Source organism: Gigantopelta aegis, chromosome 7 (assembly GCF_016097555.1).
Source record: "Gigantopelta aegis isolate Gae_Host chromosome 7, Gae_host_genome, whole genome shotgun sequence".
Lineage (NCBI taxonomy): Eukaryota > Metazoa > Mollusca > Gastropoda > Neomphalida > Peltospiridae > Gigantopelta > Gigantopelta aegis.
Genome location: NC_054705.1, coordinates 28,707,822 through 28,774,875, shown reverse-complemented (window position 1 = coordinate 28,774,875; position 67,054 = coordinate 28,707,822). Strand labels below are relative to the sequence as shown.

The window sequence follows — 67,054 nt, the reverse complement described above, 5'->3', positions numbered from 1 at the left end:
CAATCATTTTCATTCTGTTGATCATACAGTTGTTATTGTTTTGTTTTTAGTCCTTTTTATTGTTTGAATTTGTGGTTTACTGATAAAAAAAACGTCAACTTTCAAATTTCACTTCTGATGCCAATCGTCCTTCAAGATCTTTGGTGGTCATAAAACCTACTATAATACTTAACTACCGGTTGTAATGTTTGCCCAATTAATTCATTATTATCATATAACCATTCCCCACAGCTAATTTACCGTTCAATTTTGGCAATTGTAAATTCTTATTAGAGTTCCCCTACTTTTTTTGTAGAGTATATATATTTTTTTTTTTTTTTTTTTTATTGAGTATTATCCAAAATATACATATATTTTCTTTATTATTACTGACTTCCCCATCATATCTCAATACAGTTGTAGACAAATGTCGGTAACTGTTCACTATACAGCGCCCTGTGTAGGAACGTCCTAATTATTTATTTTTCATAATTTACATGATTTAAAGGAGGGTAATAAATAAAATACCACACTCGTTTTTGCTAGATATAATTTTTACAAAACTCGTATCTAACTATAGGCACTTGATGACAGAATAATTTAATTATTCTCAATATACCACAATATGCCCCCAAAAGAACCCTCTACGGCACGCACTAGCCTACATATAAACCCCTAAAAGTATTGCTATGATCAAAGAGAAAGAAGAAAGATAATAATAATAATACAAGTAGTATAATTGTATCATGAAATTTAAAATATGAATATTTACAATAATTATGTAGCCTATATTGTTACAAGCATTTTTGCAACACTGAACACAAAAATATAAATTTGAAAACAGACTTGAAATAATTGAAAAATAATTAATTAAACTTTTAAAAATTCTAAACTCGTTTATAAAGATGCAATAAAATGTCAAATGTCATAAGGTATTTTTCAACTAGGTTGCAACAGACTTTCGATCACAGTGGCTAACTCAATGCAGTAACCACCATATCATGTACTAGTGTCATTGGGAAATGGTTTATTATCCTGCCATCAAGTACCTATGTATCTGACCTCACTTTCGTTCAGTCTAGTCAAAATATGTTTGGGAAGTTCACTCATTTCGTAAAAATAATATCTAGCGAAAACTTGTATAGTATTTTATATATATGGGGGGGGGGGGGGGGGGGGGGGGGGGGGGGGGGGGAATTGAAGTTCTTGTGTAGTTTATATTTTGTCTATGAATACCTTGTGGTGTTTGTGTAAACTTCTTTTACCAGTGACTTGTGTGTTTTCAGAGTAACCGAATTCATCACGGTAAGAGATCTGGTATTGTTGTCCTGGGAAGTGGCCGTGGTCAGATAAAAAAGAATGACATTTTTCAAAACCGAGAAGCTGGAGTCTATGTTTTGTATGGAGGCAATCCCACCATCAGGTAGAGTGGTTGTACTGTTTTTATTATTACTCTTATGCTAAATATACCTGGTGTAATTATTCACCCGTTGACAGATTTATATTTTGTTCTAGGGTACATTGTATCATTATGTTCGTTTATTTATTATTCACCTTATGCCCCTTTGTAAATGTTCTGTAAAGTCACAATTTGACGTGACATGTATTTAATCTTTTAATATATGTATGGATTCAAATTACACACATTAAAGAAAGAAAGGTTTTATTTAACGACGCACTCGACACATTTTATTTACGGTTATATGGCGTTTGACATGTGGTTAAGGACCACACAGATCTTGAGAGGAAACCCGCTGTCGCCACTACATGGGCTACTCTTTCCGATTAGCAGCAAGGGATCTTTTATTTGCGCTTCCCACAGGCAGGATAGCACAAACCATGGCCTTTGTTGAACCAGTTATGGAACACTGGTCGGTGCAAGTGGTTTACATTTACCCATTGAGCCTTGCGGAGCACTCACTGAGAGTTTGGAGTCGGTATCTGGATTAAAAATCCCATGCCTCGACTGGGATCCAAACCCAGTACGTACCAGCCTGTAGACCGATGGCCTAACCACGACGCCACCGAGGCTAATTATGTTGCCATTTAATTTTTACAATAATGTTTGGTTAGTTTCTGTAATTTCCATTAACCTTTGAATCTTTTTATGGATGACTATGTATAGTGCACATCCTCAGCCCGATGAATGACACCAGGGTACGGTCAAGGTCCTTAATGACTTGAATATGGTTTCATTAATTACTTTTAACACAGGTCTGGCTAAGTATTCATAAAAGAGAAAACGATACAAGTTTTCTCCTTTTTTTTTCTTCTTTTTCTGTTACATAATCATCTGATTTATTTTTTAAGTGTTGTCCTTTGTGTTTGCAGTGATAATCACATCTATGATGGAAGAGCGGCTGGGCTTGCTATCAACGAGGGTGGCCGGGGATCGGTCTTCGGTTAGTGGATCCGTAAAACAATATTATTCATCACATAACTAAAATTAAATGTTAATTTTCATTCCTGTCTTATTGTTCAACACATTCAGTTTGTGTCATAGGACCTTCTTACATTGATATGGTTGTATTTTACTTGTTAGTGGGTAATAGTCAAGATTCTAATGACATTAAACTTTATTTCTTTAAAATCCACACCACGCTTTAGCGTAAAACTCCAGTGCCTACCAGAGAAGTCTTAAATTCAGTAATAAACAAGCATTATGAGAGTATAGCTAAAGCAGTACTTGTTCTTACGGGCTCAATAAATATATATTTTAAGTTCAAGAGCCATAACTGTCAGAAATGGGAAAATCTACATGAAAGTCAAACTTGATCTGTAATTCTATAGTGATTTCCCTAGAAATTTGGCAAGGCATGGTAGACCAAACACTTTTGGGGCATTTTCACCATTTTCGAGGCACTTGTTTTTCATTAAAAATACACAAAAATTAATTGAAATAAACATTAATGTAATTTATGTGCTTGCTTTGATAAATGAATGGCAAAAGATATAAAAGACATATTTTATTAATTAATAATACCTCTTTGGGTGTTTTATAAAGGCAATTTTAGAATTAATTAGTGAAAAAGGCTTGTTTAATCTCAGGGCAGCATGGTGCTGATTAAGGCAAGATGGTGCTAAACTATTGAGGCATGGTGCTCAAGTTAGGGAAAACACTCTTATATATGATAAAGATATACACAACATTTCAACTCAGTATCTTGAGGCATTGAAGTTCTAAAAACTATATGTCAGAGATGGACGGATGGATAGACAAAAGGATGAACAGAAAAACCTCACAAATTCTGGATTTAACTCTTACTGTCTGTGTTCTTTGATTCAAAGCTTTCAGTAAATCTTTACCTATCAACAATCCTGAAGTTTTTCTGGGTTTTTTTTTTATAGTGTGTGTTTTTCATCCCTAGATATTTATTAATATAATGTGGAAATAATTAGTATTCAATTTTATACCTAATAGTATACAGTTGCATCCTGTTGGTTTGAACCCCATCTGTACTCGAAAAAGTGTTTGACCTATCAGGTAGTTCGACCTAACCATTCGGTCAACATCAGATATTTCCGTAACATCAAAAACTTCAATTAGATACTGGATATGTATTACATTTAAGTGCAATAAAATAAAATAAATAAATAACAAATTTTTAATAGTTCCTAGAATGATTAGTTGCCATTGGTTTAATAAAAACTGATATTGAAGATGTGTTCAAAGTAAAGCTTTATGCCACGACCTTTGCTGTACTTGAATGATCATTAACCATAGCCATTTAACAAACAACATGACAAGTGTGGTAAAGAAAGAATTGCATGGCTATTGTTCAGTGATGTCATTAAAAATAAAAATAGTAGGTGAAAATCAAATTATAGGTGGCCATTAATCAACAAAAAGTCGACAAGCATTGTTTATTGGAAGTTCGATGCCCAGCGACAATTGATTCGATGGCCGGCGAAAAATCGTCGGCTGCTGGCTATTAATGACATCCCTGTTGTTGCAATTCCCTGATTCATCTATAGTTCGTTCCACCTAAATTATTAATCCTAAGGTTATAATAACCAACGTTAGTCCTGTTTGGTGGTTTCCCCATATGATATTTCATAGATTACCAGTTGGAGGGAAATATACGGTAGCTAATAACACAGACGGGACCGATAATTTAGTTCATGCGAAGGCTTATAGTTGACCCAGGACATGTTCAACATATCGGCACTTAATGTAAAGGTTTACCAAACAAAACAATTTGGACTTCGTTTTTGGTTCGAGCGTTGCATTATATTCAACCCTTCTGAGGTCGACCCAACAAGATTCTACTGTATTTGTTTTATTATACCGACTTTCTTTGTTGTATTGCCTTTGAATTCCATCTCAATCTTTCCTGGTTAGCAGTATGCCTTATATTTTAACTTGTGTTGCTGTCCATGTGCACATCCCTGTCCTTGTCTCTCCAGCTGGGGTTACAATACAGTATTTGATTTCTGTTTCAGGTAATGTTATTGAAGGCAATCAATGGGGTGGTATTGACATTCGCCATGGAGGCAACCCACTTGTTTGTGGTAATTCTGTCTGTGATGGCGGCGGTGATGGCATTGTGATAGGGGAACACGGACAGGGCTCTGTAGAAAACAACATCATATCTGGTGAGTTTAGTTTATTGTGACAGAACATGGACAGGGCTCTATAGAAAACAACGTCATATCTGGTGAGTTTAGTTTATTGTGATAGGGAACACGGACAGGGCTCTATAGAAAACAACATCATATCTGGTGAGTTTAGAGCTCCATCCAAGAGTAATGTTATAGGACTTTGATTGAAAAACATTTTCAGTGTTACATCAGGTGAGTGGACCATTCAGCTATAAACATTATCAGTGTTACATCAGGTGAGTGGACCATTCACAGCTATAAACATTATCAGTGTTACATCAGGTGAGTGGACCATTCAGCTATAAACATTATCAGTGTTACATCAGGTGAGTGGACCATTCACAGCTATAAACATTATCAGTGTTACATCAGGTGAGTGGACCATTCACAGTTATAAACATTATCAGTGTTACATCAGGTGAGTGGACCATTCACAGTTATAAACATTATCAGTGTTACATCAGGTGAGTGGACTATTCACAGTTATAAACATTATCAGTGTTACATCAGGTGAGTGGACCATTCACAGTTATAAACATTATCAGTGTTACATCAGGTGAGTGGACCATTCACAGTTATAAACATTATCAGTGTTACATCAGGTGAGTGGACCATTCACAGTTATAAACATTATCAGGTGAGTGGACCGTTCACAGCTATAAACATTATCAGTGTTACATCAGGTGAGTGGACCATTCACAGTTATAAACATTATCAGTGTTACATCAGGTGAGTGGACCATTCACAGTTATAAACATTATCAGTGTTACATCAGGTGAGTGGACCATTCACAGTTATAAACATTATCAGTGTTACATCAGGTGAGTGGACCATTCACAGTTATAAACATTATCAGTGTTACATCAGGTGAGTGGACCATTCACAGCTATAAACATTATCAGTGTTACATCAGGTGAGTGGACCATTCACAGTTATAAACATTATCAGTGTTAAGCAGGTGAGTGGACCATTCACAGCTATAAACATTATCAGTGTTACATCAGGTGAGTGGACTATTCACAGTTATAAACATTATCAGTGTTACATCAGGTGAGTGGACCATTCACAGCTATAAACATTATCAGTGTTACATCAGGTGAGTGGACCATTCACAGCTATAAACATTATCAGTGTTACATCAGGTGAGTGGACCATTCACAGTTATAAACATTATCAGTGTTACATCAGGTGAGTGGACCATTCACAGTTATAAACATTATCAGTGTTACATCAGGTGAGTGGACCATTCACAGTTATAAACATTATCAGTGTTACATCAGGTGAGTGGACCATTCACAGTTATAAACATTATCAGTGTTACATCAGGTGAGTGGACCATTCACAGCTATAAACATTATCAGTGTTACATCAGGTGAGTGGACCATTCACAGTTATAAACATTATCAGTGTTACATCAGGTGAGTGGACCATTCACAGTTATAAACATTATCAGTGTTACATCAGGTGAGTGGACCATTCACAGTTATAAACATTATCAGTGTTACATCAGGTGAGTGGACCATTCACAGTTATAAACATTATCAGTGTTACATCAGGTGAGTGGACCGTTCACAGCTATAAACATTATCAGTGTTACATCAGGTGAGTGGACCGTTCACAGTTATAAACATTATCAGTGTTACATCAGGTGAGTGGACCATTCAGTTATAAACATTATCAGTGTTACATCAGGTGAGTGGACCATTCAGTTATAAACATTATCAGTGTTACATCAGGTGAGTGGACCATTCAGTTATAAACATTATCAGTGTTACATCAGGTGAGTGGACCGTTCACAGCTATAAACATTATCAGTGTTACATCAGGTGAGTGGACCGTTCACAGCTATAAACATTATCAGTGTTACATCAGGTGAGTGGACCGTTCACAGCTATAAACATTATCAGTGTTACATCAGGTGAGTGGACCGTTCACAGTTATAAATATTATCAGTGTTACATCAGGTGAGTGGACCGTTCACAGTTATAAACATTATCAGTGTTACATCAGGTGAGTGGACCATTCACAGTTATAAACATTATCAGTGTTACATCAGGTGAGTGGACCATTCACAGTTATAAACATTATCAGTGTTACATCAGGTGAGTGGACCATTCACAGTTATAAACATTATCAGTGTTACATCAGGTGAGTGGACCATTCACAGTTATAAACATTATCAGTGTTACATCAGGTGAGTGGACCATTCACAGTTATAAACATTATCAGTGTTACATCAGGTGAGTGGACTATTCACAGTTATAAACATTATCAGTGTTACATCAGGTGAGTGGACCATTCACAGTTATAAACATTATCAGTGTTACATCAGGTGAGTGGACTATTCACAGTTATAAACATTATCAGTGTTACATCAGGTGAGTGGACCATTCACAGCTATAAACATTATCAGTGTTACATCAGGTGAGTGGACCATTCACAGTTATAAACATTATCAGGTGAGTGGACCATTCACAGCTATAAACATTATCAGTGTTACATCAGGTGAGTGGACCATTCACAGTTATAAACATTATCAGTGTTACATCAGGTGAGTGGACCATTCACAGTTATAAACATTATCAGTGTTACATCAGGTGAGTGGACCATTCACAGTTATAAACATTATCAGTGTTACATCAGGTGAGTGGACCATTCACAGTTATAAACATTATCAGTGTTACATCAGGTGAGTGGACCATTCACAGTTATAAACATTATCAGTGTTACATCAGGTGAGTGGACCATTCACAGCTATAAACATTATCAGTGTTACATCAGGTGAGTGGACCATTCACAGTTATAAACATTATCAGTGTTACATCAGGTGAGTGGACCATTCACAGTTATAAACATTATCAGTGTTACATCAGGTGAGTGGACCATTCACAGTTATAAACATTATCAGTGTTACATCAGGTGAGTGGACCATTCACAGTTATAAACATTTTAACAATCACACCAACTGTATGTTTGGGAGGTAGGGGTAACTATTAATGCAGGCTGTGAATTTAGTATGATTTCATGCTTATGCAAATCCCAAATTTTGGGTAGAAAGTGTAGGACGGTATCCCAAAATATCTACCATTATACGCAAATATTTTCGCAGCTAAAATAATTCGCGTTCAGGCTTTCATTTTACATTTTCGCGAGGAATTATTTTCACAACTGTGTCCCCCAATAATAAAATAAAAATTGCCCTTATTTCATTTGCCAAACTGTTTTCAATGACGATTTCACACACATACTTGGACATGTTCACTATGCTGTCAGCGAGACCATTACCATTACCATTACCAATATTTATTTACATGCTCATATACCACTAGAGTTTCGAGCATGTCTGTCCCGGGCTCGATCTCTGGATAGCCATTGAGACGTCAATGTTGTATGTATGTCTGATAAGACTATTGTCATGTTATCGATGGAACACGCACATGTGATACAGAACATTGAAAAACGCAAATATCATAAGAAATAACTTTTCATTATTGGTGATACTCACAAACTTCCATTTAAGGTTACAAAGAAAACAAACAAAACTGAGATTACGTAACAACAGACTTGCACCCAAATGTGTGTCATTTGGATCAAATCTATGTGGTTTACAGAATCACGTGACCTTGCGGACCACTGACTGCTTGATTCTGATATGGGTTGGGCGTGTAGAGATAAGACTATATATTATAAGGTAAATAATAATATACCAAATCGGAAATAAGTTCGCGCGTTATTAAATTCGTGGTGCTAACAACATGTTCGCGATTTTCGCGGTATATTTTATTCGCGAACATATTTGCGTATACGGTATATGAAATCATATTTATATTAACATTTTTGGTGTATGTGTTTGTGAGAGAAGGTAACAATAAAGAGTGTGATTTATACATTTGTGAAAATGTTAATAATTAAAGAATGTTTTTTTAAAATTTGTAAAGTTCAAATTGGGGCAAAACTAAATGCATTAAATCTCCTGACTTACGTGGTTGATATAAACCATATAAACCAGTGGTATATGCCAGAAGTTAAAATTGTTTTAAATATTAAACATTGTGTTTTGTTTTAAAGTCTCATTTCGTAGACTTAACAAGTTGTGTAAAAAGACTCTTCAATAAGTTGATATCATGTTAAATGTATATTGTGCTACACAAGTCTCAGAGAACTGAACATTTGTGTAACTTATTTACAGGTTACGCAGAAATATTTCAGGTAACCCAGTTCATTGTGCCTAACTCACAATCTAATTCAAAATTAGCTCCACTATTACATGTGGATCTAACAGCAGCCTGTTGGAGCTCATGTCCAGTTGACCTTTCATTCAACCAATCAAAACCTTACTTGCAAAATCATGCCAGTGATTTGAAAAGAATTTGAAAACATTCGGGTTCAAGCCGAGGGTATATGAAATGATTCAGGTGAATTACGAAGTATGCCGGAAACTAATTTCAATATAAAATTTTATATAAAATTTGTTTCAAGACAAAAAAAACGTGATGGTATAGCCATAAAATCTGTTTATACTAGTATACAATACAGAGTTTAGTACTGCACTTCCCCCCAACCCCCACCCCCCATCCCCCCACCCCCTGTTTTTTCAATGTTGAAATAGACCAACAAGTTGGCCTATTGCATAAATAGTCTCAACTGATATTTTTCAAATTTGTATGCTCCCGAATAACGTTATAAAAGGCTAAGTGTAATTGGTCGATATTTAAATTGTTATTTATAGATGAAATGTCACCTGGACATGGGAGTCCATGCAATGCTGTTAGATCTACTGGCGAGACCAGTAGAGCTAATTTTAATCAGATTGCCTAACCCATTATGACCAGGTAGATTATGTTATAAATTTAATTGTTTATGCAAAACGAAATTGTGTCTTTTTGATTTTGGTCAGCAGTGATATATTTTTGTGATTGTTTTTCAGGAAATGCTGGATGTGGTGTTTGGATTATGAGTGCTAGTCAGCCATATTTACAAGGAAATCAGATCAGTGGCAATCGAGACTCTGGTATTTTGTTTGTCAACAAAATGGTAAGATAGGCTACCATACTGACAGATGTTTAACTTTAAAATTGCTTTGTTTTTGTGTGTGTGTATATACATACTTGTATTTGCATGTGTTTATGATGATAAGAGTATTTTCAACACTGAAGTATTGAGTGTAAATATTTGGAATACAAAGCTCTATGGGTTGTGGTGGGAGGTGTAGGTCCAAACATAACATTACAAGAGGTAGGTAGGTATATTGGATAGTGTTTGATAATGTAAACTGTTTTCTTTTTCTTTTTATTAAAATGGGTTTATTTTTATAAACATTCTATGCCACAGTAACATTCATTGGCTTGCTTATGGTGGGGAAGGAGATGTACTAAATGTTAATAATTAAGTACAGTTTCAATACTGAAGTACCCAAAATCACTCAGCATATTATTTTTAATACTAAATGCGTAAACTGCTGTCATGGACATACAAATGATGTCCTAAATTTAATGTGCAAATGAAAAATAGGTTATGCAAAACAAGATTTTACAGTTTGAGATGCATCATGTGTAGGATAATTAATCTCTTTATGGTTTGTACTAATCACTGTGATTGGTGTTAACAGGATGTACAGCATGTTCCCAACATTTCCGACAACAGCATCATGACGACATCGCGCAGTCTCCTGTCCGATGCTGATGCCGTCCACCACCACAAGTGTCGGTGTGCCACCGTGCAGTATAACAACATCTACCACAATGCAGGTAATTACACTCCGTGTTCACAGAGATATCTCCCTGTCACTATGATTTTATTTTTGATTTTATATTATACTAGGAAAAGGGATGGTTATCCAGTTGGGAGACAAAGTTTACATGTGTCAGCACCAATCGAGGCTGGTTAATACATTTATATTGACCTTTATGTACCTGGAAAAGGGGTGGTTACTAAAATACATTGATCTCAGACTAGTTATGCTCCAGGAAAAGGGGTGGTTACTAAAATACATTGACCTCAGGGTTGGTTATTAAAATTGTATTTACTTTGAATTATTTGTTAAAGAAAAAGGGGTGGTTAATGTATTTGAATGATATGTGTTACAGGTAAAGGGGTGGTTATTGTATTTGAATGTTGTGTGTTGCAGGTAAAGGGGTGGTTATTGTATTTGAATGTTGTGTGTTGCAGGTAAAGGGGTGGTGGTTGTATTTGAATGCTGTGTTACACGCAAAGGGGTGGTTGTTGTATTTGAATGCTGTATGTTGCAGGTAAAGGGTAGTTATTATATTTGAATGTTGTGTTACAGGCAAAGGGGTGGTTGTTGTATTTGAATGCTGTGTGTTGCAGGTAAAGGGGTGGTTGTTGTATTTGAATGTTGTGTTACAGGCAAAGGGGTGGTTATTGTATTTGAATGCTGTGTGTTACAGGTAAAGGGGTGGTTGTTGTATTTGAATGTTGTGTTACAGGTAAAGGGGTGGTTTTTGTATTTGAATGTTGTGTTACAGGTAAAGGGGTTGTTGTTGTATTTGAATGATGTGTTACAGGTAAAGGGGGTGGTTGTTGTATTTGAATGCTGTGTGTTACAGGTAAAGGGGTGGTTGTTGTATTTGAATGCTGTGTGTTACAGGTAAAGGGGTGGTTGTTGTATTTGAATGCTGTGTGTTACAGGTAAAGGGGTGGTTGTTGTATTTGAATGCTGTGTGTTACAGGTAAAGGGGTGGTTGTTGTATTTGAATGCTGTGTGTTACAGGTAAAGGGGTGGTTGTTGTATTTGAATGATGTGTGTTACAGGTAAAGGGGTGGTTGTTGTATTTGAATGTTGTGTGTTACAGGTAAAGGGTGGTTGTTGTATTTGAATGCTGTGTGTTACAGGTAAAGGGGTGGTTGTTGTATTTGAATGCTGTGTGTTATAGGTAAAGGGGTGGTTGTTGTATTTAAATGATCTGTGTGTTGCAGGTAAAGGGTGGTTGTTGTATTTGAATGTTGTGTTACAGGTAAAGGGGTGGTTGTTGTATTTGAATGCTGTGTGTTGCAGGTAAAGGGGTGGTTATTGTATTTGAATGTTGTGTGTTGCAGGTAAAGGGGTGGTGGTTGTATTTGAATGATGTATGTTGCAGGTAAAGGGTAGTTATTATATTTGAATGTTGTGTTACAGGCAAAGGGGTGGTTGTTGTATTTGAATGCTGTGTGTTGCAGGTAAAGGGGTGGTTATTGTATTTGAATGTTGTGTTACAGGCAAAGGGGTGGTTATTGTATTTGAATGCTGTGTGTTACAGGTAAAGGGGTGGTTGTTGTATTTGAATGTTGTGTTACAGGTAAAGGGGTGGTTTTTGTATTTGAATGTTGTGTTACAGGTAAAGGGGTTGTTGTTGTATTTGAATGATGTGTTACAGGTAAAGGGGTGGTTGTTGTATTTGAATGCTGTGTGTTACAGGTAAAGGGGTGGTTGTTGTATTTGAATGCTGTGTGTTACAGGTAAAGGGGTGGTTGTTGTATTTGAATGCTGTGTGTTACAGGTAAAGGGGTGGTTGTTGTATTTGAATGCTGTGTGTTACAGGTAAAGGGGTGGTTGTTGTATTTGAATGATGTGTGTTACAGGTAAAGGGGTGGTTGTTGTATTTGAATGTTGTGTGTTACAGGTAAAGGGGTGGTTGTTGTATTTGAATGCTGTGTGTTACAGGTAAAGGGGTGGTTGTTGTATTTGAATGCTGTGTGTTATAGGTAAAGGGGTGGTTGTTGTATTTAAATGATCTGTGTGTTGCAGGTAAAGGGGTGGTTGTTGTATTTGAATGTTGTGTTACAGGTAAAGGGGTGGTTGTTGTATTTGAATGCTGTGTGTTGCAGGTAAAGGGGTGGTTATTGTATTTGAATGTTGTGTGTTGCAGGTAAAGGGGTGGTGGTTGTATTTGAATGATGTATGTTGCAGGTAAAGGGTAGTTATTATATTTGAATGTTGTGTTACAGGCAAAGGGGTGGTTGTTGTATTTGAATGCTGTGTGTTGCAGGTAAAGGGGTGGTTGTTGTATTTGAATGTTGTGTTACAGGCAAAGGTGTGGTTATTGTATTTGAATGCTGTGTGTTACAGGTAAAGGGGTGGTTGTTGTATTTGAATGATGTGTTACAGGTAAAGGGGTGGTTGTTGTATTTGAATGCTGTGTGTTACAGGTAAAGGGGTGGTTGTTGTATTTGAATGCTGTGTGTTACAGGTAAAGGGGTGGTTGTTGTATTTGAATGCTGTGTGTTACAGGTAAAGGGGTGGTTGTTGTATTTGAATGCTGTGTGTTACAGGTAAAGGGGTGGTTGTTGTATTTGAATGCTGTGTGTTACAGGTAAAGGGGTGGTTGTTGTATTTGAATGATGTGTGTTACAGGTAAAGGGGTGGTTGTTGTATTTGAATGTTGTGTGTTACAGGTAAAAGGGTGGTTGTTGTATTTGAATGCTGTGTGTTACAGGTAAAGGGGTGGTTGTTGTATTTGAATGCTGTGTGTTATAGGTAAAGGGGTGGTTGTTGTATTTAAATGATCTGTGTGTTGCAGGTAAAGGGGTGGTTGTTGTATTTGAATGTTGTGTTACAGGTAAAGGGGTGGTTGTTGTATTTGAATGCTGTGTGTTGCAGGTAAAGGGGTGGTTATTGTATTTGAATGTTGTGTGTTGCAGGTAAAGGGGTGGTGGTTGTATTTGAATGATGTATGTTGCAGGTAAAGGGTAGTTATTATATTTGAATGTTGTGTTACAGGCAAAGGGGTGGTTGTTGTATTTGAATGCTGTGTGTTGCAGGTAAAGGGGTGGTTATTGTATTTGAATGTTGTGTTACAGGCAAAGGGGTGGTTATTGTATTTGAATGCTGTGTGTTACAGGTAAAGGGGTGGTTGTTGTATTTGAATGTTGTGTTACAGGTAAAGGGGTGGTTTTTGTATTTGAATGTTGTGTTACAGGTAAAGGGGTTGTTGTTGTATTTGAATGTGTGTTACAGGTAAAGGGGTGGTTGTTGTATTTGAATGCTGTGTGTTACAGGTAAAGGGGTGGTTGTTGTATTTGAATGCTGTGTGTTACAGGTAAAGGGGTGGTTGTTGTATTTGAATGCTGTGTGTTACAGGTAAAGGGGTGGTTGTTGTATTTGAATGCTGTGTGTTACAGGTAAAGGGGTGGTTGTTGTATTTGAATGCTGTGTGTTACAGGTAAAGGGGTGGTTGTTGTATTTGAATGTTGTGTGTTACAGGTAAAGGGGTGGTTGTTGTATTTGAATGCTGTGTGTTACAGGTAAAGGGGTGGTTGTTGTATTTGAATGCTGTGTGTTATAGGTAAAGGGGTGGTTGTTGTATTTAAATGATCTGTGTGTTGCAGGTAAAGGGGTGGTTGTTGTATTTGAATGTTGTGTTACAGGTAAAGGGGTGGTTGTTGTATTTGAATGCTGTGTGTTGCAGGTAAAGGGGTGGTTATTGTATTTGAATGTTGTGTGTTGCAGGTAAAGGGGTGGTGGTTGTATTTGAATGATGTATGTTGCAGGTAAAGGGTAGTTATTATATTTGAATGTTGTGTTACAGGCAAAGGGGTGGTTGTTGTATTTGAATGCTGTGTGTTGCAGGTAAAGGGGTGGTTGTTGTATTTGAATGTTGTGTTACAGGCAAAGGTGTGGTTATTGTATTTGAATGCTGTGTGTTACAGGTAAAGGGGTGGTTGTTGTATTTGAATGTTGTGTTACAGGTAAAGGGGTGGTTGTTGTATTACAGGTAAAGGGGTGGTTGTTGTATTTGAATGCTGTGTGTTACAGGTAAAGGGGTGGTTGTTGTATTTGAATGCTGTGTGTTACAGGTAAAGGGGTGGTTGTTGTATTTAAATGATCTGTGTGTTGCAGGTAAAGGGGTGGTTGTTGTATTTGAATGTTGTGTTACAGGTAAAGGGGTGGTTGTTGTATTTGAATGTTGTGTGTTACAGGTAAAGGGGTGGTTGTTGTATTTGAATGCTGTGTGTTACAGGTAAAGGGGTGGTTGTTGTATTTGAATGCTGTGTGTTATAGGTAAAGGGATGGTTGTTGTATTTAAATGATCTGTGTGTTGCAGGTAAAGGGGTGGTTGTTGTATTTGAATGTTGTGTTACAGGTAAAGGGGTGGTTGTTGTATTTGAATGCTGTGTGTTACAGGTAAAGGGGTGGTTGTTGTATTTGAATGCTGTGTGTTACAGGTAAAGGGGTGGTTGTTGTATTTGAATGCTGTGTGTTATAGGTAAAGGGGTGGTTGTTGTATTTAAATGATCTGTGTGTTGCAGGTAAAGGGGTGGTTATTGTATTTGAATGCTGTGTGTTACAGGTAAAGGGGTGGTTATTGTATTTGAATGATGTGTGTTATAGGTAAAGGGGTGGTTGTTGTATTTAAATGATCTGTGTGTTGCAGGTAAAGGGGTGGTTGTTGTATTTAAATGATCTGTGTGTTGCAGGTAAAGGGGTGGTTGTTGTATTTAAATGATCTGTGTGTTGCAGGTAAAGGGGTGGTTGTTGTATTTAAATGATCTGTGTGTTGCAGGTAAAGGGGTGGTTGTTGTACTTGAATGTTGTGTGTTGCAGGTAAAGGGGGGTTATTGTATTTGAATGTTGTGTGTTGCAGGTAAAGGGGTGGTTGTTGTATTTAAATGATCTGTGTGTTGCAGGTAAAGGGGTGGTTATTGTACTTGAATGTTGTGTGTTATAGGTAAAGGGGTGGTTATTGTACTTGAATGTTGTGTGTTGCAGGTAATGGGGTGGTCATCCAGCTTGGAGATGAGGTTCACGTGTCTTACAATGCGATCCATGCTAACCACTGCGATGGAGTCTCGGTTGACCAGGTGGCCGAGGTAGTGCTGCAGGGGAACAGCATCACCAACAACCGGGGGTCAGGGGTCGTCACGTCACCCACTGGAAAGGTCAGTGCATGCTAGGGACATACAGCAATATTAGGAGCAGGCCTAGTGCTAGTAAACCTTGTAGAGTCCAGTCTCAAGACTCTAATAGAGTCTGAGACAGTAATGTCATGACGATGCCATACAAATTGTATGTGTGTGACATCATTAAAAATTGAGTCTGGACTCTAAAAGTTTTATAAATGTAGAATTTTTCTATGGAAATGGTGCAACATTTAAAAAGAGTATCTACAATATTCAGGGAAGGGTGTAATATTTCCAATGAGCTCCTACATTGTTCAGGGAAAAGGTGGCGGTATCTGCTAAACATACCAAGCCAACCTAGATATTATATATCTCCCCCACTAAAAATAAATTAATTGAATTTGTGATTCAGCTGTTAAACACTGGATGTTACAGGGCAGTTTGAAGCTAGTGTTATTTTGTTGGTTTAAAAAATATTTATTGCCATTTAAAGACAGTAGCAGTCTGGGTTTTGGCCAACAGACGTTGGCCTCTATTAAGGCCTCTCTCAACATTTTACAATATGAATATTTTACAAGCAACAAAAATAAACAATGATTATGATTTTTTTTTTAATTATAACTATTTAGAAATTTACAACAACAAAAAAAAAGGTGAAATAATAGAAGAAAAGGTAAAGAGAATGAACAGGTTATTATTGAAACCGTTATACATTATTTAGAATTAGATGTCCAAAGAGAAAAACAATGTGAATGGTCTATTAATCTCAAAATGTTTGCTATTTATAATAAAATTTTGGACACATTTCAATATAGCATTATTTTGTAGGAGACAAAGATTTGGGTCACTAAATAGTAAAATATTACAATTAAGATTATGGTAATCTGACAAATTGGTATTTCGAACTACATTATATGATACACAAAAGCATAAGAAGTGTTCAGAGTCTTCAGTTAGGTGCCCGCAAGCACAAGATGGATTGTCACTTATGTATCGTGAGAATTTATGACCAAGTCACTATTACCTAAACGTGTATTTTGTTAATCTGAAAGCAGTGACATGGCGATGCAGACCGGTCTCAGTGTCCCTATGTCCATATTATATGTGGTAGCTCTGAAACACAATTTTAGCAAATTGTATGGAAGAGTGTGATGTCTTTCAGAGTTATCTGATGCATTTATTATCAAACCATTTGAAACTCTTGTTGTTGATCAGTAATATACAATAATTATTATACTAATAACACAGCAGTTAGATATTTATTAAGCTGTCTTGTCGTATGTTTGATTGCTAAGTTATTCCCATGTTTTAAGCAGATTTGCTCAGATACAAAAGCGAACATTTACAAAAAGCAAGTCTATGCATTTCTTAAAACAGTGGCTAAATGTTTTTGTTTGCAATTTACACAACGACAACAGAGAATACAATAATGATGAAGAGATTGACAAACAGATCATAAAACATAAATATCTCAACCTATGTTTCTCAGAGGAGGGAAGACCATGAAAGGATGATAAAATTGACTAACTTTATACTTTATAGCTGACAGATTGAGAGAAGGATGTCAACTTTATACTTAATACCTGGCAGATTGAGAGAAGGATGTTAACTTTATACTTGACAGATTAAGAGAAGGATGTTAACTTTATACTTGACAGATTGAGAGAAGGATGTTAACTTTATACTTTATAGCTGACAGATTGAGAGAAGGGTGTTAACTTTATACTTTATAGCTGACAGATTGAGAGAAGGAAATTAACTTTATACTTTATAGCTGACAGATTGAGAGAAGGATGTTAACTTTATACTTAATACCTGTCAGATTGAGAGAAGGATGTTAACTTTATACTTAATACCTGACAGATTAAGAGAAGTATTTAAACTTTATACTTGACAGATTGAGAGAAGGATGTTAACTTTATACTTGACAGATTGAGAGAAGGATGTTAACTTTATACTTTATACCTGACAGATTGAGAGAAGGATGTTAACTTTATACTTTATACCTGACAGATTGAGAGAAGGATGTGAACTTTATACCTTATACCTGACAGATTGAGAGAAGGATGTTAACATTATACTTTATACCTGACAGATTGAAAGAAGGATGTTAACATACTTTATACCTGACAGATTGAGAGAAGGATGTTAACATACTTTATACCCGACAGATTGAGAGAAGGATGTTAACATACTTTATACCCGGCAAATTGAGAGAAGGATGTTAACATTATCTTTATACCTGACAAATTGAGAGAAAGATGTTAACTTTATACTTTATACCTGACAGATTGAGAGAAGGATGTTAACTTTATACTTTTTACCCAACAGATTGAGAGAAGGATGTTAATGTGATAACTGACATATTGAGAGAAGGATGTTAACCTAAGCAGTGTTGGTGTTAATTGTTTGGTCATCTTATTTCAGGTGACACTTAAAGGCAATGGAATTTATCACAATGAGAAGCTTGGCATTGTGGGTAGATGTGACGTGACTATTTGTGGAAATGATGTGATCAGTAACCATGAGGGTGGTATTTCTCTTGAAGGATGTGTCAATGCTGAGGTATTTATTAACCCTTTCAACACTGAGGACCAGTCAGTGTTAGTAGAATAAGCAGAACGCTAAAGAAACCTGGTGGTGTTAGTTTAACCAATTTTAACAAGATTTTTATTCACAAATTTGCATACATTTTGCCTTTTTCAATGTAAGATATTTTTGCTTTTGAATTTTTGGAACGTAACCAATTGTACACTTCTGGTTACTTAGAATGTTAATTTCTGCACATCTAATATTTTATCCTTTTTCAGAGGGTGGATGTAGCTTAGATATGTAGACATAATAAATAAATAAACAAATAAATAGCCAGTAAAAATGACCCTAGATTAGCAAACAGTATGGGGTTTTAAGTTAGCTTTTTTATTAATAATAAAATAAATCACAGAACGATATCTGGATTGTGGCCGGCACAATCACTAGTGGGGGGGGGGGGGGGCACAAACTACATCTTAATTTTTATTTATGTAAAATAGAACAATAAAATGTACATTTTCATCCTCAGATATGGGGTGAGGAACAGATCCCCCATCTTCGTACAGGCCTGAATTTTCTAAATTCAACTGTAATTCACATTTTGTGTTTTGGCACATCTTTTGCTTCACTTACAACTGGTTGTGTTTGCAGGTGAGTGACAACAGGATTCAGTGTGGAAACAAGTCGGCAGTCATCGCGGTGGACGTCAGAGAGGGCAGTGTGCAGAATAACAAGCTGTTCCTTGAAGGCAGGCTGGACTGTATGCAGTACGACCACCTCAGCAAGGCTATCTTTAAACACAACCACATCGTGCAGCCTAAACACAGGTAACGTAGTTCGGCTTTACCATCTTTAAACACAACCACATCGTGCAGCCTAAACACAGGTAACGTAGTTCGGCTTTACCATCTTTAAACACAACCACATCGTGCAGCCTAAACACAGGTAACGTAGTTCGGCTTTACGATCTTTAAACACAACCACATCGTGCAGCCTAAACACAGGTAACGTAGTTCGGCTTTACGATCTTTAAACAACCACATCGTGCAGCCTAAACACAGGTAACGTAGTTCGGCTTTACGATCTTTAAACAACCACATCGTGCAGCCTAAACACAGGTAACGTAGTTCGGCTTTACCATCTTTAAACACAACCACATCGTGCAGCCTAAACACAGGTAACGTAGTTCGGCTTTACCATCTTTAAACACAACCACATCGTGCAGCCTAAACACAGGTAACGTAGTTCGGCTTTACCATCTTTAAACAACCACATCGTGCAGCCTAAACACAGGTAACGTAGTTCGGCTTTACCATCTTTAAACACAACCACATCGTGCAGCCTAAACACAGGTAACGTAGTTCGGCTTTACCATCTTTAAACACAACCACATCGTGCAGCCTAAACACAGGTAACGTAGTTCGGCTTTACCATCTTTAAACACAACCACATCGTGCAGCCTAAACACAGGTAACGTAGTTCGGCTTTACCATCTTTAAACACAACCACATCGTGCAGCCTAAACACAGGTAACGTAGTTCGGCTTTACCATCTTTAAACACAACCACATCGTGCAGCCTAAACACAGGTAACGTAGTTCGGCTTTACCATCTTTAAACACAACCACATCGTGCAGCCTAAACACAGGTAACGTAGTTCGGCTTTACCATCTTTAAACACAACCACATCGTGCAGCCTAAACACAGGTAACGTAGTTCGGCTTTACGATCTTTAAACAACCACATCGTGCAGCCTAAACACAGGTAACGTAGTTCGGCTTTACGATCTTTAAACAACCACATCGTGCAGCCTAAACACAGGTAATGTAGTTCGGCTTTACCATCTTTAAACACAACCACATCGTGCAGCCTAAACACAGGTAACGTAGTTCGGCTTTACCATCTTTAAACACAACCACATCGTGCAGCCTAAACACAGGTAACGTAGTTCGGCTTTACGATCTTTAAACAACCACATCGTGCAGCCTAAACACAGGTAACGTAGTTCGGCTTTACCATCTTTAAACACAACCACATCGTGCAGCCTAAACACAGGTAACGTAGTTCAGCCTTTTAACTCTATCCATCCAGCTTTACAACCAGAAAACGTCATCACTGACCCAAGTTTCCAACTTGAAATATGTCATTTTGAACCTACATTTCTGAACCTCAAATTGTAAAAAAACAACTAATGTAACACACTTGATGTTTTTAATATTTTAGGGGACACATTAGTGAATCTAATGACCAAAATAAAATTTACACAAGAACTTAATTAATATTTTAAAAATATTTTTTAAAACCCTTCGATCACAATCCTTAATGTCATTGTTTAGAATGTTTTCACAAAGTTTATTTTCACTTTCAATCGACGACAAGTAATACCATCCATCTTCTAATTCAAAGATTGTATTATCAGGTATTTTTGGCAAAAATATCCTTTACAAATCTTCAACTTTTATTAAATAATAATGTCCAACATGTTTTAAAAGAAATAATTATACAAATAGCAAGAAATCAAACACGTGCAAGCTATGTCATCAATAATGTTTACACAAATTTAGACCTTTTTTGTTTTCTTTGCGATATTGTGATAACAACTTAAATATGAATACCAGTCAACAAAATACACTGGACGTGTTCAATTGTCATTCTACTATGTTCTAGCATTCACAGAATCAAGATAGATAACTCCTGTGAATGTTGACAGCTGTATTTACAAAAAAACCGATTGTGTCGAGAATGGGTTTTTACGTTATTTTGTACGTCTTGACTACATTCGAGATTGGGAAGGAAAGAGTTAAACATCCAGTAGTGAAACACTGTCCGAATCATTTTCTATTTGTGAAATATAGGCCTGCATTTTCTTTCCCTCACTAAATCATGGTAAATGGGAGACAAGATGTAACTCGGTGGTTGAGCCTGGCCTGTGACGAGTCATAGGGAAGGGGGAGGAGTCGAGGACAACTAGTGCTGAAGAAAATCCTCGCATTCAGGCAAAATTGATGGAGATGTTCGGGCAAAATGAGCTGGCCTGAAATACTAAGTTGAACTAAAAATTACTCTTGTTGAACTAAATATTACTCTTGTTGAACTAAATATTACTCTTGTTAACTAAAAAATCAATTTCGCCAAATTATTTCAAATAAGCAAAACCTAAAGCTATTTCCCAACAAAATATCAATTATCACGCAATGTTTTTTTCACCAAATTAAAATAAAATTCGCCGATTGTTGTTAAAATTGACAGTTGGCGAGTGGCAGAACTAGCCCTGGCTTGTGTGTGAACTGTTCTGTTATGGGAAGTGCTAGCCCTGGCTTGTGTGTGAACTGTTCTGTTATGGGAAGTGCTAGCCCTGGCTTGTGTGTGAACTGTTCTGTTATGGGAAGTGCTAGCCCTGGCTTGTGTGTGAACTGTTCTGTTATGGGAAGTGCTAGCCCTGGCTTGTGTGTGAACTGTTCTGTTATGGGAAGTGCTAGCCCAGGCTTGTGTGTGAACTGTTCTGTTATGGGAAGTGCTAGCCCTGGCTTGTGAGTGAACTGTTCTGTTATGGGAAGTGCTAGCCCTGGCTTGTGTGTGAACTGTTCTGTTATGGGAAGTGTTAGCCCAGGCTTGTGTGTGAACTGTTCTGTTATGGGAAGTGCTAGCCCTGGCTTGTGTGTGAACTGTTCTGTTATGGGAAGTGCTAGCCCTGGCTTGTGTGTGAACTGTTCTGTTATGGGAAGTGCTAGCCCTGGCTTGTGTGTGAACTGTTCTGTTATGGGAAGTGCTAGCCCTGGCTTGTGTGTGAACTGTTCTGTTATTTTCCATTATTAACTTGGGCAGAACGTAGCCCAGTGGTAAAGCGCCCGCTCGATGCACGGTCGGTCTGGGATCGATCCGTCGGTGGACCCATTGGGCTATTTCCCGTTCCAGCCAGTGCACCACGACTGGTATATCAAAGACTGTGGTATGTACTACCCTGTCTATGGGATGGTGTATATAAAAGATCCCTTGCTGCTAATCAGAAAGAGTAGCCCATGAAGTGGCGACAGCGGGTTTCCTCTCTCTATATCTGTGTGGTCCGTAACCATATGTCTGACGCCATATAACCGTAAATGAAATGTGTTGAGTGTGTCGATAAATAAAGCATTTCCTTCCTTCCTTCGATTATTAACTTGATTAATAATCTTTTGTTGTCAATGGGTCATTTGTTTACAGCCAAAAAGACTTGTATATCTGAGCACAATGTTTTGATGAGATTTAGTTAAAGTGTGTGATGTCAAACTACATAATATGTGCTAATCACGGCAATGTCATATTACCGATGAGGCTACTTCAGAACTTTGATTTACTAAACCGGCCTCGGTGGCGTCGTGGCAGGCCATCGGTCTACAGGCTGGTAGGTACTGGGTTCGGATCCCAGTCGAGGCATGGGATTTTTAATCCAGATACCAACTCCAAACCCAAGTGAGTGCTCCGCAAGGCTCAGTGGGTAGGTGTAAACCACTTGCACCGACCAGTGATTCATAACTGGTTCAACAAAGGCCATGGTTTGTGCTATCCTGCCTGTGGGAAGCGCAAATAAAAGATCCCTTGCTGCTAATCGGAAGAGTAGCCCATGTAGTGGCGACAGCGGGTTTCCTCTCAAAATCTGTGTGGTCCTTAACCATATGTCTGACGCCATATAACCGTAAATAAAATGTGTTGAGTGCGTCGTTAAATAAAACATTTCTTTCTTTGATTTACTAAATATCAAATTAAACTGTAATTATAGAATAAATAGAATTCACTATTCATGTTTTTTAAAATATCAACCTGATCTCGTTAATCGGTATTTGTCTTAGCAGAGCCTCGACAGATACCAATTAACATAGACTCGGTAAATATTTTCCATATTAAAAAACACTCCTGACGAATCCTCTAAATATGTCTCTTGTCCAACTATTAAAATAACTATATGTTAAATACCTCATAGTCTTAGGACGCGTTAAATAAATATTGCGTTCTTTTCTTTCAGTGAGAATGAGACGGGACACGAGGACAAGGTTACGTTTTGTAAGACTAAGTTTCTAGATTCTCCAGCACCACGCCCAGTGATAGAACCACCTCCAGCACCTTCGGAAATACAACTACACAACACGAGCACCGTCAAACGGGTGATGGCGCCATCTAGGCAGATGTGTGAACAAGGGAGCAAATTCTGTGTTATTTTATAGTTTTCTTTATGTAAATCCAACTTACTGATGCACTGAGGTTGTAGGTTATTTCATTTGCACACTGATACTGCAAGCCGATGACTAATAAAATACAATGTGCTCTAGTGGTGTTGTTAAACAAAACAAATTTTAATTTTTTATACTGCAGTGCTTGACTTCTCCTGTTTCATTTTAAAATACTTCACTCTCTCTCAATACGTTGTACTATATCTCTGTCTGTCAAATATTTACAAATCCTCACTTGAATATTTTATGTATATTCATGTGCACATTAAAAAATGCCACTGTTTACAGAACCTACAAAAAAAAATTGAGCTTGTGGTGCATGCTACAAAACTATTTGTCTTATTACAAACAGAGTGAAAACTGTATATCATGGTCAAGGCAAGCTCTCGTTCACCTGACAGTGGTTCTAGACCGTCATAATATCTTTTGAATTCTATCTTGTACCGAGATACAATATTGAATATGCTAATGGCAGCTTCATAATTGTCATGAATGTTGTGGCTTCTGTTACACTTTTTATTTTATATTGTTTACTAGTGAGTGGATCAACACACATACTGAGATACGGAAATACTTGATATTGTAGACCACATTCCAGTCACTGTTAGCATTGTAATGCCTGTATACAGTTCAAAGATGTAATTTGGGATTGAGTATCAGTAATTTGGGATTGAATATCAGTAATTTGGGATTGATTGTCAGCAGGCCCTAATCTAGAATTGAAAAAGTAGAAGTGACTTCTCCCTTCCTAGAAAAAACCCTGTGATATTATTAAGTAGTTGATAATGTGTTTTATGTTATAATGAAAGTAATAATTAGTATTTTCTGGCTTTACTGAAATGAATGTGGCCGGGGATTAACAACGCTTGACTAGTCACATATGTGTTGCCATATGTGTCGGATGTATAGTCTTGAGCCAAAGTAAAAACACAGACCGACATACAGTGACAAGGTACAAGTGAGCACCTGCAACTGAGCTATGACACTAAACAAGTCTGTGTCTTGACAACTGTTGTGTGATTTTGTTTTTAAAATCGGATTAGGTCCAAAATATCACAGCAACTTCGACTTCTCGCTACTGTTAATAACTCTGTTACTCGAGCTGACTTGGCAAATAATACGTTCATTCCACCGACAACATTCTGGCCTGATGTGGGTAACACTGTTAAATACCTGGCACTAAGGATAACAGTTTCGGTTGCTGTTCTCTGTTCTGTCCCCTTATTTCTTTTCATCTGTGTATTATCATAGTCTTCTAGAGGGGAAAAAAACATTTTGAGAGCAAAGTCTCTTAACTGACATTCCAGGAAAAAGAAGACATTCAGATTAAGTTTTGGGATGGATGGTACAGGGTTTGATATTTCAAAATCTTAGGTAACCAGAGTTCACTTCACATAATTAATTTTTGCCTATGTAATCATTTGTTCAGTACATAACCAGTACCCAGTGAGTTACCTAATCTTAAAACACTTGGTCTTGTTCTATAGTGACATTCTAGATGTGGGTTTTTTAAAACTAATTTGTGCTCACACCCCTCTCCTTAACGTTTTGGTGAGAGTATTTTATGAGTATTACTGCTCTATAAAGTTAATAAAATATGCATAACAGGTGAGTATAATGTCACGCATGATGTATCTAAAACATCATGATTGAAATAATGAAGCGGCATATTACACAACAAACATTTCGATACCATGGTTGTTGAAACAGAAATTATTATTTTCTGAAAGCAGGGCAAGCTCTGGATGAGCACACAAAAATTCGCCAAATCTATTTAAACTTATAAAATTGCAAAACCCCAGTTATTTTCTAATAAAATAACAATTATTACATAAAATTTATTCGCCAAATTAAAATAAAATTTGCCAATTGTTTTTAAAAATACACACTTGGCGAATTTGGCAAGTGCCAGAGATAGCTTTGAAAAGGTAAATCAGACGTGATTGTTCCGCTAATTGGTGGAACTCCGCTTTTAAATTTGTTTTCATTTCATTCATTTTCCTTGCATTCTGCATTCGATTACATGCCTTCAGCACACATGTATCATTTTCAGCTTTTTTAGAAATGTTTCAATCACATGCCTGGTAAATGTACTTCTAAGATTTATATTCATGGCTGATCTTCTTTATTGTATCGACATCTCCACATATGTTCAGCTAAGTTCTGTCTAGTAGAATATGACATTGTGTACTAGCAACTGTCGCTTAATACTCCACCGTAGATTTGTGTTTATCACATTGGTGCATGCATTTGTTGTTTGTTCTAGAAAATGTTCAGAATGATTACCGTAACTCTTTCATAAATGATATATTGCGCTCTTTTATCTGTGATGATCCTTGTCTGTGGTTTAATGTGTTTTACAATCAATGGTAAGAGGATATCTGTGTTTGGTTTATATACCGCATACAGGAACAATAAAAACGTTTCTCGTCTCACCTCAGATGCCACACTGCTCATCTATTACACGTTCAGAAAGGGAAGTAACTCATTAAACCTCGGTATACTGGTAACACTACATATATAATGTCCATTTCTAGATGTAGGACTCGACTGTTTTTACATCACAATTATGGAAGTTGGCCCCCATTAAATATTACATAAAATCTATCAGTTATATCAGTTCCAATTCCAACCAAATCAATTTTTAAAATAGACATGGTTTTCAGTGGAACTAAATTTATCACCTTCATGTCACTTATTGTCGTAAAAGCAATTAATTGCTCCTCTAGCTTAGATCATGGGGATATTACTATACTGATACCATATAAATTCACATGATTAACAACCGCTGCAATTGCCTTCAGCAATCAGCAATGCCGTGGAGTTTCTCATTCTCTACAGCACTTTTTTGCTGTGGACTATATTCAGGTGTGTTTTTTTTATGGAAAGTTTTTTTTGCCGTGGACATTTTCTAAATTGCAGGGGTTACTTACGGCCTTACTCTTCTTGAACTAGTCTGAGGGGAGAATGGGGAGCAGGAGTGACAGCTCCCCATTAACTGTGAAGTCTGATAGTGGTGTGATCTCTTAAGTGCATAACATGTATTTATTAACAAAAACCTAATTGGTTCAATATACAGTGAAACTTCTCTAAACTGGACACCCTCAGGACCAAGTAAAAAGTTGGGTTATAGGAGGTATTCACTTTAGAGAGGTTCTTTTCTGTACAGATATTTAAAAGGGGGGCACAAAAAAAGTCGGGTTTTGAGAGGTATTCGGTTTAGAGAGGTTCTTTTCTGTACATATATTTAAAAAGGGGGCGCAAAAAAAGTCGGGTTTTGAGAGGTATTTGGTTTAGAGAGGTTCTTTTCTGTACATATATTTAAAAAGGGGGTGCAAAAAAAAGTCTTGTTTTGAGGGAATTCCAGTTTATAGAGGGTCCGGTTTTGAGGGGTTTCACTGTATTTACGTATTGTATACAGTGAAATATTATAATTTGAAATATTATTTAAAAAATATTGTTCAAATAAGTAACAAAAGAGGATTATATCTGGGTTATAATTTCTGTTGCTTGTAAAAAAAATTGCTTATATATAAAACCTGCTACATTCCTTTTTCTCAATGCAACATGTTTTGCATATTTATTACATTTCCAATCTCACATCTATAGTCCGTCCCACAGGGAACTCCTGTTTTTTCATACTATGAAATTTACTACAAGTTATTTATTTTTGAGCCGATTGATTTGTAAATTGTACACAAAAATAGTATTTTTGTGTTATTTCCAAAACACTTTTACTTTTCTTCTTAACGTCAAACCAAACAACTTATTTACAAAAAACATTTTTATGAAATGATGGAACGGACTAGATCATCATGGCACAAATACTGTGAACACTTGCGGTAGTTACGATCCATTTGTTGTGATAATTCTACATATATGCCACTTAAATCGCACCAGACCACTAGTTTATGATCTAAGACTGACGGACTTACTTACTTTTCTTCGAACCCACTGGCACATAGGGCCCAAGATGTATTTGGCAAATATTGAAGAAAAATTAGCTTGTTTTGACACAAAAACAAAAATTCTTTTCATCTTTGTTTTGTTTTTTTATTATTATTATTGAATACTTAAGATAAATATATTTTATATGCATTGTTATTTCATGTTATTTATAGATTTTTATAGTTTTTTTCTGAATTTATATACTGTAAATTTTTCCCAGTGTTTAGTCTGTTGTTATATAATACACACTTGTGATAAAAATCTACATAATGTAACAATCTACATTGTCTAATTTATGTATGTTTATTATCTATTTATTTTATTATTTTGATCAGTATTGATCATTAGATGTTTATTGTTATATGCACTTTGCTTTAATTATTTAAGAAATGAAGCTTATTTTTATATAAGATTCAGTGAAATATGTAAAAATATATCGGTGAAATATTAGAAAATATCAGTGAAATATGAGAAAATATCAGTGAAATATGTAAAAATATCAGTGAAATATGTAAAAAATATCAGTGAAATGTGAGAAAATATCTGAAATATGAGAAAATATCAGTGAAGTATGTAAAAAAAATATCAGTGAAATATGAGAAAATATCACTGAAATATGTGAAAATATCACTGAAATGTGTGAAAATATCACTGAAATGTGTGAAAATATCAGTGAAATGTGTGAAAACATCACTGAAATATGAGAAAATATTGGTGAAATGTGTGAAAATATCACTGAAATATGTGAAAATATCACTGAAATGTGTGAAAATATCAGTAAAATATGTACAAATATCAGTGAAATGTCTGAAAATATTAGTGAAATATGTAAAAACATCGGTGAAATATGTGAAAATATCTGTGAAATCTAATCACAAGTGAAAATAGCAGCCACTGCAAGTGATGACACTGATGATGCTGATGATGCTCTTGGTTGGTTACACAGTTGACACTAATTGTTCACTGGACGTGTAATTTCACTATCATAATGTTATCACAATGTCATCATTGGTTGGCTACCCAAATTATAATGGATTTGTGACATGTATTTTTGTTAATGTTGTGGGGTTTTTTTTTATCAATATAATTTATATTTTGTTTCATGAAGAATGCAATTTTATGTCATTCTTCCTGCGCAAAAGTAACCATACTTCATACAATGATATATAAATCATATTTATTATAAACAAAATTTATTTTAAAAACCTTGTTGAATGTCTGTATTGTTTTATCTTAAAGCCAAGTGCTTTGGTAATAATGTTAATCACGGACACTTGTAAATCTCCACTGGTTGTGTGTCTAGTTATTGTTTGCTACCATTTTATGTCTATTTATTACAGATATTTTCAAAATGACCAGATTTGTTGTGTTATTGATTTTTCACTTGCTTACACGTCAGTAAATTGATTTTTTGTTTTCCAGGTGTCTAGCCATTGGACCAGGACTCAACATTTAAAGTTCATATGTGATAACATTTTCATCTATTTCTTGGCCCCTCTATTTCTCTAGACATCATGCTTTGTTCTAAATTTAGTGAGGTTAAAATTTGGTTACATTTTTTCTAATTTGTGGTTAAATCTTAAATTCTTTAAATTGGCCCTCGAATCATGGTCATTAAAAATGTTGGAAATTGAAGTTTCTGTAATTTCCAATCATTTTAACATCTGTAACGTGATGGTCATTAGTGGATGACTATGTTGTATAGTGGCTTAAGATGTCTGTTGTGGCAGGCCACACTAAACAATGGTCAGCAACTTGTTACGCCTGGTTCGTTTGACGTGTTTGATTAATTAATCAATGTACTCTAGTGGTGTCGTTAAACAAAACAAACTTTTTGTAACTGGGTAGCATCCACTTATCAGTCTATTAGAACCAAAAGGTGCCATTTCACGTTTTGTTTCTTATGTTGGTATATAGTATGTGTATATACATGTGTATATATATATATACATACATACATACATACATACATACATATATATACACACACACATCTGGCTGCCACTGTTTATGTATTAACCAGATGCGAGGGTTTTTTTTCTTCAAAATACAACGTTCAGAATATTATATAACCTTAAATAATTTAAGACAAAAGCACCTCCGGTATCTTTCCATATTCGATAAAAATGGAGATAACATATTCTGGCTTTAATACATTTTTATAGTTTACACAAATAATTAGATAAAAGCTGCAAGACGACTTGGACTCGACAGTTTGTGACCAGTGAACAGCAGGGATGTGAGAGCTACGCGTAAATGCACTTTTCTATTTCGTCTCAAAATGTTCAGTTTGAGCACACAAAGTTCATTTGCATGTTTTCACGGTGTCAAGTTTATGATGTGTGCCTTATAAGTTATAACCAGTTTAGATTTGTTAGCATTGAATGCAATTTTTGGCAGTTCCAGGGGTTGCAAACAGTTTTTCTTCAGGGGCCCTTGAGTGGCCCCTAGACCCAGGCTGCAGTAAGCATTTTGTTCTAGCCCCTCTCACATTCCTGGAACAGGTTTAGGTAATAGATGTCTAGTTTGTGAACAGGTTTAGGACGTCCTGTTTAGATCCAGTAAACAGGTGTAGGAAATATCCAGTTTGTGGAAGACATCCCCTGTCAATTAATAAAACAAGCTTTCTGGTTTTATAAATTTAATACAGGTATAAACAAGTACATCTCATAACTGGGTTTCAGGGATATAATAGTATAATTAGTACAGCAACATATCTATATTAGTCTTACTGTGTAAACTTCTCTGTATTCTGTACATGTGGTCAGACTAGAAAACAAAATAATACAAATTACATGTATTAAAAAAAAAAAAAAAAATGTATGGTTAATGAGGAAAACCATCAACATACAACATAGTTTTAAATAATCATACTACATGTATATGCAGTACCTTTAGCCTGCACCACAAAACAAAGGTGTAATCACATAATCAAACGCCAGGGAAACACAAAACCTGGTAGAAACCGTTCTACTGGATTCACAATTTTATTCCTTGCTGAACATGATAGTAAAGTGTCATTTGCAATCAACATGTAATTAAGTCAAAAACGAGTAACAAAGAACGTCTTGTAGACTGAGATGCACAAATAATCAAGTAGCACATAAAGATGGTCACAAGTAATGAAAGAAAGGTATTGAGATGGTAGTCATTATACTCTGGTTGATATTGCTGCCATGAATTACTGTGCATCTCTCTATCTCTCCTGAACAGAACTCTGTTCTCTCATTCACTAACCATGATCCAAGAGAAAAAGTCCAACTATGCTCTCTCATTAACCAAGCACTAACCATAATATTAGAGAAAAAGTCCAACTACATTGTAGGTAATGCTAGGACAGCCCATTTGAACCCATGTGCAGCTCAACGTGCTGGTGTAACGCCACTACACCAACTATGCTCTCTCTCTCCAGCTTCTATCCGGTTTCCTGGATAGGCATACTTGTTAAGACATGTCCAGGATAGCATGCTTAAACCATAATTGGATCTAAGTACAAACATAAATTATAATGAGTACTGTGCGTATATTATTACATGTACAACAAATATGCATACTGTTCACATCATTTCTTAATTTGGTACATGTCAACAATAATATCAGGGTATAAATAAAATCTCAAAGACTAGAACAGTGTGTTAAGCTATGCTGTAAAGACTACAGTAATAACTGCTATAGAATCCTGGAAATGTCAAAATACTGTTTATAAAAATATTCTCTCAAATATTTATCAATCTACACTAATAATGATCACAACCTTATTTTTTCACGGTCAGAATATCTTGTCATTAATTCACTAAAAACAAGAATTTCAGAGAATTAAATTTCTTGTTTAACCATAACTCAATGGATTAAAGAAAAATATACTCTTCTTTTTTTAATTCATGTAATAACTAATCCAGTTACATTTAAAAATAAAATAAATTTTTTATAATTAATTTTTAATTTGGTTTAATATGCATATTAAGTTGCAATGACTTGTAGTTTGCGAGCAACAGCTAACCATAAAAACTCAATGTACCATATAAGTAACTAAAGGCCTTTCTACACAAGTTTATTTTTAACTCGGGTTAAGCACGGACAGGGTGGGAAAAAAAGAGAGCTGAATTTCAGAGCTAAAATTTAACCTGGGTTATTTCAACTTCACACTCGTACTAAAGTCAAGACTGCTTTTTCCCAGGTTAATATTAACTCCACTTTTACATCCTACATGGACTGATAAACCAGATTAAACTGTATTGTCTTCACAATGATTTCGTTTTTTACTTCCACATCCAATAGCATGTTATACATTTGTAAAATTAAAAATCTAAACGAGAAACTAAATAAACCAAATAAAAAATCGGATGATAAAAGTGAATCAAACTTGACTATGAATGAATGGAGCATTAACCATAATTCATTGGATTAAATTAAATTAGACTGGGAAAAAAAAAATGGTTTGGGTTTTTTTCAGAAATAGAATACCATTAAAAAATTATCAAACAATTTTGAAATTCAGTCACATCACATACAAGAGATATTAACCTGCATTATTTCAGGATGGAGATTAGATGTAACACAGATTTAACTTGGGTTATACTTAACCTGGGTTAAAACACAGCTCGTGTAGAGGCAGTATAAAACAACTAAAGAGAAAAGTACCATCCTTATCTTAGGTTCACACCATATAAAAGCCAGACATTAAACACAGTTGAGCTATTACATGTCACTAAGTCACTTGTGTCCTGGAACCCATTTCACAAAACAATCGTAGCACTACAAGAGTCGTAATTATAGGATATTAAACGAGCTTCCATTTCATATCACATTTATGTCCCCACTGAAATAATTGTTAATTGTCAAAACCTTTAGTGAGTGACAATTGAAAATAATTTCACTCGGGACATAAACATGATACGGAATGGTAGCAAGTTTAATATCAAATTTATTATCCATAATCGATTTTAATTTATAACACTGATCTTGTTTGGTATGCATCCTGGTAAGGTTGTAGTGCACCAATCAATGACATTAATTTGTTAATGTTCTAGTGGGACATATCACTTTCATATAAACAAAGGTATTTTTAACCATATAAATACTTATTATCATCATCATACTGTAAATTTTTCCTTCAATCAAATGCCTCTTTAATGATCCCACAACTTACCATTGTTGTAAGTTGGATTAAAATGTATGATAGGTCTAAGGCAATTGTTTAATATCAATGTACATGTCAAATGAAAGTTGATGGTTTTCTAAGAAGAGTGGAAACTCATTTGCATCAAATCTATCTAGTGTGTATATATATATATGTATACATATATATATATATATACGTATACATATATAAATATACGTATACATATATATATAAATATACGTATACGTATATACATATACACGTATACGTATATATGTATACGTATAGGTATATACATATACGTATAGGTATATTTATATATATATATACACGTATATTTATATATATATATATATACGTATACGTATATATATATATATATATATACGTATATATGTATACATGTATAATATATGTATACATGTATATATATATGTATACATGTATATATGTATACATGTATACATATATGTATACATGTATATATATATGTATATATATATGTATACATGTATATATATATGTATACATGTATATATATATATGTATACATATATATGTATGTATATGTATCTATATGTATGTATATATATATGTATATATATATACATGTATATATATATGTATATATGTATATTATGTATATATGTATATATATATATATGTATATATATGTATAGATATGTATATGTATATATATGTATATATATGTATATGTATATATATGTGTATATATATGTATATATATGTATATATATATATATATATATACATACACTATTTGTTCAACTTGGTATTCATTGAAAAATATATCTAGTTTGAGTCAGTTACAACCTTCATATGAAGAGTTCATTTCCAAAACATGATGTATATCAATTTCCAAATTTGGGTATTAGCTGTGAGATATACTGATGTTAGTTCAACTCAACAATATAACAACAGAGTTTCTGTCAAAATGCTATCTATGCCTATTAAACAAAATCTTAAAATTGTGCTTCAATTGATGTACACTTTGTCTTGTTGCAGCAAAATCATGTGTTCTCAAAATGACATGAATGGGTATATTGTATTTTGAAAATGAACTTTTCATACGGAAATATCCGAGTTGTCTTCTGAGACAACTCGTGTAATTGGATATTATCACTCCAAAAATCAACTGTCAGAAATCAAGGAATTACGTTTTCCACATATGGGTAGCAGATTTTAATTGTCAAAGGGGGCTTACAGTGACAAGATTATAAAGCTACCAACCAATAGCGCCAGTAATAACACTGACTGTAAGTCACTATAATCAATTGCAGATGAGACTAGTTCATGAAATGGGACCCATGTGGTTTTGTTCGTCAATACAAATATAACCTTCATCACGATCCACACATATATATATTACATGAGATGATGGGGTGGATATTACAAGGGAAATGAGCATCTTTCGGTATTTTCACTCTGAGCTATTATACAAATATAAGTGTATATATAAATGCAGTAGAGATTTCTTGGGGATAATCCAATATTATTGACTGTTCAAAAGAAAACAAGACGATCAATAGTATATATTAAATAATATAAATATTGCAAATATTATGTACTAGAACATATGCTGCCATAAAATAAATCACAATTTCTAAACATAAAACAAGTATACACTGGTGGCACCTAAGTCTGTGCACCTAAGCATCTGTGTTATATTTTAACGTTAAAATCTTTCTTTAAAAATATTTGTTTCACCGCCACAGTACAATGGAACAATAAACGTGTTACTACTGAAAGTTATTTTAATTTTAAAAAAATTTCATTAAAGTAATGAGCGCATTTTTAATGGCACCCCTCTGTATTTACTGGCCTGCATGACGGCACATAAGTCTGCGCAGCAAACATTAAAACAACCACTTCTGTCGCTAAAATTTATAGAAACAACAACATAATGGATCAGACTGTTTGTAAGTTCTAGACAAGAAACACTTCCTATTATAGTCTGTTTCAGGAAAATTTACATTATGCAAATGAGATAAATATAAATGGTTTTCCATGCTCCTTAGTTTGATAACACAAAATGACAATATAAAAAAGGCCAATGTCAAAATTTATTATCATTATTCAACAAAAGTTGTCTGTTATTAACTGTAAATGAGCACAAATAGTATTCATTAGAAATATAGGACAATCAATGATAATTTTGTAACAGACTATAGCTAAAAATAGGCCATGCTGTAAGTATAAAGTCTGGCAGCCATATTGGTTGTGTTGTGTCAGTCAGTCCAAGTATGCTTGGATGTTTACGTTAACAGATAAAATAAAACATTGATTTCATTTATGGATTCATAAATTACAATAAGGTATGTATTGAAGCTTGTATGTAAACTTGTGTAAGTTAATATACAAGGTTGATCATTACATGTTGACAGGTGATAAAAAAACATATTGATCGAGGCTGGCAAAAGTATACTTTTAGTGCATTAATTCAGGGGTTTTTTCAATCAAATTGTTATCTACCAATTTTATACATATATTCACAATCAAGACGTGTTGTTTTAACAATTGTTTTATGAATTAAATTAACATTGTTTGTTCACAAACATACCCCAACACTTGTTTCAAGACGCAATGTAATGTAATTAACATGTGCAGACTTTTGTGCCGCGCAAACTAATGTGACATGAGTGTATATATATGTATACTGTCAACAAGTTTTTTTTTATGAGAAGTGATGTAACGGATTTCTCCAAGTAAGTGATTTAACAGAAAGACTGTCATTGTTGAATCATTTGTTTGTCTACAGTAGTAGGTATTTTTCAAGACAAATACCGAATAACTAGATGACGTTGATATTTTACATGTAAAAAAAACACATGTAGCAAATTCTATTTATCCTAAATAACACTTCTAAAATAACATTTTAGTTCAATATTTACTAAATCAAAGTTCTGAAGTCACCTCGTCAGTAATATAACGTCATCGCTATTAGCACAAATGTTGCTTGATGTCACGCACAATAACTAAATCTCATCAAAATATTATGCTCAGGTATACAAGTCTTGTTGGCTGTAAACAAATGACCCATTGACAGCAAAACATTATTAATCGAGTAAATGATGGTTAATAATGGTAAATATCAAATGGGTTTATGACGCGGATATTATGGGCAAGTTATAAGGTAAAACATAATTACAGTATTTGCATCTCTTAACACCAGTGACAGATTAAAAAAAAAAACGCTGCCACCATAATTACTCTTAGCTTTGACTTTTATCATCAATTAGCAGCACCCTGTCTTGGACTCGTCCACTGGGGAATCTTGGAGAATGTGCCCAGACAGATGTGCTTGAACCGTTATCATCAATTAGCAGCACCCTGTCTTGGACTCGTCCACTGGGGAATCTTGGAGAATGTGCCCAGACAGATGTGCTTGAACCGTTATCATCAATTAGCAGCACCCTGTCTTGGACTCATCCACTGGGGAATCTCGGAGAATGTGCCCAGACAGATGTGCTTGAACCGTTATCATCAATTAGCAGCACCCTGTCTTGGACTCATCCACTGGGGAATCTCGGAGAATGTGCCCAGACAGATGTGCTTGAACCTTTATCATCAATTAGCAGCACCCTGTCTTGGACTCATCCACTGGGGAATCTCGGAGAATGTGCCCAGACAGATGTGCTTGAACCTTTATCATCAATTAGCAGCACCCTCTCTTGGACTCCTCCACTGGGGAATCTTGGAGAATGTGCCCAGACAGATGTGCTTGAACCTTTATCATCAATTAGCAGCACCCTGTCTTGGACTCGTCCACTGGGGAATCTCGGAGAATGTGCCTGACAGATGTGCTTGAACCTTCAGTGGATGTAAGCACGAGTCAAATGGTTGATTGATTGAACAAGCATTTTGAGAGTACTGCTAAAGCAATACATGTCCCCTACCGCGCCCAACAATTTTTCTTATCTCCTAAATTTAAGGGCTATAACTATGAAAAGTGGGTAAATCACCACGAAACTTCAACTTGATCTGTAATGTAATGCTATATACAAATGATAAAGCTATACACAAAATTTCATCTTCATATCTCCAGGCATTACAAAAATCCGGAAAACAAATTTTCACATCTCCTAAGTTCAAGGGCCATAACTGCATCAAAAATGGGTAAATCACCATGAAAGTCAAACTTGATCTGTAACTGTACATGATGAAACTAAACACAAAATTTCAGCTCAATATCTCAAAGCCTTCTGCAAAAAACATATGTTGGACAGACAGATGAACAAACAGACGGAGATGAAACCTATAGATCCCTCCGGTTGGACCTATTGGGGACTAATTAGCAGCAAAGAGTCTTTTACATGCACTCCTACACTGACAGGATAGTGTATACATAGGACAACATGCTTCAACACTTGTTTGTGGATTTAAATTTCCATAAAAATGTATTTTTTTTTAATTAATTAAACTTTGAAGCTTTTCAGTCGTAGTAAATCACAGCAACATAATCATAAAATAATACTGATGAAATAGGTACGATTTCAATTTTAAATTAAGTATTTATTTTGGGTTGAAATAATTGCTATTTGTGGGAAATACTGTTTCAAGTAGAGTGAAAAAACTTAAATAACCATGGTGAGAATGACAAATTTATTATTGAGATTTCCAAGTATTTTCATTGTGTAGGTTTTGGGGTTTTTTACCATGCAGATTTCCAGGTATTTTTTATAATGTAAATTTCCAAATACTTTTTTATAATATATTTTTATCAGGTAGCTTTCTAAGTATTTTCTATATCATAGATTTTCAAATACTTCTTATACTGATTTCCAAGTATTTGTTTTATACTGCTGATTTTCCAAGTATTTTTATATTGTAGATTTCCAATCATTTTTGATATATATAAATCAATCTAATTAAAATTAGCTCCACTTAATAGTGGATCTAACACCAGCCAGTTGGAGCTCATGTCCACCAATCAAAACCTTACTTGCAGAATCATGCCAGTGATTTGAAAATAATTTGAAAACATTCCGAATTATCCTGAGGGTATACAATATGTTTCATGTGAATTACGAATGCCTTATTTAGACTAATAGAACTAATTTTAATCAGATTGCTAACAACACTGCGTAGTCTCCAATGTCCAGGTAACATTTCGTCTGTAAATAATAATTTAAATATTGACCAATCACACTTCGCCTTTTATAACGTTATTTGGGAGCATATAAATTCTAAAAATATCGGGCAAGTCTATTTTAATGGCCGCAGTACAGCGAACCATACCAATACGTACGGGATGGGTTATCAGTCTTCAATTTTACATTAAAAATTATTTATTTTTTTATTAAACCCCCCCCCCCACCTAAATCAGTCTTCAGTTTCACATTACAAATTATTTATTTTATAAAATAAAACCTGTTTTAAGGCATTCGTAATTCACACGAAACATGTCGTGTTAGATCCACATTTAATAGTGGAGCTAATTTTAATTAGATTGTATATAAATTTACAAGTATTGCTATTAAACACTTTTTTTTTCATTCTTAATAAAATGTTCAAAAGCATAAAACCTTCTCTGCTATACAAGTCACTCAATTCAACAATTCTAGTTAACAAAGCACTTCAGCTTGTAAAAACAACTTATACTAAAACACTCGGCCACAGATTTTCAAAGGTATCTTAGGGCTATGATATTGTAAAACCAACCAACGTAAGCTATAACATCACAACATACACTATAGTGACATTATAGCATACAATGGTGTGACGATATTGTAGTGTTAAGATAGCTTTGAAAATATGAGCCAGGGTTACAGAATGCAGCTAGATATCCGTAGCTGTATAAACACGATCGTTTCAACCGAGTTGAATCTGTGGTTGCTGGAACAGCAGGTGAAAAGACAGCCCGTATAAGCTGACAAGCATAGTGTTATTGCACATTGCCTCTGTGAAACATAATACTGCACTAATAGTTGGTCAAGAATGCGGGATCCACCGAGGAAATCTTGGCCGACAAAAACGCATGGATGCAGAACATCAGCGTCTGAAGGTCTGAACACTCGATCTCCTGCAAATAGTAAAATGGAATTCTGTATTAAACAATCATTCTGAGAATACTTCTAAAGCAATACATGTCCTCTACTGAACCCAACAAATTGTTATATCTCCTAAATTCAAGAGCCATAACTGTGAAAAATTGGTAAATCGCCATTAAAGTCAAACTTGATCTGTAACAGTACATGATAAATCTATACACAAACTTTCAGCTCAATATCTCAAGACATTGAGAACACATCATCCGGAAAACTGTATGTGGGATGGATGGACGAACACATGGACAGACAGAAGGACAGACAGAAGGATGGAGATGAAACCTATAGTCCCCTCCAGCTGGACCGGTAGGGGATTAATACAAGGTCAATAATCTATTAAAATATAAAGCCATTCATTATTAAACATTAAATACCCAGCCACAGTAGTTCTGTGGTTAGGGGGGGTAATTTAAAGCAGATTCATATTAAGTACTGGCTTAAATCCAAAATGACAGCACAGGTATGTGTTATCTTGTCTGTGGGATAGTGCACATAAAAGATCTCTTGCTACTAACAAAAACATAGTGGGTTTTCCTCTCCAAGACTATATGTCAAAATTATCAAATGTTTGATATCCAATAGTTGATGATTAATAAATCAATGTGCTGAACAAAACTAACTTTAACATTCACCACTTTGTCACGAAAATTAAATAAAATCACTGACACCACATAGGCTATTCCTTCCAAAAAGCAGCAAGGGATCTTTTATATGCACTGGATAATATTACATGAACGTCTGAGTATTTCCTAGTGTTGTTGTTACCCTGGTTTCTGTGCTTCTGTTAGCTTCGTTCTGGAAGAGCAGTTTGAGGTGAGTCTTTCCATCGTCGGAGGAACCTTTCAGCTGAGAGAAGCGGTAAATCCAAACAAATGACTGAAATAGACAATGACAACAACAGTTATTGCTGCATCGCTGATTGTTACAAGCACAAGTTACAAACTGCCCAGCATCCCACACTTTAAGCAGACTGTGATATTTTGGTAATGTAATAAAATAAAAAATAATGAACACTCCCTTGTTCATCAGATACAATTAGCTTCTCCCTTTCCTTATAAAACGGAAATGACAGTTGGTGAAGGCCACTTTTTAACTTGTTTTTGTTGACGTGTTAGTCTTGTCTGTGTACAAATATATCTGTGAACCGGTTCTATGTATTCTTTTTCTTTGTTTATTGGAAGATGCTACACAGACCCAAACATTATGTAAATGTGATATTGGGTGAAGAACTGTTAGTCAGACCGTGACATGGAAATAACTGATGGGAGTCATTAACTGCTCTTCTAACATAAATTATGGGGAGCCCTCTAAGATATTACCATACAGGGAACATTTTGTTTCCAACATCTTGATTGGTGATATTTCTAGTCAATTGAAAACTGATTAGCAACTACTGTTTAATGTTTTACAATTGTGAAGCAAACTCTGAAATGTGAGTAGTGAATCGTGACACAATACTGAACAAGATGTTCCCTGCCATATTGATACCATGTACATTCACATGCTAAGAAAAAATAAAATTACTCTCCTTCACTTTCATTTCATTTTAACTTATTTTCGTGCTTATATCCAATTAAGGTTCAAGAACACTGTCCTAGGCACAAACCTCAGCTATCCAGGCTGTCTGTCCAGGACAGTGGGTTAGTTGTTAGTTGGTTAGTGAGAGAAAAGAGGGTGTAGTGGCCTTACACCTAGCCATTGAGCCCTTAAGAACTCACTCTGTGTTGGAGCCGGTACCGGGCTGTGAACCGTGTGCCTTCCAGCTTGTAGTCCAATGGCTTAACCACTGCGCCACTGAGGCCAGTACTCTTCTTTAACTAGTCTCAGGGGTGTGATTGAGAGTGAACTCCCCTTAAACGGTGAGATTTGGACCCATATTTTCGAAGCCATCTTAGCAATAAGAAATCATAAAATCGTTGTAAGCAATGATGTCACTATAGCACACGCCATTGTGATGTTATAGCTTATGATGGTCTTACGATTTCATAGTGCTAAGATGGCTTCAAAAATATTGTCCTTGGTTCATATGAAAAATATAGTTTTACCATGAACAACACAGTGATCAGTCAGAGGATACCTTAGTATTGTGGTCAACGAGAGAGAATCCATTTCCAAGGTCAAGGGTCAGTCCCGACAGCCGGCCACGCCACGTGCACCCAAATGTTACATTCTGAAATAGACCGTTTAACATCAGCAATAAGAGAATATGTAATGAATTGATTTATTAATCATCGGCTATTGGATGTCAAACATTTGGTAATTTTGACATATAGTCTTAGAGAGGAAACCTGCTACGTTTTGCTATTATATGCACCATCTCACAGACAGGATAACACATACCATGGCCTTTGATATACCAGTCATGGTGCACTGGCTGGAATTCTAAGAGAATATGTAATGTAAACTCAGCTTATTTGTAAACTTTGGCTTTTTGATGTCTTACATACAATTATTTCGACAAATGGTTGAGAGAGAAAGATGGGGGATCCAATGCCATCATATAGGCTACTCCAAAACTGTGTATCATGTACATTTGAATCCAATAGTCGATGCAGTTTTCATGCTGAGGAGTTGTTAAAACATTCATTCATTCAATTGAAAGTGATTTTTTAAGAGAGTTTAACACAGGTCAGTTTCTACTATATTAAATGACTCAGGAGAATCTAAATGTGGCCTCTTAACACAGGTGGCTGTTTTAACACACGTCAGTTTCTACTATATTAAATGATTTGAGAGAATCTAAATCTGTCCTCTTAACACAGGTGGCTGTTTTAACACACGTCAGTTTCTACTATATTAAATGATTTGAGAGAATCTAAATCTGTCCTATAACACAAGTGGCTGTTTTAACACACGTCAGTTTCTACTATATTAAATGATTTGGGAGAATCTAAATCTCTCCTCTTAACACAGGCGGCCTCTTAACACAAGTGGCTGTTTAGTTTAACACTATATTAAATGATTCGAGAGAATCTAAATCTATCCTCTTAACACAGGTTGCTGTTTTAACACAGGTCAGTTTAACACTATATTAAATGATTTGAGAGTATCTAAATCTAGCCTCTTAACACAAGTGGTCTCTTGACACAGGTGGCTGGTAGAGTAGGTCTGACTGTACCTTCAATCTATGGACAGTGAGGCTGTTTGTTTTGAACCAGGCTCTCTCGATCTGAAGCATGTCCGCGCGACTCTCCACGCTCAGTACGAACTTCTCCCGAGATCCCGTCTGAACCGTGCAGCAGTGCTGGCGGTCGTCAAGCAGCTCCTCCTCCTAGCAACACAACAACACACTACTACACTACAACATCATGTCATAACACTGGACAATTCTGACAAACCATTCATTTTAAACTTTTAAAACAAACTGTTTTAATAAATACCTTTTAAAAGACCTAATTACCTGTCATGGTATGTATTTAAAACAAGTTACTGTATACTTTTTATATATATAAAATGTACCTACAATTCCATGTTTTTGAAATAAATTAACAATACAAGGTGGTAAGTAACTAAAAGATTATCTGTTCAAATTCTTAGGCTCACTTTTCATTAACGCAATTCCGCGTACAATCAATGTGCTTATCCATATCTGCGTTTTAACAAGCGGATTACTATACAAACTTTGTACTTCTAAGACAGAAGTAAATACTTCATGTTATGACATCACCGTGCTGAAAAACTCATGCAGAGAAAAATCGCTTATCGATTGACCTTTTTCCAATACACTGAATGCCAGCGTATAAAAAGGTGTGTGTATATGCAGTGTATCAAAGTGATGTTAATGGTAAGGTGTGTGTATATGCAGTGTATCAAAGTGGCGTTAATGGTAAGGTGTGTGTATATGCAGTGTATCAAAGTGGCGTTAATGGTAAGGTGTGTGTATATGCAGTGTATCAAAGTGATGTTAATGGTAAGGTGTGTGTATATGCAGTGTATCAAAGTGGCATTAATGGTAAGGTGTGTGTATATGCAGTGTATCAAAGTGGCATTAATGGTAAGGTGTGTGTATATGCAGTGTATCAAAGTGGCGTTAATGGTAAGGTGTGTGTATATGCAGTGTATCAAAGTGGCGTTAATGGTAAGGTGTGTGTATATGCAGTGTATCAAAGTGGCGTTAATGGTAAGGTGTGTGTATATGCAGTGTATCAAAGTGACGTTAATGGTAAGGTGTGTGTATATGCAGTGTATCAAAGTGGCGTTAATGGTAAGGTGTGTGTATATGCAGTGTATCAAAGTGATGTTAATGGTAAGGTGTGTGTATATGCAGTGTATCAAAGTGGCATTAATGGTAAGGTGTGTGTATATGCAGTGTATCAAAGTGGCGTTAATGGTAAGGTGTGTGTATATGCAGTGTATCAAAGTGATGTTAATGGTAAGGTGTGTGTATATGCAGTGTATCAAAGTGGCGTTAATGGTAAGGTGTGTGTATATGCAGTGTATCAAAGTGGTGTTAATGGTAAGGTGTGTGTATATGCAGTGTATCAAAGTGGCGTTAATGGTAAGGTGTGTGTATATGCAGTGTATCAAAGTGGTTAATGGTAAGGTGTGTGTATATGCAGTGTATCAAAGTGGCGTTAATGGTAAGGTGTGTGTATATGCAGTGTATCAAAGTGATGTTAAAGGTGTGTGTATATGCAGTGTATCAAAGTGATGTTAATGGTAAGGTGTGTGTATATGCAGTGTATCAAAGTGATGTTAATGGTAAGGTGTGTGTATATGCAGTGTATCAAAGTGATGTTAATGGTAAGGTGTGTGTATATGCAGTGTATCAAAGTGATGTTAATGGTAAGGTGTGTGTATATGCAGTGTATCAAAGTGATGTTAATGGTAAGGTGTGTGTATATGCAGTGTATCAAAGTGATGTTAATGGTAAGGTGTGTGTATATGCAGTGTATCAAAGTGATGTTAATGGTAAGGTGTGTGTATATGCAGTGTATCAAAGTGACGTTAATGGTAAGGTGTGTGTATATGCAGTGTATCAAAGTGATGTTAATGGTAAGGTGTGTGTATATGCAGTGTATCAAAGTGATGTTAATGGTAAGGTGTGTGTATATGCAGTGTATCAAAGTGATGTTAATGGTAAGTGGCACTAACACAGTTAGTGAGAATGAAGATAACGGACAAAGTGGGTGCACAGTTTAGAATACATGCATCAAAATTAAAAAAGGCTCAGTATAGTAACTGTTAAAAAAGTGTCATGTACATTTTCATAAACATATGAGGCATTAGTCAATGTCCATCCCACTGAATGCTACCTTCTTACTGATATTAAGTCAAACATTGAAACAATTTCAAAATGACAAATGCTCAATATTCATCCATTGATTTAATTCATATGAACATAAATGTCTGTCATTATTGTGAAATGACTCATGCGAGTGAACATATACTTTACTCAATGTCTGCTAATAAAAATATAATGACTAATGATTTTTAAATGATATGAAGTATACAAGAACTCACCTTCAGTATTTTGAACATACATTCGTAGATCTTGAATTTGGAAGCACACTGTGTCCAATCTGTAGCATGCATCTACAATAGTATTTTTAAAATATTGCAATTTGCATGTCAGTATGTTCTTTTTCATTAATTTATAGAAAATATTAAATTTAAGTTTAAAATAAAAAAAATAAAAAAAATGGTATCATCTGTCAAATATAACATTAAAAAAAATGACCACTAGATATATACGTTATATTTACTGTGTATCAAGCCAAAATGTTGGTGCTGGAATGTTCTGACTTTCATTTTAGAGTACAGGGACATTGCATCCTACATATATGGCTGGCAGTCTAATAAACTGGATTGAAAGTTTTATAACATATATACTAATAATTTAATTATGTTTGCATGGACTATGACATATAAAGTAAAGTTAAAAATTAATTTAATTTTGTTTGCATGGCCTATGACATATAAAGTAAAGTTAAAAGTTAATTTAATTATGTTTGCATGGCCTATGACATATAAAGTAAAGTTAAAAATTAATTTAATTTTGTTTGCATGGACTATGACATATATAGTAAAGTTAAAAATTAATTTTCTCTTTATTAATGTGATTAAGACTGATTCAGATCATTATCATAATTGTATTAATTTCTTGATTTTGGAAGGAAGGAAGGAAATGTTTTATTTAACGATGCACTCAACACATTTTATTTATGGTTATATGTCATCAGACATATGGTTAAGGACCACACAGATATTGAGAGAGGAAACCTGCTGTCACCACTTCATAGGCTACTCTTTTTCGATAAGCAGCAAGGGATCTTTTATATGCACCATCCCACAGATAAGGTAGCACATACCACGGCCTTTGATATACCAGTCGTGGTGTACTGGCTGGTACGAGAAATAGCCCAATGGGCCAACCGACGGGGATCAATCCCACACCGACCGCGCATCGAGCGAGTTCTTGATTTAGAGTACTTCACACTGAAAAATTATCTAATAATTATCAAGCTGTTTTTCATGTATGTAAGAAAAATTCAATTGGCAAAAGCTTTTAAGTAGGCCAGGTTATGGTAAAAAATATTCTGTGGTCAGGACACCATGTCAACTTTTACCTCCTCACTATGCTGGAATCTAAATGTATTTTCTCTAACAGTGTCCATGCATGACACCGAACTAGACTTACAGGTGGAATATCAAACAAGAAAATGTCAGCTCCCTTCAGACAGAGAAACACTGGTTTCCAGGCCTGGAAATGAACTGCCGGAGATACGCGTCTGTGAACCCAACACATTAGAGCAATCTGAAAGACAGCAACATAAACAATCACACCTGTTATATCATTTTAATTAACTTTTATATTTGTATCCAATTATATTAATTATATTCAACAAAAGTTACAGATTTAGATCTGAATTTAAGAGTTTAAAAGGGGTTTTTTTGAAGTGACAAAGAATAACATCATGTATCTTAAATGACGTTATACAGCTAAAAATTCATAATTGCATCCCCCTCTTTTTTGTTCATTGTAAAATAAAAACAACAGTTGAATTGGTTGTAGGTTATCGGGTTTGTCCTGATCAGGGCAAATGGGGAATTCCAATCAGCAAGCCTTGCAGAGTTGCCCATTCTTACCATCACAGAATAAAGAAAGAAATGTTTTATTTACCGACGCACTTAACACATTTTATTTACGGTTATATGGCGTCAGACATATGGTTAAGGACCACACAGATATTGAGTGAGGAAACCCACTGTCGCCACTTCATGGGCTACTCTTTTCGATTAGCAGCAAGGGATCTTTTATGTGCACCATCCCACAGACAGGATAGTACACACCACAGCCTTTGTTACACCAATTGTGGAGCACTGACTGGAACGAGAAAAAGCCCAATGGGTCCTCCGACGGGGATCGATCCTGGACCGACTGCGCATCAAGTGAACGCTTTGCCACTGGGCTACGTCCCACCTCTCACAGAATAAAGCGGATATCCTACACGAATACTGAATGATTCTCTTTTAAACTCACATGTTCTTCTGGTACCAGCAGCCGGTTAGTCATCTGGATCTGGAAATAAAACACACAGGTTTTTATTTACTTTCACGTCGAACATAACAATAGGTGGATGATCCTATTAATTTAAATCCTTCCTAAATTCATATAATTTTAAACGATTTTGAACACCGATTTTCACATTGCTTAATTAATTTTAATTTATGATTAATCACATTTTATTTTTAAAAAGAATAATGTCTTCTTTTTGTTTTAAACATACATTGAGATGAAACATCTGCATATCAACTATAAATCACGTTTTAATGATCTAGGAATTATAATCTTTAAGGAACAAAAATAGACACAAAACTGACCTAAATGCAAAAGCTTAAAAACAATGACTGACACTATGGCTGAGCACGCCATTTGAAATTCAATACACTTAATCAAAAACTGTCTTACCATTTGTGAAAGAAGACCGTTTATGTTAGAAGTGATTGCCTGTATCCACTCAGCTAGAGAGCGGTTGTCTTCACAGTGCAGGGCTCCAGTGCTGGTGCCATCACAGCTGCACACCTCGAAACTGTTTGTCCTGAACAGGGAACATTGAATTCATATGAGCAGGAGATCACACCTGGCAACACTTAAAGGCACTGTCTCACCTTTCTATATACACTTTTAAATTATTTATTATTTAATATGCTAATATGTTCAAACTTTGTTATCTTGACCTATGTAACCAACAGAGCCCCTAGAATCTCTCAAAGTCAACAAAATGTCCTACGGAGCGGGAATTAGCTCAGTGAGTTGAGAGCTCGCTTGAGGTGCTTGTGTCCCACGATCAAACCACCTCAATTTAGGGTTTTTTCTTGTTCCAACCAGTGCACCACAACTGGTCAAAGGCCATGGTATGTGATTTCCTGTGCTGCATTAGAAAAATGTAGCGGGTTTCCTCTGATGACTATGAGTCAAAATTACTAAATGTTTGACATCCAATAGCTGATGACTAATTAATCAATGTGCTCTAGTGGTGTCATTAAACAAAACAAACTTCAAACTGTCCTACGGCATAATTTTCACCAATAATTATTATGTCTATGTCGAACTACTGTGGTTTAGTCCCACAATATCAAGATAACAAAGCTTCACAGTGCTTATGGTGGTGTTGTTTTGCTTAGAATATAAACAGTGTATATTTAGTGCATTTATTGTTTCCTGTTTTCAGTTATTCAGTATGGATTTCAGGTTAATATATTTTCGTAAAAAGTTGGGATTTTTTCATGCAACTGCATATAAATATGAAATAATTGGGTCAAAAGGAATCCTGAATGCATTAATTGCTATAAAGCTTCATGAATCAAAATGTTTAAATGTTTTATTACACATACATTACACCAGATTGGGATTTGACTGAACAATGGCTGCTTAATTAGTTAAACAATGATCATCAATTGCCAAGTAATCAGGACGCCATCGCAAGATCAAATACAAAATATAATCGCAACTCGTGTGAAGTTTACTCTTATTGCGGTAGGCCGTTAGATCAATCGAATTAATATTAGTGTGTGTGTTGATACCTAACTGATTTCACTCTTATGAATTTGGCGAGTTATACTTGTCAACCTAACACATCCATAAATAGGTGCGAGTCGCTCGTATATTTTGTATTATCTTATTTCATTTATAATGGCGGAATGACCAAAAAAACGCAAACGGCAATTTCGTACATACGAAAAAAAAATGTTGTAGGAAATAAAATGAAATTTAACCTAGTAAAAAAATAAGAACGACCAGAAACACGTTTAATATGCAGCCACTAATATTTTATGCAAAAACATATATTTGATATGTAATTAGAATCGTTAAAAAGTCTCTGTTAGTCGATAACATCTTCAAAATTGCAGCAAACTCAGGAATGTCCCATTAAGTATACTTTTTAAGTCTGTGAAATAATCGATTGCAAGTCTGGCTTGTATGACTGTGTTTCCCAACCATCCATGGGTTCCAATGTCATTGTTGATCGCGAGTTGTCGATAATTCAAGAACCATAACTCTGGATGAACTCTGTTTAAACCGGTCCTCTGTGTAAACCGGACTATTTCGACGGTACGAAGTGAGTCCGGTTTAGACAGAGTCCACTGTATAATTATTACAAACACAACATTAGCCTTGATAAACTTGCATTTTTAATCTATCAGTAGTTGCAAACATAACTCACTACTTTGAAATAGGTAGAAAGTTTTAGTATATGTACACAAAATCAAGAGAAAAAAGGAAAGGAATATCTGCTTTAGGACACCTCAGCTCATTTTAAACTATGGCAATTCAGTGTTATACAAATGGTTATTTCAACATTTTATATAGAGAATGAAAAAGGGAAGGAAATGGTTTATTTAACAACGCACCTAACACATTTTATTTACGGTTATACAGCGTCGGACATATGGTTAAGGACCACACTTATATTGAGGGAAAGAAGTGTTTTATTTAACGACGCACTCAACACATTTTATTTACGGTTATATGGCGTCAGACATATGGTTAAGGACCACACAGATTTTGAAAGGAAACCCGCTGTCGCCACTACATGGGCTACTCTTTCCGATTAGCAGCAAGGGATCTTTTATTTGCGCTTCCCACAGGCAGGATAGCACAAACCATGGCCTTTGTTGAACCAGTTATGGATCACTTTTCGGTGCAAGTGGTTTACACCTACCCATTGAGCCTTGCAGAGCACTCACTCAGGGTTTTGAGTCGATATCTGGATTAAAAATCCCATGCCTCGACTGGGATCCGAACCCAGTACCTACCAGCCTGTAGACCGATGGCCTGCCACGACGCCACCGAGGCCGGTTTATATTGAGGGAGGAAACCCACTGTCGCCACTTGTTGGGCTACAAGGGATCTTTTATTTGCACCATCTCATAGACAGGATAGCACATACCACGGCCTTTGATGTACCAGTCGTGGTGCACTGGCTGGAGCAAGAAATAGAAAGAAAAAGGGAACCCACCACCACAACCAAGGTTACTCCTCGTGAAAATTAGCAATACTGTAAACCATATTAATATTGCGACGGTTTTTTTTCGCGAATGTATACCGTAGCGCATGTTCGCAACGTGTAAATTTCGCAAACGACCGTTGACAGCTAAAAAAAAAAAGTGGATAGACAGCTCACTGTAATTGTTATAAAGTTACTGTCTGTAAATCAATATTCTGTTATCCTACATCAAGCAATTGTGCCTGGTACAGAGTCTATAGAGGGGATTAGGCCCTACCCACCTCACCTGTATTAGAATCACAACTCACAGCTTCAGTTGTTAACTGTTAACACCCTTTGGTAGATAAAACAATAAACGATTAGTCGCCATCGATTGAAGTTACATAAAACAATTAACGATTAGTCGCCATCAAGGAGAGCTCGAGTATAGGCTGTGCCTGTTGAGTGAATCTTTTTGTGAATTTTATTCTCAATAAAATATTTCAAAACAAAACAAATTACTTTAAGCACACTTCAAACTGGAAAATAGTGCATTTTTTTCACGTTTTACAGTAGATTGTTTTTATCCACTTCTCCATAGACAGAACAGTCTTTGATGGATGCTCCTCTGCGCATGCTGTAACCTCACCGTGGTGCAGGGGTGTAACATTCTCTTTGAGACCCTTGCGCATGCTGTAACCTCACCGTGGGGCAGGGGTGTAACATTCTCTTTGAGAATGGCCAATACAGCACATAATTTAAATTTTGAGTAAAAGTCAGTATCTATCTGTGATATTTGTATTTTTGCACAGTTCTTTACCCTGTTTTTATTTAAATCTTGAATTCTTATATTGATGCTGATCATCACTTTATTTGTTTGCAATGTACAATGAGATTTACTTACCTACTTTTATCAGTTCCCAGATAAAATCATAGACAGACGTACATATAGAATACTACACTTGTGAAAGACATACTGAGATTGACATACCTCAGTTTATCAGTCCCCGGGTAGAACCGTGACAGACATAGTGAGATTTACATACCTAAGTTTATCAGTCTCTGGGTAGAACCATGACAGACATAGTGAGATTGACATACCTCAGTTTATCAGTCCCCGGGTAGAACCGTGACATACAGTGAGATTTACATACCTCAGTTTATCAGTCCCCGGGTAGAACCGTGACATACAGTGAGATTTACATACCTAAGTTTATCAGTCCCTGGGTAGAACCATGACAGACAGTGAGATTTACATACCTCAGTTATCAGTCCCTGGGTAGAACCGTGACAGACAGACAGTGAGATTTACATACCTAAGTTTATCAGTCCTGGGTAGAACCGTGACCGACACACAGTGAGATTTACATACCTCAGTTTATCAGTCCCCGGGTAGAACTGTGACAGACAGTCAGATTTATATACCTAAGTTTATTAGTCCCTGGGTAGAACCGTGACCAACATACAGTGAGATTTACATACCTCAGTTTATCAGTCCCTGGGTAGAACCGTGACAGGCAGACAGTGAGATTTACATACCTCAGTTTATCAGACCCCAGGTAGAACCGTGACAGACATACAGTGATATTTACATACCTCAGTTTATCAGACCCCGGGTAGAACTGTGACAGACATACAGTGAGATTTACATACTTCAGTTTATCAGACCCCGGGTAGAACCATGACAGACATACAGTGATATTTACATACCTCAGTTTATCAGTCCCTGGGTAGAACCATGACAGACATACAGTGAGATTTACATACCTCAGTTTATCAGTCCCCAGGTAGAACCGTGACAGACAGTGAGATTTACATACCTCAATTTATCAGTCCCTGGGTAGAACCATGACACAGTGAGATTTACATACCTCAGTTTATCAGTCCCCAGGTAGAACCATGACAGACATACAGTGAGATTTACATACCTCAGTTTATCAGTCCCCAGGTAGAACCGTGACAGACAGTGAGATTTACATACCTCAGTTTATCAGTCCCCGGGTAGAACCGTGACAGACATACAGTGAGATTTCCATACCTCAGTTTATCAGTCCCTGGGTAGAACCATGACAGACATACAGTGAGATTTACATACCTCAGTTTATCAGTCCCTGGGTAGAACCGTGACAGACAGTGAGATTTACATACCTCAGTTTATCAGTCCTGGGTAGAACCGTGAAAGACAGAGTGAGATTTACATACCTCAGTTTATCAGTCCCCGGGTAGAAGCGTGACAGACGTGCGTACAGCAGTGGGATGGACACCACAGCCGTCCACCGAGACTCAACGGATGGCAAACTCGGCATGTTGCCGTCGTTTTCCTGAAAAGAACAACACACATGGAGAACAAGAGTCGCAGCTTTAGACATAACTGATCACAGTAAAGATCAAATAACATTTTGACCATATCAGGGTATCAAGAGAATTTTCAAATTAAAATTCCCTGTATTTCCCCTGAATTTTGCCTGTTGTAAAAGATTTTTCCGTCTGATATCCATGTTTTATTGTATACAAGGGCCTCCTGCCACGACCACTAGCCGCGCCATCACCTCCAACTACCATAGTCAACATATTGTTACAATATATATGTGTGTGTGTGTGTGTGTGTGTACATTTCAACTCATTAAATTGTATTTATTTTTCCAGTGTTCCAGTTACTGTTAATAATATCTAGCCATAAAAAATACAAATGTTCATTGTGGTCCTTGGGGAAAAACATTAGGCATTATGTTGTATTATAACTACATGTGAAAGCTACATATAAAGATTAGGCCAAACAAAAAAATAGGTGTGTTTCCGGTCGACCGACCGTCCCTAGTTTTACACCCCTGACCCTAATTTTTTTTTCTCTTAAGCTGAAAAAAAAAATGAACAAAAAATAATAATGAAAAAAAAAAAGAAATAAAAAAAAAAAGTAAAAATAAAAGAGGACAACATCACCAAACAAGAGTATTTCCTTCCTTGCACATTGTTTACGTACTATTATACGATACATTTTGCACATGTAATTCCCTTCCGAAAAACATCGAGAAATTATGGAAAAGCTTTTGTAATAGAGTTCCTTCCCCTGATTAGCTACCACCGAACAGCTTACCGTAGTCGGTCACAGAAGTAACCGAATGTACGAACATAGCCTTGGTACAGGTTATTTCGATTAAATATAATCGTATCAATTCAGCTTAATTCTCATCTTCACTTAAATCAACAGGTCTTATTATTAATGCATCTCAAATGTTTGCATAAAGTATTTAAATTAAGAACAACGAAATTAATACAAATGTCCCATTAATTTAAGGAAATACACAAACAGTGCATACCAATACTACTACTACTACTACAACAACGACACAACAATAACAATAATGATAATGATGATAAATAATAATTATTATTATTATTATTATTATTATGATAGTATTCAATTTAAAAAAAAAAAAAAAAAATACCTACCTACCCTAATTTTTGGGGGGGATGCAATCGGAAACACACCTATTTTTTTGTTTGGCCTTATGGTTTACAAATATAACAATACTTGTATATAGATTAAGTCTGGTATAACCTCCTCTCTTGACTTTTAGTGTTTTGGGTGCTATATGTAGATCATATAAACATGACATTTTTCTTGGTAGTACAATTTGATAAAGTGACCAGATGATTTCTCAATAAACATAAATAAATAAAACACCATTATCTTAGGTTTATTACATTGTTACATCATTTTGTATACATATGATATGTATATACAATATAGGACTCAACACAATTCACTGATATTTTTCCAGACTCCATTACACCCAAATAAAATTCTGTGTATTTTCCCTGAATCAGATCAAAATTTCAAATTGCCTGAATTTTTGCTGCAGGAAATTTTTAAAAAACATTTTCCCTGTCCCATGGGTACCCTGCATATAGGTCAGGATGCTAAATTAAAATGCTTACTCAAAGATTTTTGTTTTACTTTTTATTATTAAAGATTAATGACAGTAGGTATTAATTGTGATTGTAAAAAAAAATTCTAAGCAAAAATTAGGAATAAATGGAGATTATTATATGATTATTACTGATTTTACGAAACGAGTATCGGGATTCTTGTAATAATTTCTTTATTATCCATATTATTATTGGGTTGGTTTTTTTAGGAATAACAAGGAACGTCATAAAATGTTGCAACCACAACTAGAAGGGGACGACGAAATGGCATATTTCACATTCAGTCTGAGTTAGGACTGAGGAAGCTATGTCATGTTATAACGTTGCTTCTCAGAATTACATCAACACACTTGCTATTACACATGTGCTTCGTATATTTTGTTATTACCGTGGTTATGTTGAACCATGTGGATAATAAATATAATTTCTCCATTCTTTGTGATAGATTGCAGATAAAAGTAATAAAAAGTTAATTTATTCACTTTATCCTGTTCAGGTCAAATCAATAAGTCTTGCAGAGAAATGCTGGTCAACTCGCCCCCTACCCAACTCGCCTCAGTGTTTGGACAACTCACCTGTAAATAATTGTGACGAAATTAAAAGTAGACATCTACAACTTTGGTGTCATTTTATTTATTAATATTACTGTGTTTTTATATTGGGGAAATCCAATAATCAATTACAATGATCTGGCAAGTTTATTTGAATGACGTTTGTGAGTTTGTCCCTTATATCCTTAAAGGAATGATCTGTCAAGTCTATTTGAATGACGTTTGTGAGTTTGTCCCTTATATCCTTAAAGGAATGATCTGTCAAGTCTATTTGAATGACGTTTGTGAGTTTGTCCCTTATATCCTTAAAGGAATGATCTGTCAAGCCTATTTGAATGACGTTTGTGAGTTTCTCCCTTATATCCTTAAATGAATGATCTGGCAAGTCTATTTGAATGACGTTTGTGAGTTTGTCCCTTATATCCTTAAAGGAATGAACTGTCAAGTCTATTTGAATGACGTTTGTGAGTTTGTCCCTTATATCCTTAAAGGAATGATCTGGCAAGTCTATTTGAATGACGTTTGTGAGTTTGTCCCTTATATCCTTAAAGGAATGATCTGGCAAGTCTATTTGAATGACGTTTGTGAGTTTGTCCCTTATATCCTTAAAGGAATGATCTGTCAAGCCTATTTGAATGACGTTTGTGAGTTTGTCCCTTATATCCTTAAAGGAATGATCTGTCAAGCCTATTTGAATGACGTTTGTGAGTTTGTCCCTTATATCCTTAAAGGAATGATCTGTCAAGCCTATTTGAATGACGTTTGTGAGTTTGTCCCTTATATCCTTAAAGGAATGAACTGTCAAGTCTATTTGAATGACGTTTGTGAGTTTGTCCCTTATATCCTTAAAGGAATGAACTGTCAAGTCTATTTGAATGACGTTTGTGAGTTTGTCCCTTATATCCTTAAAGGAATGATCTGGCAAGGCTTTTGGACAATATTTAATGCATATTATTGCTTAAAATATTGGTATATTTAACAAATAAAATGATAATGATATGAGTTGACTAAACAGTGTGGGTCGAGATGATCAACCACTAGGGTGAGTTCGTAGGGAGCAAGTTGGTTTTGGGGCGAGTTGACCTGCTCCCTCACAGAGTTCCCCATCCTTATGTTCACCAATAAACGAATAATCTACATCATTAACCCGTTGTTCTCTGTGTATATATGCACACTACAATTTAACTGAGCAGGGCTAGCTCAGGGTGAGGAAAACATTTTGCCAAATTGTCTATTAAACTTCAAAAATTGCAGAAATCAACAGATATTTTCTTTAAAATGTCAATTATTATCAGAAATTATTTCGTCAAATTAAAATAAAATTCGCCAACTGCTTTCAAAATTGGCAATTGGCGAATTTGGCGAGTGCCAGAGGTAGCCCTGCTGAGGTTGATATGATCAATTAAATCTGACATACCTCTCCTAATGCCAAATCACGCAGCTGGTTATCTGCAAAATACAACATGTTAAGAGACAAAATACTTCCTAGAAATAGAAATTTAAAATGTATATGAAGGGTAATTACAAATTAAAATTTTAAATCTCCAAAAATATACATAGATCTACTAATGCAAATTGTACTTATACATCTGTTTAACAGTGTTTTCCACAGGATTTTTTTTCAGAGGGTTGGCAAAATAGTTACATGTAAATTGAGCCCCCAACAGGTGAAAACTCCCCCATAAAACATATTTTTGAAAATTTAGTGGCTTTTAGATGCATTCTGGAGTACATTTGGGCGTCATGAACATGTACATTTATAGAAAGATATATTTTGAGATATATTTCAATAATAATGTTTATTATTATTTGTATAATGTCAAAACTTTGATCAACTATAATTTCATAACGAAGAAAAGAATTATTTTTCTAAGCAAAGCACATAATAATTGTCATTTATTTTCTTGAAGTGGGTGGGACGTAGCCTGTCCCTGTCGGTGGGCTCATTGGGCTATTTCTCATTCCAGCCAGTGCACCACAACTGGTATGTCAAAGGCTGTGGTATGTACTACCCTGTCTGTGGGATGGTGCATATAAAAGATACCTCGCTGCTAATCAGAAATGAAGTGGCGACAGCGGGTTTCCTGTCTCAATATCTCTGATGCCATATAACAGTAAATGAAATGTGTTGAGTGCATCGTTAAATAAAACATGTCTTTCTTTATTTATTTTTTTGAACTGTAATCCAGCTAATATTAATCAGTTTAAAACAAAGTTATCTAGAACAACATTTAAAACCATGTCTGTCTGGGATTGACCCCCGTCTGTAGACCCATTGGGCTATTTCTCATTCCAGCCAGTGCACCATGAATGATATATCAAAGGCCATGGTATGTGGTGTCCTATCTGTGGGATAGTGCATATAAAAGATCCCTTGAGCACTACTAATGAAAAAAATATAGTGGGTTTCCTCTCTAAGACTACAGTAACTATATGTGAAAATTACCAGATGTTTAATATCCAACAGCTAATGATTAATAAATCAATGTGCTATAGTGGTGTTGTTAAACAAAATAAACTTTTTAACTTTCCTCATCTTTTTGAATTACTGCAGTTGAAAGAGAGACAATTAAAAGTCCAGAGTATTTACTTTTGTTTAGGAAGTGTGAGGCTGGTCGGAAGTGTCTGACCGTCAGCTGGACAATGTCCCCCTCTGTGTTCTTCATCGCTTGCACAACCTCGTCATGTGTGTACGACTCCACGCTCACGCCATTCACCTGGATAACAAGAACAGAAACAGACCGTGCAGAAAGTATATCACAAGTACCTGTAACAGTCTAGCTAAACTCAGTACACACTATCAACAAAATGGTTGCCAACTTCCAACTGATCAGTCAGTATCTGTGTGCTAGGCAAAGACACAACAGTCACATCTAATTCAAACCTCTGAGCAAAAAACAATTATTATTATTACAATTATTTTTAACAAGGATTCTGAGAGTACCCATAACGCAATACATGTTCCCTTCCTGCGCTCAACAAATTTTCACATCTCCTAAGATCAAGGGCCATAACTCTGTGACAAATTGGTAAATCACCATGAGAGTTAAGCTGGGTCTGTAACATTACATCATAAAGCTATATACAATATTCCATCTCAATATTTTCAGGCATTGCAAAAAAAGTCCGGAATACAAATTTTAATATCTCTTAAGTCAAGGGACATAATCTCTATGAAACATGTGTAAATTGCCATGAAACTTAAACTTGATCTGTAACAGAACATGATAAAGTTACACACAAATAACAAAAAAGTCTGAAAGAAACATTTTCGTATCTCCCAACTCAAGAGCCATACCTCTGTGAAAAATGGGTACATCACCATACAAATCAAACTTGATCTGTAACAGTATATGATAAAGCTATACACCAAGTTTCACCTCAATATCTCAAGGCACTGTGAAAGAAACATCTGAAAAAATATATGTGGGAGAGACAAACAGACAGAGATGACACCAGTAGGGAAGTAGCACACACACACAACGTATCTCATTATGACACTTAATTATTACATTACAGTCACTACCTTTAAGACTGCATCTCCAACAAGGAGTTCGCCACACCGGTCGGCTGCCTGGTCTTTGATCAGTCTGGAGATGAGGACAGGCAGGTGATGCTCAGCCCCTCCCTTCACACACAGACCAAGTCTCGTGTTGCCATCACGGACGACATTCACCTCTCGAATCTGTCAGCATGTCAAGTAAAAAAAAAAATTAGTCGACAAAGTTAGTGTGCTTTTTGTTAACACTATTAGAGCAGGACTAGCTCTGTCACAATTGGCAAATTTTATTTTTAATTTGGCAAAAACATTTCATGCTGTAATTGCTATTTTGCCAGGAAATAAGTGGATTTTTACAATTTTAAAGTTTAATAATAGATCATTTGTCAAAAATTTCTGCTCACCCAGAGCTTGCCCTGCTAGAACACATGGATTAATTAATCATCGGCTATAGGATGTCAAACATTTTGTAATTCTGACATGTAGTCATCAGGGGAAATTTAGTCAACAAATTAAAAGAGCAAGTTAAATGAAAGTCAATCTGTTAGTATGTTAGATAAAAACCAATCTATCATCATGTTATTTTCAACAATCTCTTCAATAAATCTCATATTTTGACTTTAAGCAACATGGTAGTCTAAATATCTCAACATTCAGAAGTAGAAGAAGAAGGAAATGTTTTATTTAACGATGCACTCAGCACATTTTATTTACAGTTATATGGCATTGGACATATGGCTAAGGACCACACAGATATTGAGGGAGGAAACCCGCTGTTGTCACTTCATGGGTTACTCTTTTCGATTAGCAGCAAGGGATCTTTTATATGCACCATCCCAAAGACAGGGTAGTACATACCACGGCCTTTGATATGCCAGTCGTGGTGCACTGGCTGGATCAAGAAATAGCCCAATGGGCCCACTGACGGGGATCAATCCTAGACTGACCACGCATCGAGCAAGCGCTTTACCATTGGGCTACGGCCCCTAACATTCAGAAGAATTCAGGTCTCTCCGTTTGCCCTCTTCATAACAATTCCAGGTAATAAATTTCAAACAAGGACAGCAGTTCCAGACATCTAAACAACAGAAAAAATTTAAATAATAACAACACTAAATGATGAAAAGTAAAACTCTTGCCATTTCTGGCGAGTATGAGGTAAACACAAGATACTGCTCACCTCTCATCAGACCTCTGAGAATTGAATAGTGCGCAACTCATTCATCGCTTACGCAAAAACAAATCCAGTTAACCCATTTCCTTTTTGCGTAATCCGTTATTTCCACCTAAATGGTGTCCTTAATTTAATGTGCAAACAATAAATAGGTTACATAAAATCAGATCTGCACAAGCGACACGCAAACTAAATTATTGTCCTCACAATTTTCAGGGGCCTGCTCATGGAACTTACCAAGCTGAGAAATGCTTCATCTTCCTCTTCGAGTGGCACAGAAATCCATTCCTCCTTCTGCAGCAGAAGGGAGTCTACCGAGAGTGTTAGTTTCAGAGGCTGAGATTTCCCATAGCCATCATAAAGCTTGACAATTCCACTCTTCACCTGAAAAACACAAATTACACAAGTGAGCCACTGACATAATACTCCACATGTATGCTGTGCCTGGGCAGCAAAATTCCTGCCATCAGTGATAATTTGACAAACATCTTAATAAACATCTTAATAAATCAAATCAGGCCCTAATCTTGCCCGGTGAAATTAATATTTTCTTAACCCAAAAGTCAGCTCAAGTCGCCGAGTTATTAGCAGTAATGAGAAGTCGAAGTCGCCATAATATTTTGGACTTAATGATTAATCAGATTTCAAAAATGAAATACATAGGTGCTGACGGGTTTCTTGCTGTAGTCAGGCCTTTCCCCAGGACTTTTTTTGAGGCGCTTACATTTTTAGCATCAGTATATCACAAATGAAGCCAAAATAAGTGGAGAAGTGGGTTGAAAACAGTTAAGTGTTTGCCTTCAATCCAGCTAATCATGCTCTTTTTTTTTCTCTTTTTTTTTTTTTTTTTTTTTTAAAAGGTAGACTAAACTCCAACAAGAGCCTTATGTGTTGGAAAGATGCATACCCGGACCACCAACACATAATGACACTTTAACAAATGAAAAACATGTAATTTTAGAATTAATAAAAAATAGTTTTTGTGACATCCGGTGGTATAGCTTGGGGCGAAGTGACGTCAGCTCAGGTCCAACTTCTCTATTATGCACAGTGTAAACAAATGCTAAATATATTTCAATAGAGGTATTTCGCATTCCTATTGCGCATGCGCGCGAAGAGTAACGTCCCTTGACAAAATAGACTGAAACTAGTCTATTTACAAATTGGGGGGCGTGACAGACAGGTTGTTATGGGTGACTTGAGTAGCTTCGTAGGAGACTTTTAAACTTTGGCAACTAACATGTACATATTTCGAATTAGATGGTATAATGGCCATAGAAAACGGTCCGCTGAAATTTACAGCGGAATGGTTCAAATTAAAGGGACATTCCTGAGTTTGCTGCATTGTAAGATGTTTCCGACTAATAAAATATTTCTACGATTAAATTTACATATTAAATATATTTTCTTGTTTAGAATACCAGTGTCTGTATATTCAATGTGTTTCTGATCGTCTTAATATTTGTAAGAAGCCCAGACTGGATTTTGTCTTCAAATAACTTCGTACATAAGAAAAAACAATATTTTAGGAAATAAGATGAAATTTAACATAGTACAAATATTAGAACGATCAGAAACACGTTTAATATACAGCCACTGATATTTTATGCAGAAAAATATATTTGATATGTAATTACAATCGTTAAAAAGTCTCTGTTAGTCGATAACATCTTAAAAATTGCAGCAAACTCGGGAATGTCCCTTTAAAAAGCAGTGCAACAACTTGGACAAAGTCTCTGCGACTCGTACCCGAGGGTTTTGATAACGCCAGATTAAAAGACTGTAAAAAGTATAAACAAAACAGTTGACAGATTCCATAGGTTATGGCATCAACAGGTTATGGCATCGATCGATATATATATTTGAGACAGAGAGAGAGAGAGAGAGAGAGAGAGAGAGAGAGAGAGAGAGAGAGAGAGAGAGAGAGAGAGAGACACACACACAGAGAGAGAGAGAGTATACACACACACACACATATATATATATATATATATTATATATACACACAGTCAAACCTGTCTTAAGCGGCCACACAAATGTGGCCGATTAAGACAGGTGGCCGCTGAGTACAGGTTGCCACATATATAGTCTTTAAAACATTTGTTGTCGTTTCTTGTTTTACCGTCTGTACTGCTAATTAACGGATTAGTAGGCACATCTTTTTAGTGTGTCTAGACACAGTGTTTATGGACCGTCTAAATATATACCTGCCAATCAAGAACCACGTACAGGTACAGGCCACGGAAAGAAAAGACCAATTAAGCAAGACAACACTCCGACTATTATTTCAGTACATGGGTTAATTTATATACAAAATATAATACAGTTATTTCAACACTTTGACAATGGTGGTTTATTTTGTATTGAAAAATAAACCACATATACACGTTGCTGTGTTACTGGGATGAATATTATTACAGAACATTGTGATGCATCCGCAAAAATAGAATTACTATCAACTAACAATGTAAATGATTTATGTAAATTAGGGAAATATCTGTTCAAAATGTTTAAAAGACGAGAATCGATAGTTAAATAGTCTATATATAGAGTTCTATACAAAAGCATTTATATTCTCTGTGTCCTTTTCATGCCAACACCTTCCACTGTGTCATTGTTGTATATGCATTTGTATGTATGTATAACTGATGAAATGTAAATGTTCAAGGTTAATAAATGAATTGAAACTGAATTGATTCTGTCAATGGGCATCTTCTTTGATCGGCCTTGAAGCTTGATTGCTTGGCACGGGAATCCTGTTACGTGTAAGCGCCTTCCTGACGAATTAGTGGTCCTAGTAGATGTGGTAAAATTACCAAACACCAGAAATAATGCAAATAGAATATATTAAATTAACTGTTCTCCACAATTTTGTTTTCTTTTTCCATTTAATTATTTAATTCCGACTTCAAGCGATGTATTGTTATAGTAAGTGAATCTACAAATGTCAAGCGTAGCCTGCCCAGAGGCAATTAGATGCATGTCAGATTCATACTTCCTTAATTGATACACAGTGGAGATGCCGGGACTGAATGGGTACTAGTATTCCTGAAGGTGTGAAGATCAGTTATTTGCCGCACCTTATCGCTGTTGTTAAAATATCCCTTTTATATAAGAGTAAAACTTTACTGTGGCCGCTTAATGCAGGTATTTTAGCGATTTGGGATCCGCGTTAGACAGGTGACCGCTTATTACAGGTGACAGGTAACCGCTTATTACAGGTGACCGCGTTAGACAGGTGACCGCTTATTACAGGTGCATTTACATTATAAATCGTTTGGGAGGAAAAAAGTGGCCGCTTAAGGCAGGTGACCGCCGAGTACAGGTGGCCGCTAGGACAGGTTTGACTGTGTATATATATATATATCAGAAGGTGTTTTGTTGCATTTTTCTTAGTGTCTATCTAATTGGGAAAAGTTAAAAAAAGGAATTGATTTTATGCTGTTACATGTATATCCATAAAGTGGGAATTTAAAAAAAGGGGGATTTGAGGGGATGGGGGGTTTGAAGGTAGGTGCCGTTCTGTTTACCCATACACACATTTTTATACAGTGTCAACATGAACGCATTGGGTATTATACAAAATATATTTATTTTCTTTACTGTTAGTGTTAATGTGTTTTCCACCATATCTAAGTATATAAAATACTAGACGGACCTGTGTAGGAACCCTTGTACACAGCCGTCATCACTCTATATATATTCATATATCATTATTATTATTATTATTATTTAAGGAGTGTCTGTTATTTCTTTTACGTTCATTGGGGTATGAACAAAATAAATCATCCGTAAATTGTGTGAATCGGCGAAGCCGATCTCACATAAGTTTGCGGATGATTTTTTTGTTCATACCTAAAAGTACGTAAAAGTAATAACAGGCAATACTTATAATTAAATTTGAAACACACTGAGTAATAATAACATTAAAAGTTCATATATATATATATATATATATATATATATATATATTCTGTTGAGTATTGTCCGAAATATACATATATTTTCTGTATATATAAAATATATATTTATTTATTTTATTTACTGTTTACTACCATATCTAAGTAGAGAATACTAGACCGCCCTGTATAGGAACGTTCTGTACATAGCTGTCCTGACTACATATATTTTTTATATATTTACACATGCCACGTTATATATTTTATTGAGTATAATTCGAAATATACATATATTTTCTTTATATACAAAATATATATTTATTTTCTTTACTGTTAATGTGTTTTCCACCATATCTAAGTATACTAGACCGCCCTGTGTAGGAACGTCCTGTACAGAACCGGTAAGGTTTTGGTCCCTTATGCCTTCACTGGGTTCCCTCCTACAAAATGTACCGAACAAACCCTCGTACTTAGAGTAACATTAAAATCGTTTTCTATGTGAAACGATTACCCACAAACGTTTCCGATATCCATTGGCTGAATATCGATGGAAGGATAATGAATTTCCCGGACATATGCGATTGGAACAGTTAATAATTGAACAATGGTCGTGGCCTCCCATTGCTCACCCCCCCCCCCCCCCCCCCCCCCCCAATTTGCAGATAGGTCTATTTTGGCGAGATCTCGCGGTTTGCGTCCTCGAGTAACTCCGCAACGGGCACATGCGCAGTGGAATGAGAAAGAGGTCTATTTGCATCAATATAACGAAATGGAGTTATATATATATATATATATATTTTTTATTTTTTTTATTTTTTTTAAACCAAAGAAAAAATGCATATTATTAGGCCTATTGGTAGGATATGTTCGAGCAATAACGACCACTCACGATACCCAAGTGATAATTTTCTTTTCTCTGGGACTACGTAATTGGTCAGTTTTGTGATTTCAGATGGGAAAGTCTACTAATCAAGTGTTTTACAGCATTACTTACAGTAATAAAGCTAGTAAAGTCCATTACGATTTGAGGTTATCACACAATACCCTGTGATCTTCATAAAAGAGGCACATCTTTTTAGTGTGTCTAGACACAGTGTTTATGGACCGTCTAAATATATACCTGCCAATCAAGAACCACGTACAGGTACAGGCCACGGAAAGAAAAGACCAATTAAGCAAGACAACACTCCGACTATTATTTCAGTACATGGGTTAATTTATATACAAAATATAATACAGTTATTTCAACACTTTGACAATGGTGGTTTATTTTGTATTGAAAAATAAACCACATATACACGTTGCTGTGTTACTGGGATGAATATTATTACAGAACATTGTGATGCATCCGCAAAAATAGAATTACTATCAACTAACAATGTAAATGATTTATGTAAATTAGGGAAATATCTGTTCAAAATGTTTAAAAGACGAGAATCGATAGTTAAATAGTCTATATATAGAGTTCTATACAAAAGCATTTATATTCTCTGTGTCCTTTTCATGCCAACACCTTCCACTGTGTCATTGTTGTATATGCATTTGTATGTATGTATAACTGATGAAATGTAAATGTTCAAGGTTAATAAATGAATTGAAACTGAATTGATTCTGTCAATGGGCATCTTCTTTGATCGGCCTTGAAGCTTGATTGCTTGGCACGGGAATCCTGTTACGTGTAAGCGCCTTCCTGACGAATTAGTGGTCCTAGTAGATGTGGTAAAATTACCAAACACCAGTTGTGAGCAGACAACTGGTCCATTGTGAGGTATTTAGGAAGTGTTTTACCTGTCATAGTAATTAGGTGTGCTTGATATACTGGTACACAAGTTGTTTGCAAGAGGTAGTCGACTGCCACCATCGTACTTGTGAAAATAGTTTTTCTAAAGCACTTCAAATCAAGGCGTAGTGCCAACTGATTTAAGGCAATCCCACCCTGTCAAAGCGTTTACTTTACAGACCAAGGCGTGTCGAGTCACTACGCCTAACAGCCCTGGGGAAACCCCTGGTAGTGTGTGTATTAGTGGTGAATAAGCAAACTATTTGTTTTAGGCAAACTCGAAAATTATCAATGTAACAGTATTTAACATCAAACTTAGAATTGTTGTTGTATTACTTTTAGAGCAGTAATCTTTGTCTAATGTGCGGTAGTTAGCCATTCCATGTTTTCACCATAGAATAATCTCTGACTGAGAGAACGATCATAATCATACAAATGTCCATCTATAGTCCGTCCCACAGAGAACGCCTTTTCTCAAACTATGGAATTTACTACAAGTTAAGTTATTTATTTCTGAGCTGATTGTTTTCTAAATTGTACACAAAAATTGTATTTTCTTATTTCCAAAACACTTTTACTTTTCTTCTTACGTCAAACCAAACTGAAATTATTTACAAAAACAGTTTTATAGAATGATGGGACAGATTATAACTTTATAACGGCAGGGTACTCGGGCTATAAGTAGAGACCGCACCGGAAGACTGGTAGCGCCACTCACATCCTTTACACCATTGCCGAATGCGAGGTTTGAAAAGAACATGTTAGTTAACGTCTATAAAACATTTATTGTTTAATATTGGAGAAATACCAGTACTTGTAACAGGTATAAAATACATTGATAAAATTTTATAACAAATATAAAACTTGTGTTACTTGCCACTTTACATTTTATTCAGTGGCAAAGTGAAAAAGTAGCGATATCGCATTTAATTATTGAAAAATAGTGTTGTTGTCCTTATTGCAAGTATTTATTTTTGTGAGGTAATTATATTTAATTTATTACTCTTGCAGTACATGACAAAATTTAGATGTTTTGATTTATTGTATAACTGTGATCGCCCGTTAACAACATCCTCCTGTTTGTCTGTTTACTACAATCCAAGATGGCGGATATTTGTTTACATTTTCAATGATTTGTTATTATGAATACATTTATTGTGGCCCTGACACATCTGTTGTTAGGGAATCACATAAAAATAATCCCTATAACAACATCTTTATAATTAACGGATGTATGACAAAATGTCACTGGAAAAAATGTCAAGTCAAAATATCAACTATTAAAGTGGAAGGAAGGAAATCTTTTATTTAACGACACACTCAACACATTTTATTTACAGTTATATGGCATCAGACATATGGTTAAGAACCACACAGATATTGTGAGAGGAAACCCGCTGTCGCCACTTCATGGGCTATTCTTTTTCGATTAGCATTAAGGGATCTTTTATATGCACCATCCCACCGACAGGATAGTACACACCACAGCCTTTGTTACACCAGTTATGGAGCACTGGCTGTAATCAATTAAAGTGGTACCCAGGTAAAAATGTCAACTTTGACATTATACTTAATGTGTAAAAAAAAAAAAAAAAAAATCCTAACCATGTATTTCACCAATTAAACCACTGTTTGCACACCTTTTGTAATTATGAAGAAACTCAATTTGCCAAAACCTAACACATACATCTGTTATCTCTCTTGCTCTGTCTTTCTTTTCCTCTCCCCCCCCTCTTTCACTGTCTCACTTCTCTCTATCTCTCATATAACACACACAAACAAGTTGACATTTTGACAGATACAACATTAATGGTACACATTTTGTCCTCTTACATATTGACCATTGACCTGTATATCATTTTTTCCATGGCCGACTGATGCTCTTTACAATTGAATGCTGTGATAATGCGGATAACATGTAATGAGGAGTTACATATAGCACATGACGATGATGGTAATGTTCATTTGTAATGTACAAATGAGTTTTATTACATTCCACATGTTGTATGATATATGCTTATTCAACAAAATGGCCGTTTTCTTATGTTGAACCCTTTTTGGGAGTGGATGGGTATTATAATGACCAATTAGTCGATTATACTGATTATATTAATGGTACTGAAGGTATTTTATTTGAAAATAATGAATACATTCCTACAATTTTGAGTGTGCCAAACTTTTTGGGTTATTTAATTTTTTTTGGCCAAACGGAGTTACCTACCCTGATTACAATTTTTTTATTTTGGGAGTCAGGGCTAATTGAATTATTATTTTTTTGAATTTTTTTTATTCTTTTAAAGGTATTTCTTCAGTATAGCAAACAATCAATATCATTCTTGTCATATTTAAAAAGTGTCCGCGGTCCCTACTATAAGTCACAAGCTCTATTAATTCAAGAGGCACAATTTTAACATTTTCAAGGCCATTTACAGTATTACTGCCAAACCACGAGTTTTAAGATATTGTTGATGAATATACTCCTGAAATGTGAGCAAAAAGCTTACAAAAGAACATGCAGATAAAAACAAATCGAATGTTGATTGCGCCAACTGTGCACGAAAAACAAACCTAACGAAGTTTTAAGCATAACGAAGTTAGCTTAGTTAGTCGATAATGTCAAGTTCTTAGACTACGAAAATTAGTTTACAACTTTCAAGATATGCATTGATTAAGTTGATTACCTCGTCATTCATATTGCATGCTGCAAACTTCAATCATTATATGCAAAGTAGCTAAAACAGACAAACTAAAACGACCTAAATCTAACTTATAAATTTATCCGGATATAATTGAACTCTTTTGTCAGAAAGGTAGAGATTTAGTAAGACAGTATCATCTAAAACGCGGATTTTCCCTCAGCAACTGAGATCCGTCAAAATGTTTTTGTTTAGTTTTGTTTAACGACACCACTAGAGCACAGTGATTTATTAATCATCGGCTATTGGATGTCAAGCATTTGGTCATTTTGATATATAGTCTAAGAAAGGAAACCCACAACAGTTTTCCATTAGTAGCAAGGTGTCTTCTCGATGCACCATTCCAAGACAGGATAGCACATACCACTGGCTGGAGCGAGAAATCCGTCAAAAAGTTACATATGCTATGAATGTATTATTTTTTTAAGAGGGAGGGGGTTGCTATAGGACTTTGTTGGGGGGGGGTGTTTTAAATGTAGAGCTCTCCCCCTTTTTATAACAACTGTTATATAACAGTAAATATTTGTTATTTAAAATATTACCTCTTTTATTTCTGTAACCGAGAAATTATTTTTGAATCCTTCCGAAACACTGTGTCGTAATTACTTTTACCAATGTTTGGTACAGCGTTTTCACCGTTTTGCGTACACACTCCGGTTGATTTCCAAGGAATATTTATCGCTTGTATACTGTTACTTGCATAGCCCAGTAGTCAAAACCACTCGTATATTAAAGTTATTTTACACTACATATCTATGAGTGCTTTATTTTAGGCAAAATTTTGTGTCAGGCAGTTTAAAGTATT

The 67,054-nt window shown here is 35.6% G+C and overlaps 2 protein-coding genes across 2 annotated transcripts in view; one reads left to right on the top strand and one right to left on the bottom strand.

Moving 5' to 3' along the window:
* LOC121378015 (F-box only protein 10-like) overlaps positions 1-28,455 on the top strand; it is a 109,543-nt gene extending 81,088 nt beyond the window's left edge. Inside the window, 9 exon segments of the mRNA XM_041506113.1 lie at positions 1,266-1,402; positions 2,311-2,381; positions 4,423-4,575; positions 9,509-9,615; positions 10,190-10,328; positions 15,287-15,456; positions 17,845-17,982; positions 18,601-18,776; positions 22,948-28,455. Coding sequence (XP_041362047.1) covers positions 1,266-1,402; positions 2,311-2,381; positions 4,423-4,575; positions 9,509-9,615; positions 10,190-10,328; positions 15,287-15,456; positions 17,845-17,982; positions 18,601-18,776; positions 22,948-23,146 — 1,290 coding nt within the window. The 3' untranslated portion in view covers positions 23,147-28,455.
* Positions 28,456-37,609: 9,154 nt separating this feature from the next.
* On the bottom strand, positions 37,610-66,353 carry LOC121377479 (gamma-1-syntrophin-like). Its single transcript, XM_041505489.1, has 14 exons — positions 66,235-66,353; positions 58,112-58,258; positions 56,728-56,886; positions 55,792-55,918; positions 54,619-54,650; positions 50,923-51,041; positions 46,203-46,332; positions 45,774-45,812; positions 44,931-45,047; positions 43,754-43,825; positions 41,409-41,561; positions 40,368-40,460; positions 39,056-39,166; positions 37,610-38,265 (listed from the first exon to the last, which is right to left on the bottom strand). Exons 1-14 carry the CDS (start codon positions 66,244-66,246, stop codon positions 38,164-38,166), a joined length of 1,413 nt encoding a protein of 470 aa, XP_041361423.1. The 5' UTR covers positions 66,247-66,353; the 3' UTR covers positions 37,610-38,163.
* Positions 66,354-67,054: the final 701 nt, after the last annotated feature.

Bases quoted from the DNA above. Each gene is read 5' to 3' on its own strand.
- LOC121377479 (XM_041505489.1), bottom strand. The intron at 56,887-58,111 runs GTAAGTTCCATG...ACATGCTGACAG, and splicing joins ATGAAGCATTTCTCAGCTTG to ATTCGAGAGGTGAATGTCGT. The intron at 51,042-54,618 runs GTATGTCAGATT...TGTTCTTTTCAG, and splicing joins GTGATTTGGCATTAGGAGAG to GAAAACGACGGCAACATGCC.